At 36.8% G+C, this 60,948-nt stretch overlaps 1 protein-coding gene across 1 annotated transcript; it reads right to left on the bottom strand.

Annotated features, from left to right (window-relative positions):
* Positions 1–2,938: 2,938 nt before the first annotated feature.
* Positions 2,939–56,651, bottom strand: LOC138388361 (aldehyde dehydrogenase 1A1). Its single transcript, XM_069476399.1, has 13 exons — positions 56,557–56,651; positions 42,837–42,941; positions 32,520–32,660; positions 29,903–30,032; positions 28,227–28,288; positions 26,584–26,712; positions 25,207–25,320; positions 20,638–20,740; positions 18,886–19,070; positions 13,899–14,063; positions 11,544–11,701; positions 8,118–8,192; positions 2,939–3,531 (listed from the first exon to the last, which is right to left on the bottom strand). The coding sequence occupies exons 1-13, from the start codon at positions 56,620–56,622 to the stop codon at positions 3,459–3,461; spliced, it is 1,506 nt and encodes a 501-aa protein (XP_069332500.1). The 5' UTR covers positions 56,623–56,651; the 3' UTR covers positions 2,939–3,458.
* Between the last annotated feature and the right edge of the window lie 4,297 nt (positions 56,652–60,948).

Raw genomic sequence — 60,948 nt, 5'->3', positions numbered from 1 at the left:
CAGGGTTGCACCATGGCAGCTTGCAAACATTTTTATAAATCTCAGAGATGTCCATTTTCTAAAAACTAAATTCTTGTGGAAGTAGTCGGCACATGGCATTAATGTTCAAAAAGCATCGCTATACCTTCGGCACAGATATTTCATGAGGTGACAAAGTTGACTTTCTAGTGAATTAGGATTTATCCTACATGTTTATGGATGTGACTATTTTTCTCTGGGATAAACCCACCACCCAGAGTCCAAGGGCCAGTTAAGAGACATGATCTAGATTTGTCTTGAGTCCCCACAGAGAATTTTGTGGCCTTGTGTTCAGAGAGATGCCATCTCTACTCTTCCACAGAATGTCAGAGTGATAATTGGGCTGTTCTCCCTCATTTGTGTCTTGACTCAGGATATTATCTTCCAGGACGCCACAGTCCTCGTGAGCTACAACAGAAAGTTTTCACTCTCTCCTGGCAGTCAGTCACTGAATTTTGGTATCCAGAAAATTTAGCTATCACCTCTAATTCTCTTTCCTATATATCCTTTCACCATCAGAATAGGAGGGCTCAAACACATCTTCAGGGAACATAAAAAAAAAAAACAATCCCAGAGTAAACCAGCAAATGAAACTCTAATGGGGAATTTGTGTATATATAAAAATATAACCTGGTTATTTAGCATACTCTGGGAAAGCCACCTGAACATAGGTGTTTAGTTGATGTTACATATGTGCAATGGCACTTCTGAACGTCCAGGTGAAATTAGATCCTCAAAAAGTTACATACATCCCTAAGGGAAAAGGGCTTTTGAGTTCATTAATCCCTCCCAAATTATGGGAAGAAATGGCTAAAATTCCCTACCTTGAGTTGTCTCTATTTTGAGTTGGTTACAAGAATTTATGAAAAACAGTCTCCCTGCCCCCATTTCTTCTTGTCTGTTTCAAAATAAAGCCAGAAATATGTATTCTAACATAAGAACCAAAAAAGGAAAAAAGAACAAAAAGCCCCATTGACTAGACATTTGAAAATTCATATCTGAAATCTGACATTGTCTCTGCCTGAACAGTGAATTCCAACTTCTGTCACATGCTTGGTTGTTCTGGAGCTCAAAACATTTTTTGCCATGTGGACATGAGGACAGTCAGATATTTATAACTGCAAAAGTGAATGCTTCATGATAAAATTCCTGATCTATATTTCCTATAGCAGATGGGCCAATTAATAAGATACCCTTTAACTTTTCAAGGTTTTAAGAATTATTGCCAGTGTGGACTTAATACAAATAATGGAATACAAATAATGTCTAGAGGCTTAGGACGAGCCAATATAAAACAGATATTTTCTGTTTAATCCTGTAATGTCTTATTTATACAATGAAGATTTAATTTTCAAATATTTAAACTTGCTTCTGGCTTTTGTCTTGTTCTGTGCTCAGCCCTCTTTGTTATACATTTAAAAAATGTTCTGGTGGGATGCTATTACAGTATTAACTTGTCTATTAATTTGCACATGGTTTTAAACACATCTTTTAAAAATGTAGGCACTGTCTTGTTTTAGGAAAACACAACCCTCCTTCGTATTTGGATATTTTCCCATTTCAATGTCAAAAAAACCTTTCAGTTCTCCCCCAAGACTTTGGTTCCTACAGTTTTCAGATGATTATTATGTCCCAAATTTTACAAAGGAGTTCAAAATCTCATAGGCCCACACAGTTTGAGACACTCTTAAAATTGGAGTTGAAATTGTTATAAGTCTAAGAACCTAATGAGTTTCATTTATTCTTACATCATTAAACTTGACCGTGGTAGCCAGTAGCATGTCTAAACAACAGCGTCACTGAGGTATTTGTTAATGTAATGATAAACATTTATATAAAATTTGAATTTGAAAAGAAATATTTTCCTAAGTTGCTGAACTAGGAACATTTTGAGAATGTGTACAGTAACATGCAGATAGTCACTTGATTTTTACTTCGGCTTACGGCAGTTCCTACACGGGAGCACAACAGAAGGATGACAACACAAACAGCCACTCTTTGCACCGAGAGCAGCAGTGTGTCATCATGGTGTAGTTAGTTTTACACAGAGGGCATTTTTCCAGCTGCTCCCTTTTGATCCCAGATCTCTCCTTAGAACCCTAAGTGCTCCCTCATTACAGGAAACAGCATCTTCCAACATGGATTTCTCAATGAAAATTGGTGTTAAAGGAGGGTAGGAGGAAGGCAAGGTCTCTGCTAAAATAAATTTGGAGGAAAAAAAAACCCGTATTATTTATTATAAAAGAAAACAGGTTGCAGGATTTCTCAGAACTTGGTCTTAGAGTATGCTGCCAATGTGCAATTTGAAACTTTGAGAAGAAAACATATTATATAGAATTCCTCCAAGTTATTTTTCAATGAAACATGCACTGAGAGATTATATCGTAGAATCTCTTTCCCTCTTAGTCACTGCAAATCTGCTGCTCATCATTAAGGTTCACATCCAGTCAAATTTTCTTCATAAGGCCATTCCCAATTCTCTCAGTTAGATTTCACCACTACATATTTGTCATGTTACTGTACTCATGGCTTTTAGAATCCACATTTCTATTTTATTCCTCCTTCTTTATTCTTTATTTGTCTTTGTTCTTTTTTAAATTAAAGCACCTTGAGATGAGGGACCATTCACTATGTACTTGTTTTCTACAACACCTAACTAGTGCCCAGCCCAGAACTTTGTAGAAACTCAATAAATGCTTACTGAAGGCCTGATGCCATCTATCTCAAATGTGTGCCATTGGTATCAAGAATTCCTCTGGAAAATAAAATGTTTCTTTACCTATTTGAGAATGGGTAGATTAGACTTTTATTTTAAATGTATCTTCATGCTCAATTTAATACTGTTTTTGAGTGACAAGCAGAATAAATCACCATAACCAAAACTTCCATTTAAAAAATTCAAACTTAACAAGAGTCATGCAAGATTGTTTTTATTAAGCTTCATATTCAGCTTAAAGCTAAGTAGTTCAAGCATTACTTCATTTGACAAGCAGACATAGATCTAGGAAACATTTCAAGACACTCCAAGGACTTTATAACTACTGGGAACAGAGCAACTCACTCTGTAGTTAACATGTATGTTAAGCACTTCAAGGAGTCATTAAGGAAAGAAGCTAAATGACAACTGGTCCTCTTCTATGAAATGATTATCCTGGACAAGTAGCTACAAAGAAAAGCACATGACTATGACAGAGCTTCAGAGATTTGGCATCCAAATCCACCCTTTTTATTTAGGATAGGACTTGGGGTCACATATCAGAAGGCAAATGACTCAGAATAAGCTACATGTCAAGTTTCTATGGATAGTATTAACACTCAAATGAATAGCTTACATTTTAAGCAAATCACAAAAAGAATAATTTGTATTGAAAACCCACTCTATTAGTGACTATAGGAGATTCTTAGTCATTGAAGAATTTCTCTCCACTCTTGTAGTTTCTTTATGAGTTCTTCTGAGAGATTTTCACTGTGACTGTCTTGACTTCTGTATATTCATGGAGACCATATTCTCCCCTAGAGAGAGGGGAAAAAACACCCAAAAATACCATTTAGCATAGAGTGCAAATGTACTATACTCCATGATTGGTACAAGTTTGTTTTTGCTTATCTGGCTAGGAACAATGGAAAATATTTTCTGTGTCCAGAGAATTTTATATAGTAGCTAGCCAACCAAAACTGTCTGGTCTCACATAAATCCCCTTGTGGGGAAAATGTTTTTAAAATTTCTTTCATTTTAAATAATCATGTACTGTAAGTTGATTTTTACAGAAATTGTCCATTTTTGACATTATTCTACTTGATGTTAAAAGCTCTAACTACTCAAAACACAATACAATCCAACAAAACTTTTGTCATTTCTAGTTTAGCTTCATCTAAGATAGATATAGTAAAAGAGGAGAGGTAGTAATATATAATCACTGAAAAGTAGTACAACAAAACTATAAACTAAAGTAGAGCTGCATACACCAAGTGCAGAGAATTGGCACAGAAGTGATGAGGGAGTAAAATTATCATTCTGAAGGGTCCTAATATGGCTTGAAACAAAATATTTTGCAGCTGTGGTTTTAGCAATATCTTTTGATTTTTGTTAAAACAAAACCTGACCTTTATTATTAAAGTTTTCTGGTTTCTTTTCTTTTCTTTTTTATGATTGTTTTCTTTTTAGGAGGAGGACAAGGTTAGATTGGCCTAAATTCAGGCTGTTGGGCTTTTTGCAGTTGTAGGTTTTCCCTCTTTGTATGACCTCCTCTATCCCCTACCATTTGCTTATATAACCCTTAAGTCCAACCCAAGAGATCAGGAATTAACACAAGTCAATTCATTTGGACCCTACTATCTTTCTATAAGGTTTATGGGAACCTCCTGCCAGTTTTAGAAGCTGTGATTTACCCTTTGTTGAACAGATAACTAAAGGGACTGGGGCTCAGTTATACTCTGTATTGTTCTGACAAGAGGATCAAATTACATGTACATAAAAATATTCTTAAAATGACAACACTCATGCACAGGTAGGCTTGCAGACAAATAAGATCTTGATCCTTTTCTACCCCTCCCTTCTTGTTATATAGACAGGTATGTAGAAGACATCATTTTCTCCTGGGTAACCTAATAGTCTTATACTGATTATTTTCTTGGGCAATTAAGCTTCTGAAAATACCTTTTAAATGCTTCAATGAGCATGTTCTTCAAAGCAATTAAAGGGTTTAGCCTCAGTTGTCTGAAATCCATTAAAAGATAGTATTTTATCTCCCAGAGTTAGATAAATCAACCCATGATTTTATCCAATAGGCTTTCCATTGTATTTCATGTCACATGGCACCTGAAGCTCTCCAGAGACTAATAAGTGTGATTATTGTCCTGATCAGGCTGGGGCAGGCCCTGCTCCTTAGGATTCTTACACCTCTGTTATATCTATGATGTAACACAAAGACATCTGTTCACATTTCTCTTTTTCTTACTAAGTCTGTGAGTCACTAGCTTTGTACTTTTATAATAAAACCTTCAATGTACAAATCATCTAGGATGTTATTCAAAGACTGACTCTGATTCAGTATGTCTGGAGTGAGGCCTGACACTGAATTTCTAGTAAACTTCCAGTGACACCTACGCTTCTCATCCAGGGTCCACACTGTAAGAAAAAGGTACTAGTAACAAGTCACACTTGTTTCTTTCCTCTGTACCCAGGACTGAGATTGGCACTAATGAAGCAAGCCCAGAGGAAATATTTGCTGAACTAACTAGGCAAATATCTAACAAAAAATATTCATTTGAGTTCCTGCTCTAAGCCGGGTAGTTTACAACATGTCCTTGTTCCTTTTGTATGGGAGGGGAGGAAAGAAATATCTTGTGAGGCGCTGAGACCAAGTAAGTTTAAACTGGCACGCTAGCAATGTCTCAAGGGACCTATGCTAACCTAAGTGAGAATGAGTGCCATTACATAAAGGGGGAATTTACCCTGTAACCCATTCAGTGCCAACCCACTATCAGAGAAGCAAAATCAAGGCTTGCACATTCTGTGTCACCATCAAACTCACTGGGGTCTGTGGACCACCATGTTTGGCTCTTTGAGGACTCTGTTCCCACTTGATCAATTCTACCTTTCTACCTTGGAAGACAAATTGTAATTTAACTCTTGGAGGTCATTTGAGATTATCACTTGAGTAATTCTCTTGAAATATCTTACAGCAAATGACTCATTTATTAAGTTCATCAAATTTGGACTTGAACAGTAGCATTCTCAGCTGGAATTTTTGAAGTAAAAAAAATGCAGCAAAACTTTTTCCTTTGTATTTTTTTTTTTTTTTTTGAGACAGAGTCTCACTCTGTTGCCCAGGCTAGAGTGAGTGCCGTGGCGTCAGCCTAGCTCACAGCAACCTCAAACTCCTGAGCTCAAAGGATCCTACTGTCTCAGCCTCCTGAGTAGCTGGGACTACAGGCATGTGCCACCATGCCCAGCTAATTTTTTCTATATATATTTTTAGCTGTCTATATAATTTCTTTCTATTTTTAGTAGAGATGGGGTCTCGCTCTTGCTCAGGCTGGTCTCGAACTCCTGAGCTCAAACGATCTGCCCACCTCGGCCTCCCAGAGTGCTAGGATTACAGGCGTGAGCCACCGCGCCCGGCCTCCTTTGTATTTTAAAGAAGAAAATTACATATACCTATGTTCCAGATACTTAGGAAATTATTGATGGTGGATTCCTGTTTTCAATCCTTCTCTTATATGATTCCCCTACATCTCAACCTTAAAGTCTATATTCAACAGAATTTATGAGTTTGGTCTACTTAAGTTGTTTCATCCTTTTTGATTATTTTGTCTTCACTGTTCCCAGGAAAATGTGTTAGGTAGCTGGGCCAGCCATGAACTAACTGATCTTCAAAGTAATGTAACCTTTGTTCCAGCTTTTTGTACAAAATAATTAGTTCTGCCAAAGAATTCTCCAGTAATAGATATTATAAAGAGAGGAAACTAGGGGAGGAAGAAACCATTTGTTGAGTTTCCACTTTGTGACAGTTACAAGGCTAGGGATTGGACATTCATTATCTCATAACCATCTCAGAGGAAAATTAACATCTCCATTTGAAATATGAGCAATGGAGGCTCAGAAGTTAGACAACTTGAAGCAGGCAGCTAAGTGGTGGAGTCAGGACTTAAGTGCAAGTTGGTCAGATGCAAATGATGTCTTCTCAGATGTGCCTTGTACTTTCTATGGGTTGATCTTTTGCTGCTGTCTCCTCAAAACATTCTAAACATATCCATGGCTCTTCACTACTCTACAAGTAAAATCTCAGACAATTTTCTTGGCTTCAGGACTTCTTAATCTACACCCACAATCCTTGACCTTGTGTAACAGAGGAAAATAGTGACAGAGAGATGCCATCCTAAATGCTAAAGTCTGGTGGTGTCCAGATTTCTTGGCCTTCAATACTTTGCTCTGCACTTTAACTGGTTCTCTGCCCCCAAGAGGTATGGAGTCTTGATCTAGTGTGTGTAGGTTATTTTGCATATATTTTTACACATTCCTCCTACCACCACAGTTATGTAGAGGATAGAACATAGCGTCATGTCCCTAGGACCTTATCTTTAGCATGTTGAGAAAGTTGATGGATCATTCTATCATTCCTCCATTTCGCTGGCTCCCCCAGAATATTTGTTTCATTGTAATTTTGCTGATTCATTAAGATAAATGACAAAGTTCATGGCTACTTCATGCATTCATGACCCTTAGAAATGGAGAAAGACTTATTTTTACTTGCTATTTACCAAATGGGTGGTTTTACTATGTTTGATTCCACAAAGATTGCATATATATTTTTTCTTCATGAATTTTTAAATTTATTGGTAAATGCAAGAATATTAAAGAAATAAAATGGTTGAAATTTCTTGAATAAACTTACCAAACATCTTGCCATTACTTTCTGTGTTTACATATGTATGTGAACATTATTATAAAAAGTCTCCCAGTTTCAAAAGTAACTGAAGGCTCATAAATACATTTATGTATAAATATTTTCAATCTATTCACTACTATAAAACATGTTTTCCTTAGTCAAATTTCCCTTCAGGTTTATATTTTAGTTCCAAAAATAACTTATTCAGGTAATTTAAAATTTTAGAGTCTACATCAATAATATTTCAACAAATGAGAATCATTCCTCTCACACCGATGTTTTCTGAGATAAGGCACCTAATTGACTTATTTAGGGGCATATTCAAATAACTGGAGTGTCCTTATATTTGCACACTTATCACAATCACCACTTTATGCTTTTCACCTCCTTTCTGGAGATGTTTCCCACATGGATTTCATTCATATATGCAGCAAACAATTCTAAAAGTAAGCAATATTTCTATCACACGATAAAGTGCTTAATACAGACCCTTATGAACAGTAGGGGATAAATAAATTATATTTCCCTTCTGCTAGCACCTTTCTGCACTTATAGGGGTACAGCCAACATTTAATAAGCTATTGAGTGGTATAAATTCTCGGGAAACAACACAAGCAGGTTTTATTTACGGTGACAACTGAGAGTTAATTCCTTAGAAGTAAAAACCATTTTTATGAAATAAGTATATCAACAGAAAGTTATTCTTACAGTTCTCGTCCATTTCCAGACATCTTGAAGCCGCCAAAGGGGCACTGGGCAGACACAACACTATAGCAATTCACCCTGAAAAGAAGTTATTAGAGATGATACTTAACATATGAGATAACTTTTATTTGGCAATTTTAGAAATTTAGAAAGCTTCTTGAGAACTCAATTTCAATAAAACATACTCATTGCGACAAAAAAGTAGCACTATAAATTAGAATGTGGATGTATATGTATATATACCACCTAGAAACAAAGGAAATGGTAGAAATATGCATGTATGCATATGTGGATAGCCATTTTGGCAGTACATCATGTCCCTGAGAAGCCATAGTTACAATTATAAAAGTTAGAATTACAGGATAGCTAATATGCCATAGGAGGAAGGATATGGTTCGCTGAAGACTGGAATTTGTTGGATGGGTGTTCCTTACTGCCTGTATTCAATAAGCTTTGCAGTTCTCTTGGGGTTTGTGTACTTAATAGGCTAAATTCAATTTTCTTTTGCAATTGCAATATGTATCATATTACTCAGTTCATTTTTTCTCCATTAATTGGTTCAATAAATTACTTAAACAGAGGCCTTGGCAGGAGTTGGACTTAATTATCAATCTGTTTATTCCCTGTCATATTTCATAAAGTATTTAAATATGCTTATATAAATATAATTACAAAAATGTGAATAATTAGAACTCAAGAAATAATTATGATAAAATATCAAGATGGGGGGGAAATTAGAATGCAGTTATGTAGGCCATGAACAATTTATTTAGCTTTAAATTTCCTGGTGTCCAAAGTTAAGAGCAAAATCTAATTACCTCCATGATTCTCATTACACACAAAAGAAAAAAAAATTAAAGGAGAAAACAATGTTCTTTTTAAATATTTTTCTCTGCCTTATGCTATTATCATAGGTGGACAACAGTGTGGCTTTCAGACTAATTGTATTATATTTGGAACAATTTAGTCATTACTTTGATCCTAAGATTAAATGTTTTCTCAGTTAAAACACTTGCTACCTCAATTCTCAGCATTTTACATTCTCCCCGAACCACAGAATTATCCATGTGTCCCATGTTGGAGTAATAGTTATTTTAATAAATTTACACTTTTAAAAGCTAGCTTGTCTGAGATTTGCTTAATACCCATTTAAATTGCAAAACTACACACCTGCTTTGAAACTGTGAATAAAATCCCAGCAACTCTGGAATTCAATCATTGTTCTGAAAGCACCAAGCAGCTGTTAGGATGGGACAGTGCCACGATATTATTATGCTCTAGGATATTTAGCAGTAAAAATATGGTCCCCTCTGTTTTAATTGTACAAAAATTTCTGACTGGGAATTCCTAAGACACCCAGTGAAATGATGTTATAACAAGCTTCTTTATGAATTAGGCATGTAACTTTCTATTTTTCAAAATCAAAAACCTGAAACTTTGGTTTGTTAAAAAAATGCAGAAGATAAGTTTTCTGTTTTGACTTTACATTGGTAATGAGACTATTTTAGTATAAATTAACAGAGGACTGAGACATATTCACTTAGTGAAAACTGTGGATTCAAAACGCTATCGATTCTCTCTAAGCATGTGTTTCCTCAAGTGTAAAGGGAAGATGCTACTATTTAACAGCGCTGTTTCGGGGCACACAGAAAATGAGGTGTAGAATGTGCTTGTTGTAGTACTTGGTACATAGTATGTCTGTAGTAAATGGAGATAATATACATATGTACAATAGTAATGCTGAATTTTATTAATTATTTTTACCAGTCATAGGCAAATTCTACAGGATCACTAGCCATACTGACTATCACAGAAGAATTTCCTCAATTTTATTTAGAGGTGTTGGAAAGAAAACATCTCATTCAGAAGGAATCAGGCTTTTAAGTAGCAGTTCTTAGTTCTGGTTGCAAATTAGAATTACTTTTAAGAATGTCCTTTAAGTAAAAGATCTATGCTCAAACTCAATTAGCAAGATTGTTTTAGCCTGTTTTCTGTTGCTGTAACTGCATACTACAGACTAGGTAATTTACAAACAACAGAAATATATTTGTCTCATGGTTCTAGAGGTTGGGAAGTCCTAGAGGATGGCACTGGTGTCCTGCAAGGGCCTTCATGCTGTGACATCCCATGATGGAAAAGCAAAAAAGTGTATGCAAGAGAGCAAAGCACAAGTGGCTGCACTGGGCTTTATAACAACCCTCTCTCACTATAACTAACCTGCTTCTGTGATAACGGCATTCATTTGCCTTCATCACCTAGACCTCCCATTAGGCCCCACTTCTTAATACAGTTACAATGGTGAGTATATTTCAATAAGAATTTTGGAGGAGACTTTCAAACCATAGCATTGCCATAATTGGTGTGTTGATATACATCCTCCTCTACTTCACATCAATTTATATATTTTGGAAGCACCCAGATGATTCTAACGAAGGGTTGAGAACCACAGCTTTAAAGTCTGAAATAAGTCTGACTCTCCACTCTGTTATTTATTGTATGATCTTGATAAATTATCTACCTTACTGAGCTTTCATTTTTCATTCATAAATTTGAGATACAATGAATGTAAGAATACAGTGCAGTGCCTAACATAGAGTAAACATTTAGTAAATGCTGACTCTCCCTTTGGCTAAGAGAAAAGATTCTACAGTGCTCAAAAAGAGCAAGGATTTTTCTCTTAAGGATAAATACTTTTTAATGCATTTTTTTTTTAAGCTGGTGTATGTGTGACTTAGTATTGGGAAGGAAAATAATCTTGGGCTGTTGCCAGACTGAGGGGACAAAGTGAGGTTTGATAGAAAAAAAAAATGACTAAGAACTGGCCAGGGCCAGGGACTGGGGATTGGGCAGGGGATGCAACAGTTTGAGAGAAGTAGCATTAGCATTTATAACCTTCAAATTAATGTATAAACATCAGAGACAGAAACTAGATCAAAAATGAGAGTGATATGCTCCTCAAAGCTCAATGAATTCTTCTAAATTAAGAACTTCAAGACATCTCTAATAATCCCAGAGTAAGAAGGTGATATAAAATTTAAATATTTGCATGTATTAGGGTGCTGAATGAATATTTTTATCTAATTAAACTCGATTAAAACAGAACTTTTCTTTTATGTCCTTTGTATTAGCATAGTGCCAAGTGTCTAGAAATTACTTAGCAATATTATATTGTATTAATCAAACATCAGTAAAATATTTTGGGTAAGCAATTTCAGGCTGGAAAGAGTTAAAGAAAACATCCTTCCATGTGAGTTCTTAAAATATGGCAGGTTTTTCTTGTTTGTTTGTTTTGTTTTGTTTTTTAAGGCAGCAACTGCTTTTCTAGCAGGCCATGTATTTCCAAATGAAAAATCCAAGTCTAAAAAGGTTTAAGGTAACCTGTTGATGTCGTTAACATTGAAAACGCTGCATTGCTTAGGGTTGACTTACCACACTGTCCCAGCCTGCAGAGCAGAGGACACTGTTATGGCTTTATTGAGGTCTGTAGTAAAGATTCCTGCTGATAACCCATAGAGAGTGTTGTTTGCTCTCTTGATCACTTCATCTAAAGATTTAAACTTCATGATTTGCTGCACTGGTCCAAATATCTATACCATAAGAAATGGATTAAATAAATCAAAATGATAGGTTAAAACTAAATATTTCACATATACTGCATTATTTTAAAATAAACTATCCTAAATTAATTAAGATTTTGCTTCTATTCTCAAACCCATGTGTAAGAATCCAAACAAGTTGCTGCAGAAATGGTAGGTGAGAATAGGTAATGGTCATGTGTTAAGTTCTCTTTGGAACAAGATAGGGCACAAATAATTAAGGCAATGTTCATTTTCTAGATGTCGGAATAAAGCTTCCAAGAACTTATAATTGTGCATCAAATCATTAACTTCAGAATTTCTTTTTCATTTAGGGCCATTTAAAATTCTCTCCCTAGTTTTCCTCATCTTCCAAGTTACTACATATAACAGTGAGCTCCAGAAGGCAATGCTTGCTCTTCTGGAGAAATGAATAGGCAATGATTGATAATAGTAATTGTCTTTTAAATGCCAGTATCCCATTGGTTGAAATATTAACTATTTTACTGTACTTAGATATTTTCATAATTAGTCAAGGTAGGTAAAACAACATGAATTTTTGTTCAGATTCTACTCTGTAGCCAAATCTTATGCACCTTACACATACTAAACAGAATGGTTCATTACTGCAAGAGCTTAAATCCTGAAACACCCTGTACCAATCAAAACTTGTGTTCATTAGCAATGGCTACAGTTGCCGAAAATAACTAAAAATCACAATTTGTTTATCTTAGCCTAAAATACTCTCACTTTTACTAGATTCTCCAGGTAGTGCAGCCCAAATTCAAGTTATTCTGTATCTCAGCCCCAGGTGGGAGAAAGACAATCGGATTTTCTCTTAAAAATCAAGCTCCTACATTATATTTCAATAAGAAATTTATTAAAATTAAATAAAAGGGGGAATTCCACTGAGTGTTACCAGAATTTTCTGGGAAACATGAGTAAGGGGAGGCAAAAATCAGAAGTGACAAATGGTGTTCTGGTGTTCACCACTACTTTAAGGGTTAGGGGCTACCAGTCAGTAGAGACTGAGTGTATCTCTCCTAAGGTTGTAAATCTAATCACGAGATTGTAACCCAGGAACCACACATACAGCAGCTGCCACACTAAATGTGTTCATATTTTACATAATTTTAATTGAACTTAGCACATGGCTCCAGGCTCCCACTTTGAAGTAGTAAGCTAGCTGTTCCACTATGAATATTGTAGGAACACAATAAATATTTCCTTGACTGAAGATCTTTTTCCTAGTCCTTTTTATCTGGCATTAATCAAGATATGCAAGAACACTAGCTCTAATTTTTCTTCCTGATTTTGTATATTGTAGTTAAATATTTGGTGAGCATGTACATAAATATTAATATAAATGTATATACACACATATATGTATATTCATTTATTTATACAATATACACATACATATACAGTCACCAAATATTTAACTATAATGTATAAAATTAGGAAGTCTAACAGCAAAAAAATATAGGACTAACAGCACACAGATGATGGCGAGTGATATCGGGATGAATGCTATTTTCAAATATATAGATGGCTGTTATGTAGCAAAAGTCTATAGGACAAATATGGAACCAGCAGATAGAACATAAGTACTTTTTTTTTTTTTCTGGTAAGAACACTTAAAATCTACTCTCTTCATAATTTTGAAGTATACAATATGTTATTAATTATAGTCACCATATTTACAATAGATCTCTTGAACTTATTTCTTCTACCTAACTGAACTTTTGTACAGTTGACCAACAACTCCCACCCTCACACCCCACTCCCCAAGCCCCTGGTGACCACCATTCCACTCTCTGCTTCTGTGAATTTCATGTTTTTAGATTCCACATATAAGTGAGATCATGCTGGATTTGTCTTTCTGTGCCTGGCACATGTCTCTTAGCACAGTGTCCTCCAGGTTCATTTATGTTGCCACAAATGACAGGATTTTTTTCCTTTACTTTAAAGCTGTGAAGGAAGCACCTAGAAATTGCTCAGCATCCTGATCTGTTTGGCTGAAAAGTTTTGGCTGGCCCAATGGATTCCTTACTACTTTTAGTCTTGATCACAAATAAACCTTTATGAGAAATAAAGAGTAACATTTATTTTGAAAGATGTTCAAGGAGGTAAGAATCTTACAGGGACACTCTGTATACTCACATGCAGACAAAGCAAGGCAACAACAGGACAGAATGAAACCATTTACCTCCTCTTTGGCGATGCGCATGTCATCTCTAACATTAGAGAAAACTGTGGGCTGGACAAAGTAGCCTTTGTTCCCCCAGGGGCCTCCACCACATTCCAGTTTGGCCCCTTCTTTCTTCCCACTCTCAATGAGATCAAGTATTTTATCATGTTGTTCCTTGTCAATCTGTTTGAAAAATATCACATGAAAAGGTACAAAAAAAAAAAAAAAAGACATTGTAAAGACAACACATTGCTGGGCCTGTTAATAAGGGTTTCAAAATGATAAGATATTGTTATTAAATCAAACATTGAATCAAAACAGCTAACAGAGGCTCAGATTTCATTCTTTGGGTAGTTGTTGTTCTCATGGTGTTTTAGAGAAGAACCCTTGAAGATAAATAGTTCTATTACAGTTATGTAAGAAAAGCATGTCAGCACTGCGAACATTTCACACAATTGTCATTTATTCACTCTGGAAGAAATGCCTGTTGATAATATAACACATTTACCTGGAAACTGTAGTCCTACCTGAAGTAAAATAAGTGAATGGAGACAAAGAGAGCTTTGATACTGGCTTTAAGTAGATATGGCAGTTGGAAAGCAGATGTTTTTAGATTTTTCTCAGAAGACTCCTGTGCCTATGTTTGGATCTTCCCATTCCTGAACCATCCCCTCTGGGCTGGTCCATGCCCTTGGATATCAAATTATGACTGCAGTTCAGGCATCCCCCCAGTTCAGGTTTGATTCCAATTCCTGATTGTGACCATCCTGCTTCATTAAATGGGCCACATCTAAATATATGACAAACATTACAAAACTTAAATGGTCTTTTAAATAATATTTTTATAAGAAAAAATATAAGTTCAGAGTTCTGGTTGTGAACACCAGAAACACATTCCTCTTCCCCATGCACTGGCATTGGGAGGTTACATATTGTTTCAATTCCTGCTTTGGGAGGTTGAGTGATTGGGTAACTCTCGGTCTCCAAATCACTGGTAAAACTGTCTGTCTCAGGCATGGAGGCGGTTAAGGATTAAAGGCAAAACAGGAGATCTAGGAGTTAAGGTGGGGGCCAGAGTTTCTTTCCAGTTTAACTTGTCTCTTCTCATTACTTAAAAAGTCTTCTTTATCCTCTTTTGACTCTGCAAATCTTCCAGGCCCCAGCTCTCATATTTAACTATTCATAGATTAAGTGCTATTTGAAACCAGAAACTGTCTTCTAAAATTTGGCACAGTATTTGATACAATGCTGTTCAATGCCCCTTAGTGAACCATATTTAATAGAATATTTCAAAAAGAAAACCTTTCTTCATTTCTCACAGATGAAGGAAGTTGTAGTGTGGGTTTAAGTAGAGATATTTAAACTGAACACAATTAGACTAAGTGGGTAGTGTTAGAGAGAGTCTGCTTGGTTAAGATATTCTAGTGTTTCAGTAAACACTCAAGGATCCATGTCCTATTCCAAGATACTAATCTGACTATGCCCTCCACGTGATTTTTTGGTTTTTATTCCAAGATATGTTTCCCAAGTCATAATGTTTCCGTGTGTGTGAGCAGAGTGGATACCCGGTGACAATCCAATCCCTGCATATGTACTAGAAAAAGAGGCTGAAGGGATTTGTTTGTTGGAAAACTTAGCTGGTCACTAAGTTCTAAAACTACAGGACCTCATATCTCAGTGCCTTGCTACTGATGGGGTCCTACAGCCAGCAGCTCTGCATCACTTGGTAGCAAAATGTGCTTCTCGGACCCCACCCCAGACCTGCTGAATCCTTGGGTGATTCAGATACACAAGGAAGATTGAGGAACACTGTGCTGGACCTTGGGGCAAGTGACAGAAAATTTCAGCTATACTTAGGGACACACACTGGTTTGGGTAATTTTCATTCAGCGTAAATATAAACCTTCTTCAGGAGGTGTCAGATTGACCTTATGTGAATTTAGCCTTCTTTCTGGACCTCAGGCACTGCTCCATGCTAGGAGTAGCCGGGACTCTCTACTGTGTGAAGAAATGATTGGTATCCATGATATTGTTGTAACAGTCTCAGAGTACACATTTTCATGTGTTTGAATGTGCAAATTCTTTGATTCCTTAGGCTTGATGGGTTGAAGAAAAAGATAAATTGAAAAAAGACACTGACACATAACTGAAATTATTTAGAAACCACAGATCAACAAGAGCAATGAGAGTGAAGAAGTCATTGATCTGTTTGATAATTATCACCACACTATGAAAATAGAAACATGTAATTTTCACTTAACAGAGACTTGAGCATATAAACTCAACCCTCTGATGGAAGAATTATATGGATTATCTCATTTCCCTGCAGAATGATCCCACAAGCTTGGTCCTGCTATCCCTATTTTACAGATGAGGAAATAGACTCTCATGAAAGTTAGATTTTAAATTTAGCCTGTAACTCAAATGTCCACCTTTCCACACTCTAACAGGATGCCACTCTACTGATATGTTTTTTTTTTTTTTTTGATGACATGGTGCTAAGGAAAGAGAAGAATTTCTAAAACCTTCAATCATTCAATGAAGAAAAGCTTCCTTATTAGGCAGCATTAGCTAATTTTTCTTGCTGCCAATTTCTATTTTATTTTTTTATTTTTTATTTTTCTTATATTTTATTTATTTTTTTAACACAGTTTATGTGGATATCATTTTCAAATTAAAAGGACTGATTTTTCCAAGTTTCTAAGGAAATGCACATTTTTGTCTGTGAAGTCAAATAGAAAAATCACTTTACAAATGAAGAAAAATATACATATGAACACACACATAATACAATTACACAAAATATACATACATTATGTATATTGCAACTGTTCCATCCCCAAATATTTTGTTGGTAATATTAGAAATTTAAAAAATCTTGTAAAATTTTTTCCCCCAAACAAACCTCTTTGGTGATTGTTTTCTTTGTAATTGTTTTGTTTTTACATTTAATGGGAAAGATTGTATAATTATATTTAAAAAGCCTTGGTTCACGCAGCCACCAGTGGATGAGGCAACTAAAGTTAAGTGAATGAATGTACCTTCTCCATAAGCTGTTGATCATAACAACAGATGAATATTTTTAAAAAGAAAGAAGCTTAGGGGCTTTTCAGTCTTATTTCTTAAAGTTGCAGCAAATCTACTTAGGCTACTTAGTCAGTGCAACCTATGATAAAAATCTATTCATTTATAGCAATTATAGTCTTATATTGATCAGATCACTAGATTATTTACTTTAAAATCCTATGAACAGGAATTTTTAAAAGTCTATTTTAACTTCCTTCTCTTAAAAATAATGAGGTATTCCAGCCCAATTTTTGAGACTCTGGTTGAATTGTGCAGAACCCTAATGGAGAAAAGTCTTGCCTGACCAATGTTCAAGATTAAGCATCTTAGATATTCTTTCTCTTTTCTCTTGAAATCTATCCATTCATCATCTATCATCTATCTGTCAATCAAATGGTAAAAATGCTTTATTTTTAGATAGATAGATACATAGATATTTAGAGAGAGAAATGATCACAGGAGAAAACTTAGAATCCCATCCTTTTATGGAATGGGTGACCAAGTCATATTGAATTAAATATATTTCTTGGCATCCATTTGAAAAGTTACCAAATGTGATAAAAATTGGAAACTACTTTTATGTACTCATTAAACTCAAAAACAAATATAAAATATGATGGGATCAACATCAAGCAACTTATTACTTCATTTGTAAATTAAGTTATTTTACGGATTTTAGGTATCAATATTTGGCATTGCCTAAGTTCTAAGATTCTTCTACTTGGATATCTTGAGATAAGCAGGAAAAGTTCAAGATACTCTTCTAACTTACTTAGAATGTACACTCCATGAGGTCAGGGATGATGTCCTCCCTATTCCTTTTGGCATTGCTAGGTACCTATCTCAGGGTTTAGCTGATAGCAGTGCTCACTAAATTTTAGTTCATTGAATTTATTTTTGGCTTAGTGAAGGAATCAAGAATAGTGTTTGGTTTCAAATCAACAGCATGGAACAGTGTATGAGCTTTAGTGTGAAAGAATAAAGCCTCTAAACTTATTGTATATACTCTAGAGCAGGATTTCTCAGCAGCAGACCTATTGGCATTTGGGCCAGATAATTTTGTTTGGGGGCTCTCTTGTACATTGTTAAGATGTTTAGCGGCATTTCTGGCCACTACTCACTAGATGCCAGTAGAACTACTCTTCCTCACTGAAGACGTGACAACTTAAAATGTCTCCAGACATTGACAATTGTCCCCTGGGGGAGGCAAACAGAATTCTTCCTAGTTGAGAATCACTGCTTTAGAGCAAAACCCTAAAGGGCAGGAGGAAATTCAGAACCAAAGTGTAGGAGCTTGAATAACAGATAATGAACAGAGAACTGTTCAAGGAAGAGGGAAAGGTGACCTTTGTATGAGAGAGACACTTTTACTGATAATGGTTCAAAGAAAATTAGGAGACATAGGGAAGGGAATAATTGAACTTTAATAACTAGAATGAGAAGTTTTTCACAAACCCAGAAACTGAGGACCTTTTAGGACACTCATGCTACCACTAGAGGGTCAGAGTAACTGAAGGCTTTGCAGAGGATTTAGGGGCATGATTTCCATGTCTATGGGATGGCAGCTAAGATGCAGGATTGATTCAGAGGAAGAAATGATAGGAAAGTAGAAGAACTTTGAAGTGGACAGAGAACAGTTACAGAAATCAAGAGGTGTGCAGATAGAGGAGAGCAAGAACTTTATAGCATTTGTTAATTTCCCTCATGTCTTTAATTTCCAGCATGGTTCTTATACTGTTTCGAGGCAGGAAAACTGGGCAACACAAAACAGAATGATTTATCATGGGGAATTGATTTTTTTTAATCACCAAAATGGAACAGTATTTTTACCTAGGAAGACACATAGATGGGAAGTAATCTTATTCAATGAAATCTAGGCCTAAAGAAGATACTTTGTTCTTGTCCTCTGAAAATGCTATCCCTTCTATTGTATACTCACCTGAGGGCCTTGATTTACCCCTGGAGTCAGAGGATTTCCAAGAACGTACTTCTTAGCCCGCTCTACACTCCTCCGAACAAACTCATCGTAAATTGATTCTTCCACAAAAAGCCGGGATGCGGCTACACAACACTGGCCCTGGTGGTAGAATAACCCATGGTGTGCGGATTCCACAGCATTGTCCACTGCAAGGAACACGTTCACATTAAAGAAGAGATATTTTCTAAAGATTATATATTTATAATGCATTTTTTAGAGGCAATATGGTGATAAAGAAAAGTTATGAGTTGTATAGTCAGACATGGGCTCAAATACAGTCCACCTCTTAACAGCCTAGTGACAAATTAATATTTCTGATCTTTTATTTACCATAGAAATAATAGGAACAAATAGCAGAATCTGAAAAAAATAGTGGTTTATCACTGTAACTTTCATATGGACATTATCAAGAATTGCAGATGTTTTTATGAATATCTCCGTTTGTAATTAGATGACTGTGAATCTTTCAGGCCTCATGTTTTTACTAAGAAAACCTGAAATGTCTATTGTATTAAATAATCTCAAAATATTCTTAAATACTCTTATAAAGAGGAAAAGTGATATTTAGGGGTGGGGGAACCAAAAAAAAAAAACCCCAGCAAAAAACTACTAATACTAACCTACCCTATGATCTTATTCTATCAAAGACATTTTCAAAATCTATCTAAAGTATATCATATTATTTCATATATGCCTATAAATTTTTCTTACCCATTTATTTTAGGTAGTAGAATGTATCTTAAAAGGAAGAAATAGATTGCTTCCTTAGTAGATCCTAAACAAGAATAAAGATTTCTTTGCATTTTAATTTTCTAAATGCTGAAGATGCAACTGAACACTATAGCAATTGGGTGCTTTTATTTATTTTGTAAACTAATCACACCTGCTTAAGTTGTAGTAGGAGCAGTTTACAGAAAGGTTGAGAAAAATTAGGAATCTTGTCATGTTGATAGGATGTTTAATAAGGTACTATGTTCTAAAAAACTTCAGTTAAGACCACAGTAGCAACATAGGCCAATTCCATGAAGCATTTGTGTTTACAGCCTCAAATACATAATGTAGCTGCAAAAGAAGGAGTTAGAAGAATGTTTGACCATCTATTTCTGCTGATTAATTTCTATTTAGGAATTCTACTTGGTAATATAATCAGAATAAGCCCAGAATATGATATAGTGGAATCTCATCATAATTGTAGATTTATATGTAAACTCAACTATACTTGCTAGCAAAAAGAAGATAAATTACTTAAATAGTAGGTATGATTTTCTTCTGGCCATTTCATTTGATGAGCATCTGACCGAGAGAGAACGGGGGATGGCAAGTATGAAACTGCTGTCTCCCCATTTTAGTCTCAGTGCGACATGTCTCTGGGGTATCTCATTATGCTTAATATGACACTAACAATTAAGGATATGGAATTTTAAAAAATACATCATGGCACCTAAATACCAAACATTTATGTTATCTAGAGTTAAGGTGAGGAAATAACAATCTATTCCAAACCAGGAAGAAATTGTGTTTGTGTTAAACGTATTAATGTTTTAATAAGTTTAGGACAATTTAAGAGATTTTCAAGAGTAATTCTGGACTCTGATTAATTCCCTACACTTTGAAGTTAGAAACAAACCCTTTTGTAAAATTTAAGTTCATTGAATGGCATGATCAGACACCACAAAGGACGCAGGGTGAAGAGTTAAAGCGGCTCATACTCACAGTCCGCATCAGCAAACACAATGCAAGGGCTCTTCCCGCCAAGCTCCAGGGTCACCCTCTTCAGATTGCTTTTCCCCGCAGCTTCTTTGATCAGTTTGCCAACCTGAAATGGAGCATTACAAAGGGAGAAGGCTTAGTCTGCTCTCACGAAGACAGGTTTATTTAGTGTTCTAAATTTATACGATGTTTGTGCCATAGTCAAACTTCACAGTTAAATTCAGGAGAAACCTCTACATGACAGTTTTCAAGATTTGACACCTTTAGATATAAAAGGTTCCCTTCTCCAAGCATGCAGACACAGAAGAATCAGAAAAATGCTCATCAGTAAGAGAGGAGAGATATAGAACATGAGAGCTGATTCTGATTGTCTGGCTACACAAGAGGTTATTTTTCATTTTAATCAGAATTTCATCTCTCTATAGATTGATCAGACATATCAAGACCCAATCATAACGATGACTTTTCATCCCCCTACTGACATCCAGAGAACTCTACCAGCCCAACTGGCATATTCACCACCTCCTGAATCTCATCTCTCTTCTCATCATATGCCCACCCACCCTGGGCTGCCTCTACGTTCTACCCTTCTTTCCGGTCCAGCTCACATCTTACCTTTTCTCCCTGAATCCTGATGACTCTAGGTAGAAACAACACTCTTCTCCTGGCCTCCCAAAGAACCTCAGACTCTTTCAGAGTCTGCCTCAGATTATATTATTTGTATACACATAAATTCCCCAAACAGTTGCTACCTCCTTGGTAGCAGTGACGATACCCCAACACTGCAGACCTCTCCTCAGTAGCATCTCTACACAGTGGGCTCACTGAACTGTTGATTGACTGACAGACTTCTCCCTCTTTCCTCCCGCGTAACCCACACACTCTGAACAGTGAAGTAGAAGAAAGAAATTGGATCTGTGCTCTGCTGCTACTTCAGTTAGCTGGAATCCTACTATTCTGGTTTCTTCTCTAATGCTAGTTGCCTCTATTGTCTTCAGTTTTTTTTTTTCTTGGTGGATCACTTCCCTTCAAGATTATTTTCTATTGTTGTTCTTGTTTTTCTATCTCTAAAATTTGGCTTGTTTTATAATTATTTTTTATCATTTTTATTGGAGCCACTAAAATGAACTTTTCTTTTCTTTTTTTAAAAATATAATTCACTTTATTTTGCTTCTTTTATTCTCTAGGTTTATTTTAAAATCTGCCTGATACACATGCCAGATTTTAATAAAAAATTTCTGTTCTAACTGAACAAAAGTAGATGCTTGCTAAGTGTATGTATAAATTTTGTGTGGTTACTGAACTAACTGCTACAGTGCATTATAGAATAAAGTATTAACTAATCTAATGTTTTCATCTTAAAGATTTCATGATTCTAAATTAAATACCTAGAGTAGATTAATAAAAATATACTAAAAGTAGACTTTCACTGGGGAACCCAGTCTGAAATGTATCTTGTGTTTCATTTTCCTTCTACAAAATACTCCTAAAGACTATTTTCAAAAGTTGAATTTTCATTTAAGGTGATTTAAGAATTTTCTTTATTCTAGATAACATTCTTTGCCTTTCCCTCTTTGAGTTCCCTGATTTTATTCTGCATATTTTGTTTTTTCTTTTCCTTTTTTTAGACTTAGGTTTACTGGAGAAACTCTATTAAAGTAGATAACTTTTATTTTGGGAAAGGGAGTAAAATCAGAATTATTTTTCTGAAAGCTACAGATATCAAAAGACTAGTGTGAAGAATGGTTAGAAGTGTGGATGAGGAAGAAAGGTTATACTTTTGCTTAGTCCAAGTTTAACTGGCCAATAAAAGGCTTGCTTGAATTTTCCCAAAACTCTAAGCCCAAGCAAGGAAACATGCATTTTTTGTCTCATGATTTCTTTCCCTTACTTGGAAATAAGTAAAGATTCATCATTTTTCTCAAAGAGGTGTGCAATGAAGAAAAGATAAGAACTATAAGCACTACAGGTAAATAGTCTATGCTATGATATTGTGGCATTGCCACCTGGGGCAGAAGTAGCCAATGCTCATAAAAAGTATATAACTATGTTTTGCACAATGTGAGTAGGGTACTGTTTTACACAAATCTCATGGGACATTAAAATTCTTACCTTGCTAAAAGTATTGTTAGAATGGGAGTCATTGCTACAATGACCACAAAGGAGGGAATCCACTGCCTTGTTCATGGTATTTGCCAAGTTCCCTAATATCTGCCCAGCAACAAACCTGAAGCTAAAAGAGAACCCAGAAAAAGGTTCCAGGGAACATGGACCTAAGTTCCATGCATTGGAACTAAGATGGGTTTTCCTGTGTGGGTTCTAAAATCATATTATTCACACTTAATTGTTTATACTTATTTAGAAGTAGTCACTGAACTGGTTACGGGAGATAATAATGAATGAGAGTCTTGGTGGATATTCTGCAAGATAGAGAAAGACACATAAAAAGACCACGGGCATGTGCTCTTACAGTTGTGTATCATGGCCAATGGGAACACAGACGGATGTTGTTAAATTCAGAGTGCTCCTGCGACTGCAGTGGTGAGGAGAAGGCCAGCCAGGGGATATGTGGGGGGAGCCAGGTTGGAACAGGTTATGACCACGTGTGAACAGAAAGCACATGGGAATGAAAAGGTGCATGGAATCATCAGGAAGTGATGGGGCAGGTGGCAGAGATGGAGAACATTTATAGGGAGAGGAAGCTCTTTCCTCGCATCTTCTAAATTATTGTGAGAAATTAAAGAGTGGGAGAGGAAAGAGAAAAAGGAAATGAGTCCAGACACATATAATAACCATGGCATTTACTGAGGGCTGGGTAGGGTGCCACGTGTTTCACCGCTCATTAGCTCTCTCAGTTTTATTCTGTGCAACTCAGTAAGGTTGATATTGTTGTCTCCATTTTACAAATGAAGAAACTGAATTAACCAGGATATTTAACTTTTGAAGACACACTGCTAGGAGGGATAGAGGCAAAATATGAACATAGATGTTTCCTAGTCCTTTAATTCCAAGGTTTGGGGGGGTTTGGTAGGTAAAACACCCCCCAAATACAATAGAGGCTCAGGGATGAGCCAAGACAAACAGGCAGTGATGCTGGAGTTGGGATCAGGGAACCGCATCCTCTCGTCCAGACGACCTGGAGAAGTGAGAGATCTAGGTGTGGGATCTAGGCCTTGAAAGCCACATGGATTCCCTATTGGGGAAGGTCTAGAAGTCTAGCCCGAGGAATTTGTTCCATTCTTCCCTTGCCTTCTCTGCTATGATTTCAATCTGAGATTTTACCATTTTAAAATTTATTGCCACGTCTTGAACATTCCCATTTGTTTTATTCACAGTGAATCCTAAATGTGGGGCTGGCTTTCCCCTGCCTCAGTTAGGGATTTATAGAATGCAAACTTTTTCTACTCTAGATCTATGAAAAACAAAGAAAAAATATATATGTATTTACCTGATTTTTAAAAGATCAAGAGAAATAAAATTTGATTTTCTGCCATTTCTGCCCTTTATGTAAATATTTCTTTATATTGGAGTGGCTAATTAGGATTATAAAACAATCAGATTAGCCTCATCTCCCTATCTGGAACATTGTTTTTGCTTCTCAATCTAAAGGGAGTTAAATAAAGGAACAAATCCTCAAAACTCACAGCAAGTTCTAGCACCCATTTGGACATCATTGTTCCTTCCTGTGAACCCCCTTACAGCACTTCATCCATATTTTAGTACTTGTCACATCCTGCCTTGTTTCGTACCTGCCTCGGCAGCTTTCTAAGACGGGGCGATGCTCACTCTTCACCCTCTATACTGTATACCAATGAAAGGCATACAGTAGTCACTTCATTGAGCATCTAACAATGTCACATTATCTAAAAGAATGACTCAATGATTTATTTTTCTTGGTACAGTATGATCTCAGCACTTTCTTTTGTTAGGACACAAAATTATCTCAATAAATGGGAATCTATTTTCCCGAAGTCTACCTTCCAGGATGCTGTCTTTCTCTCTCTCCCTCCTGTTTCTCCTTGCAGTGCTCATGGTTGGGGTCCTGTTCTTAACCTTTGGATGGCCAAGTTTGAGCCAGACAGTCAGAAAAGTTAGGCTAGGCCAAGAGTGTCATTGAAGGAAGCTGAGTTTCTGGCTCCCTGTTCGAATGTCTAAGGAGGAGAGAGCCCCAAATAAGGAGCTATGGGTGATGCTCTACTATTTAATTTTCATAATCTACAGGGTAACATTACATTCATTCATACAAATCACTGTGGCCTAATTTACATTTTCGACTGCAAACCTTACTAATCGTATGACCAGGTCTCAGCAGCCATATTTCTCATCAAAAATAAGAACATGTTAAAAATAGTTCACTCTAGTCCTTCTGGGTTTGTAATAAGTATTTCATTTCATCCAAAGTACATCTGCTTATGTTCTATACATATATTTGAGGGCTAAAATAAGGAACAAATCATTAAAAATAACTTTTGTTTTAAGGAAGTGTTACCCTAAAAATAGTTACATCAAACATGCTTCTGGAAGCTGGAGATACAGACATTCTTAACTTCTGGGCTGAGTTAGTGATATTACCTGCGTTGATCCTGTGAAGGCCACTTTGTCTACATCCATGTGAGAAGAAATGGCTGCTCCTGCAGTAGGCCCGTAGCCAGGGACGATATTCACTACTCCAGGAGGAAACCCTGCCTGAGACGTAAAAAAGGAAAATTCATCTAAGTGGTTTTATTCTTTATTATTATTATTACAGTTATTATATATTATTAACAATATATTACAGTTGTTATCAGACCACCTAAAGTAACCTCAAGCCTTGCATTACCGAAGGCCCATTTTTCCTCAGGGTAAGACTACGGATTATTGCTCCACTGATGACTGTCTCAAATTTCATCATAGTAACTCACAAAGAAAGTATAAGTGTTTGGTAAATTACTTACATAGAAGGAAAGCAATGTGTTTATTATCCCCACCAGCAAAACTAAGAATCTAAAGAAAGGGATCTCACATTTTTAGTTTCTAGCTGTTGTCAATTGCTCAGGGCATAACAGCTGAGGTGTGAGTCCCCATTGACATTATTTAATCAGCAAAATGTTAAATAAGCATGGTCAACCCCTTTATGATTGCACTTCAGGATTGATTTCAAGCCCAGTTAAAGAATTCAGGTAGAAAGTGTGGGAACTGAGTAGGGCACATTAAAATTTCATATTAATTGAATAAAAATATTTCATTTTGACATCTTTTTTGCCTGTTTTTAATTTGAAATAAAGAATATTTTTAAGATATCAATTCAGATTTCCTAAATTGAATTTTATAGTGAATGAAATTTGTTTAAGATTTGGTAAGATATGAAGGAAAAGTACAATGAATTGTTTGCAACAGAAATATATTAACACAATATAGGTAGTTGATGAAAATAAGTTTCATGTGCTCTTTTGCCACTTTTGAACAGGAAGACAAATGCAGAAGATACCATAATAGAGAAGTGAAAATAAACATATCCACTTATGGGTAGATGTGTTTAGAAACAATGTGGCCTAAGAGTACAAACAAGCATATTTGCACAGAGGCCTCCAATCTTCACATATCTTATAATAGTGTGAACAAATTTGCAGACACCACCAGGCCATTAATGGCAGTGACAAACCAACTTAACATTTCAAAATTTGAAAGAATACAATATGAATTTATGTTCATCAGAGTTGGACAAAAGAAACAAAACATGATCACAAGGTGACTGACACCAAGCCCTTGCATTGGACCTCTTGTCTGCATTTGGGCAGAGACTCCTTTGGGTTAACTGTGAGGAATCCCATCCAGCAGCCATGCTAAATGCATCCCCACATTGGACAGGAGACTTTTGTAAATAATGTAGTTGGCAGTAGCACCAAATGAAGTCCTCCTCTTATAAATTAGGACTGAGTTCTTGTGCACAGTTTGATTTAGGAGTCTTACCTCTTTTATTAATGATGCCACATGAAGTGCAGTGAGAGGAGTTTGTTCCGCTGGTTTGACGACTACTGTGTTTCCACAGCTCAGGGCAGGCCCTATCTTCCAAATAAGCATGACCAATGGGAAATTCCACTAGAAAGCAATATATAAACAAGAGATTCTTTGTATTGCTGAAAAGCACATTTGCTAATCTAAGTTTACATGATAAACTCCCTGCAGAAATTAAAAAATAATTATAGTACTTTTGTGTAATCATCTGGTGTACTCTAACTTCACTGCTAAAGTAACTAGTAAATACTAAAATGCTCTGAATAAGCTAGATATGGGAAGGGAGTAGGAGAGAGCTCCAAAATTCAATCAAGTGCTGTCAATTTGAGTGCTTCTTCTATCAGGAATATAAAAATCACTGCGTGGTTTGGCTTACCATTAAGCATATTATAAGTTATCTGTGTTTAAAAAGTAAGAGTATTCCTCCCAACCCATAGGTGATTTATTATAATTATTTACCTAATTGTATCATTAGTAGCATTTATTTCTAGGACAAATATCTTATTAAAAACAAAGATATCCTGGGTCCAGAAACCAAGTGCTTGGGTTCAAATCTCAGCTCAGTCACTACCACCCATGTGAAGTCACACAAGTCACTTGCTCTGTGTGTACAACTGCATCATCTTTAAGTGATGATAACGGTCCTCTCCACCTCAGAAGGTCTCCTGAGGATTAATCAAGAAAGTGGGCCAAGAGCTTGACACAGTGGCTGGTTCATCATAGGGACACAGTATATATTAGCTGTTATTAGCATTTGCAGTTACATAGCTTTTATAGATATTATTGTAATTTTTGAATTAATGAGGAATTTCATTAAAAATGTTGATACGGATACATTTCAATCTACTTGGAGCGAAAGACAATAGCCATTTATTCATCTAAGAGCTTCAAGATACTTCATTTTTTTTATTTGGCCTTTGGAAGTATATCAGCTAAAGTGACATCATTTTGACAGTTTTCCTATTTGTTGAGCTTTAAAGGAAATCTTCACAATTCTGCTTAAAAATACTACCTTGTCTAAGAAGAATTTGGAATATCAGAGCCTCTTATCTTAAGGCACAACATATTCCATGCAGTGCTCTAAATGCCTCTGGCGTTGTTTCTTACATTTTAGTTTAAAAGCATCTTTCAGGATTAGAACACTCTGGTTGATACTATTCCCTGTAATGAGAAGCCGCAATGAGGTGATAAAGAGTGTCAGAGGCCAGTAGACCCTACTAAAACATCTCACTAAAATGGTGACCCACAGTTGTGCCAGCGGTGAGCACTTTGCCATATATGTGTAATACATGGCTTTTAAAAAGAGGACATGATACTTTTTAAAAATAACGTACAGAGTAAAAGGTTAAGATTTGTTGATACTGTAGTATTGAAATGCTCTCAAGAGACATAGTAGGATATAGATAGGTTTTTGGACTACCTCATTCATATCTAAGACATTTAGTCTCAGGGAGACCAAGTTCAACAAATCTTATATTTGCTCCACATTTAACAAATATATAAGAATCCATTTGTGTTGGAGAAAGCTTAATCACTAAAGCTAATAGTATTAGAACTCTTTTTTCTTAAATTGAGAATTATATAGGAGAATAACTTACGGGAATGATTTGGCCACAAACGCCAATAGGTTCATGCCTTGTATAAGTAAAAAAGTCTCCATCTGGAAAATGAAACACACACACAATCATATATAGACAAATGTTTTTGACATTTACAGAATGGTGGTTTGGGGCTTATGTGAGAGAACAGTGTAGACAATAATTAAAAAATAAAACATAACTCCAACTGTTCACAAAATGAAAATGAAGCCCTCAAATCATAATTTGGAATGACAGGAACCATAAAATTGAGTTAGGTAAAAGCAAAGATGCAAAATTGGAAAAGATCTGAAAGATAATTCTATCTTTCCTTATCTAATAGGGTTGATTTCTAAATCATCCTTCTCAAAGTTTTATAAAAAAGGAATGAGAAAGGAAGTAGGAGGTCTCCAGCTAAGCGAATCACATTCAGGTTGGTTCTGGCAGCTCAAAATTCTATTAGTAATAGTAACATTTTATTTTTAAAAGTAATACAATTTAAAAAAATAGGAAAATTAAAAAGAGGAGAATTTTAAAAATCTCCCTATGATTAATAATCCTTTCCTATTTGTTCTAAAATGTTTTTTTTCTATTTGCCTACCAAACACTAAAAGCAAATTCTCTTAATCCATGAAAAAAAAAATCAGAAGTAAAAGACATTTCTTTTCAATCTAGATTTGACTGATTCATGTGCTTCCAAGTTTTATGTGGTCATTCCAAGAGTTACATTGTGCTTTGTGTTCAGTTCTGCTTTGGTTTCTTCAGAAGCCTCCTGGCTTCAGCAAGAACTCTCTTTATTGAGATCTATTTGTGCTTTAAATGGTTTCTACCATATTGTCCCAAAATAAAGTGAGACAGTCATTGAAATAGTCACACTTCTTGGCACCACCATGGTTTCACTCTCCTCTTTTCACTTCCTGGCTATCGTTTCTGACCTATCGGATATTCCAAGTAGATTGGAAATGCACATCAGGGCCAGCACTGGAGGGTGTTGTATTCCTCAAGTCAATACATTTACATGAATTAAATTCTACCAATAGTGTTTCCTAAAGTGATGCTTTTTAATATTTCATATAAAATGTTTTTCAATATTTCTATCCCATTATGTACATATTCCACTACACACATACACGTTCACACACAGGAATCCTTAACTCGGGCTATAAACACAGTTCCTTCTTGCTTTGAAGCTGTTTGAAACAAATCAATGTGAATTAGTTTGTTTAATTAGTCTGGTCTACTTTAGTGAGTTTGACCAGGCACAGATGATCATAACTGACTCATCCTGGACATGCAAAGAGGTGTAAATAATTACATTATAGAAAGGGTGAAAATGTCACTATTGGAATAAAACCCAAATAAATAATTTCAGAGGCCAGCTTTAAAAAGTCTGGGCCCTCAGAGAGACAACTGCCTCCAATCAGTAATTCCAGCCATAAGAATGTTCTCAGTTTAATATTTTCTAAAATATCCATAGTGTTATCTTCTGTGCGATTATGCTGAAACAGTGTTAAAACCCATTTGATGAATCTTAACAGAACTTTCAGGTTCAGAGCTATGTTGTCTCAAAGTCTAGGGGAAAACAATTTTCCCTTACTTGGTTGATGTCTTTAAAAGGGAGAGTTTAAAATTACTCAGCTCTATAGTAATCTCCTCACTGCTACTGCCACCCCTAGGGGTTTCCCAAAGCTACTCACCAGCTGGTATTGTACGGCCCTGGATCTTGTCAGCCCAGCCTGCACAGTAGCGTAATGTTTTTATGCAGCCTCCTAAATCCATCAGATACGCATTGGAAAAGAGTTTTCCACCATTCATTGCTTCCATCGTCTGAAAAACAGATCAAACCCCAAATCTAAAATTCCATAAAAATTTTGGATTGAAAAAAATGTGTAGCCAATATTTTGAATAATCATGTGCTAGAGAATTTTGGAAATAGAAGAAATCTTAAGGCCAGGCACAGTGGCTCACGCCTGTAATCCTAGCAATCTGGGAGGCCGAGGCAGGAGGATTGCTTGAGGTCAGGAGTTCGAGACCAGCCTCAGCAAGAACGAGACCCCCATCTCTACTAAAAATAGAAAGAAATGATCTGGACAGCTAAAAATATATATAGAAAAAAAATTAGCTGGGCATGGTGGCACATGTCTGTAGTCCCAGCTACTCGGGAGTCTGAGGCAGGAGAATTGCTTAAGCCCAGGAGTTTGAGGTTGCTGTGAGCTAGGCTGATGCCATGGCACTCTAGCCCGGGCAAAAAAGAAATCTTAAGTCATCTTGTATAACTTCCTCTTTTTAAAAAGGAGACCAAACAGAGTTAAATGACTTTCTTGAGATTACATAGTAAGATCTTGGTAAAAAGGGTTGTGAGATTTTGATTTGTAACGCCCAGTGCTTTTTTTTAAATCTCATTTTGAATGACTTCCAGCTAAAAAACTTTCTAGGAATCAGTCACAATTTGATATATACACAGCAGGTGAGAATGGTATCCAGTTTTAGTCAGATCAGAGTTTCAACATGATTTCACTTATTGTGTAATCCAACTTTGTGTGACAATTTAGTGTCAGTGACTATTAATGATGCTTCAATAATTTTTAATTTTTGCATTCCATCTGGATATAAGCAATCTATTCGTACAAACTTAAATAACACCTGGATTTTTTATTATAATTTACTTCAGAATTTTTAATGATGAAACTCCCAGTTTTGCCATTATTATCATAATTATCATTTGAATGGTCAGGCTATAAAGTTCAACATTTTCTAGTCTAGTTCCCTAACCATTATAGGATGATCTATTTCCTCTTTTCCTTCTCTTCTTAAGCAGAACTTTAAAGAGCTCTTTGGGATATAATGTTCTGCTGGGGTGATTATCTGGCAGGAATATCCACATGATAAACTGTTAAAGGTGTCTTGTCTCTGTGTTACACTGTCTACCATCTCAAAATTTAATCTAACACGATTTTTTTATGACTGTACTTTTTCCCCATAGGACCTTATGTTGACAGGCAGTCAACAGATTGGATAAATGAGAGAAGCCAAGTTTAAGCAAATTCTGCTTTCTTCCTACAGGACATTTTGGTTAATACAGTTTTATTGCACATAGTTTCTGGTTCCATATTTTTGCATATTTTGAATTATGCTGAATCATCATTTGAGTAATTTTTTTGAGTAACTATAATTGCTAATGTTGATTTTTTTTAAAAGCAGCCTTCTTTGTAACTGCCACTTTAAGATTCTAAAGGTAATAAAATTTTTTTATGGAACTTGATCTTGGTGTTGGTTTGTGTTAAACTGGTTTCATTATAATGCCCAACTGAGTAGACAAAAAACAAGGAAATACCCTCCCCAAGGATATTATGTGCTGACTCTTCTAATTGCTAAAATATAAAGAAAAAACATAATTTTTATACACACATCCATGATTAGATTTTTTCTTTAATCTTTGCCCTTTTCACCTGTCAAAAAAATATCATTTAATTATGACCCTTCTGAACAGACATTTCAGGAAGGGAAAATGTAGCCATTTATCAAATACCTTGGTGGGCTAAAGAAAAATAAGATTTATTTTAGAGAAATATTTTGGGCACCTTTAACAAATGATGAGTTTTTCACCTGAAAGGGTTCAGTGCTCAAGAACTTTAAGAAACTCAGTATATCCTTCCAGGAGATTCATTCTATGTGTGATTTTGTTAAAGGCTTTGAGAAGTTTTAAGGTAAAGGAAATAAATTTCTTTAATTTGGTTTAACTTGGGGTTTGCCAACATCGAGACTATAGAATCTATTATGGGAGCAGAAATTAACATCATCCAGAGCTGGAATACAGATTAATATTTGAGAATAAACACAATGGTAAACTGGATTTGGTGGCTCACGCCTATAATCCTAGCACTCTGGGAGGCCGAGGTGGGAAGGTCACTTGAGCTCAGAAGCTGCAGACTAGCCTGAGAAAGAGCAGAGACCTGTCTCTACAAAAAATAGAAAAAAATTAGCTGGGTATGGTGGTGCTCGCCTGCAGTCCCAGCTACTTGGGAGGCTGAGGCAGGAGGTTTGCTTGAATCCAGGAGTTTGAGGTTGCAGTGAACTATGATGACACCACTGCATGCTACCCAGGACAATAGAAAGAGATTGTCTAAAACAAAACAAAATAAACAAAACAAAACAAAAACTCAATGGTAAATGTCCTATGGAAGAGCTGTGAGATAAAGTCTTTTCATTTTATTAGTAGAGAGCACATTGTGATCACTAAAACCAAAACAACTTGCCAATTCATACAATAAATACTTTTGAGAGCTCTATCTATTCAGTTTGGTTAATACTCACTGCCAGCAAGAGACGATCTCTTTCGATTAAATCAGCCAGCTTGTATAATAGTCGTCCCCTCTCTGAAGCATCCATAGTACGCCATGGAGAACCGAGCTGAAAAGCCTGTCTTGCGGCCTTCACTGCTTTGTCAACATCCTCCTGTGAGTCAAAGAAAATTTAATTTAGTAGGCTGAACATACTCGATCAGCAATCCAATGGCAATAACTCAAATAGACTGAAGCTCCTTATAAACAGGCTCTGTGTATCCAATAGCCTAACGTCTAGCACACTGTGCACACTTCACTATACCATATTGGAGTTACACTTGCTGAATAATCTTTAGAATGACAAGCTCCATGCATCTCACATATGCTTGATTTTCTAGAATATAAACATTATAGAAATAGTTGCTATCATTTGCATGCTTGCCATATCTCAAACAATGTTCTAATAATTTTACACATATTAACTCATTTAATTTTCAGTCATTATATAGGACAAACATGTTCCTCATTTTATGGATGAAGAAACTAAAGCAAAAAGAGAGGAGCTTTGCCCAAGATCAATAACTAAAAGTGGCTGAATTGAGTTTATTTATTTATTTTAGACATGAAAGCTTTATTTTATCATCAAAATATACTTTAAAGTAGTTAAAAAACATGACTCTTAAAGAAATAAACTCATGCCACAGATCTTATTTAATTCATAAATTTTTTTCTAAATGCTTTATATATGTGTGTGTGTGTGTGTGTGTGTGTGTGTATGTATTTATATATTTATTTATTTATTACAGGGGTATAAATGCTTTGGTTACATAAATTGCCTTTGCACTGCCTGAGTTAGGTATGAGTTTACCCATCCCATCCTATCCCCTCCCATCTGCTCAACACCCAATGAAAGTTACTTCCATATATGCACATTAGTTTTGATCAATTAGTACCAATTTAATGGTGAATACATGTGGTGTTTGTTTTCCCATTCTTGTGATACTTCACTTAGAATAATGGGCTCCAGCTTCATCCAGGATAACATAAGAGGTAGTTCACCATTTTTTATGGCCAAATAGTACTCCATGGTATACATATACCACATTTTATTAATCCACTCATGTATTGATGGGCATGTGTGTTGTTTTCCCACCTTTGCATTTGTGAATTAGGCTGCTATAAACATTTGAGTGCAGATGTCTTTTTTATAGAATGAAGTGATACCTATCCTGCAGACATTATTCCACAACATTGAGAAGGCAGGACTCCTCCCTGACACATTTTATGAAGCCAATATCACCTTGATACCAAGGCCATGAAAGGACTCAACCAAAAAAGAAAACTACAGACCAATATCCCTTATGAATCTAGATGTAAAAATCCCAAACAAAATCCTAGCAAACCAAATTCTTCTGCTCATCAAAAAAATAATCCATCACGATCATGTGGGCTACATCCAGAGACGCAGGGATGGTTTGACATATGCAAATCTACAAGTGTAATTCACCACATAAATAGAAGTTGAAAACAAAGATCATATGATCCTCTCAAGAGTCGCAGAGAAAGCATTTGACAAAATTCAGCACCCTTTTATAAGAATGCTTAACAAAATAGGCATAGATGGACGGGACTTACCTCAAAATGACAAAAGCCATATATGACAAACCCACAGCCAACATCATACTGAACAGGGAAAAACTGAAAGCATTCTTGCTTAGAACTGGAACCAGACAAGGTTGCCCTCTATCACCGCTTCTATTCAACATAGTGATAAAGTCTAGCCAGAGCAATGAGACAAGACGAAGAAATCAAGGGTATCCAAATGGGGGAAGAAGAGGTCAAACTATTGCTCTTTGCTGCTGATATGATCTCATATCTAGAAAACCCCAAAGATTCTGCCAAGAGACTATTGGAATTGATAAATAAATTCAGCAAAGTCTCAGGTTACAAAATCAACATACACAAATCAGTAGCATTCTTATACACCAACAACAGTCAAGCTAAGAACCAAATCAAAGACTCAATACCTTTCACAATAGCAACAAAGAAAATAAAATACTTAGGATCACTACTAGGTATTCTCTCCTCTCTCTACAGGGAGAACAGCAAAATACTTAGAAAGGAAATAGCAGAGGGCATAAACAGATGGAAAACCATACCATGCTCATGGGTCAGCAGAATCAACATTGTTAAAATGTCTATACTACACAAAGTGGTCTACAGATTCAATGTAATCTCTATTAAAATATCAACATAATTTTTTGCAGATCTAGAAAAAATAATTTTATGCTTTACATGGAACAAGAGAAGACCCTGTATAGACAAAACAACCTTAAGCAAGAAGAACAAATTAGGAGGCATCAATTTACCAGACTTCAAGCTATACTAGAAAGCTATAGTAACCAAAAGAGCAAGGTTCTGGCACAAGAACAGAGACATAGTCCAATGGAAGAGGATGAGAACCCAGGTATAAAACCATCCTCATATTGCCATCTGATCTTTGACAAAGCAGGCAAAAACATACACTGGGGAAAAGAATCCCTATTTAATAAATTGTGCTGGGAGAATTGGATAGCCACATATAGAAGACTGAAACAGGATCCACATCTATCACCACTCATAAAAATCAACTCATGATGGATAATAGACTTAAACCTAAGGCATGATACTACTAGAATTCTAGAAGAAAATGTTGGAATAACCCTTATAAACACCAGCCTAGGGAAAGAATTTATGAAGACCCCAAAAGCAATCACAGCAACAATAAAAATAAATACATGAGACTTGATCAAATTAAAAAGCTTTTGCACAGCCAAGGGAACTATCATTAGAGCGAATAGATAACCTACAGAATGGGAGAAAATATTTGCATGCTATTCATCTGATAAAAGGTTGAATCTATATAGAACTCAGGAAAATCACCAAGAAAAAAAAATCAAACAACCCCAATAAAAAGTGGCCAAAGGACAGGAACAGAAACATTTCAAAAGAAGACAGACTAATGGCCAAGAAACATATGAAAAAATGCTCAATGTCTCTAATTATCAGGGAAATGCAAATCAAAACCACAATGAGATATCACTTAACTCCAGTGAGAATGACTTTTATAAAAAAAGTTGCAAAACAACAAATGCTGGCATGGATGTGGAGAGATAGGAAAACTCATACACTGCTTGTGGGACTGCAAATTAGTACAACCTCTACAGAAAGTAGTATGAAGATATCTCAAAGAACTAGAAGTAGAATTACCAGTTAATCCAACAATCCCACTACTGGGTATTTATTCAAAGGAACAAAAATGAACCAAGTTTTAAACAGAGGTCATCTCACTGTAGAGCCTTTGCTTGCTCTCACCACACATTACACTCCATGGGTGACTGGGTTATAGGAGTTCTGGGCTAAGCTCAAGATCCAAAGTAGTGAATATCTTCTTTGATCTCTGTTGATTCTACAGCCTGTCCATTCTCATGAAGGGCCTATTAAAGGGTGAATAAGAAGTTTTCTTTGCTGTTGAAGAGTAAATGTTATAAACATGTGCCCATTCCTTTTGTGCAGAGAGAAAAGGCATGGAGGGTGTGGACTTGGTATATCAAAGGGTCTGCAGGGGGCAGCCCCTCATTTCTGATTTGGAAACAAAGAGATCCTTTTAATCACTAAATAGATAAAGAAGTCATTTTCTTATTAGTAGTAATGTATTACTTCAAACTACATTCATTTCAGCAAAAGTCAAATAGTAAAGTGATTCCACACTCAGTTTACCCTCCTTGATTCCCTCTTGAGTTGCCTCCCTGCAAGCTCTTTCTTCTTTCCTGTGTTTTTCTACCCCAGGTATCTCCCTCTGGTTCTTTCCTAATCCACCTCAGTAACGTTGCCCTGGCCACCGCATTCCCCTGAAGATCTTTGTTCAGACCTCTTTGCTCCACAGAATATACCTACTACAAGAATCACCACCCTGCCTCTTTCATTACTACTTCATAAGCCCTTTTTTCCTCCATCAAATCAGTTTCAAGCACTTTAAAGGCATAGATTATGTCAATGTTACTTTGTACATAGGACTGGCCACTGTATGAAACTATGTGTGCTCCATAAATCATGACATCATAGGCCAGGAGCTTGCAAATTTTTGCAGGAGACATAATTCCCTTTGAGAATTAGTGGGGGGAGGGGCTAATTACTGTTTTAAGTTGTCCAAAATTAAGCTAAATCTCAACCAAGAATGACACCTTTCCCTTGGAGAGACATGGACCTCAAAATAATTTTCCCCTCCTTAGGCTGTATTCAAGGTGCCCCAAACTTATAAGTCTACAAATTAAATAAAATATTTATGGTATTTATCACTAAACTAAGAAGACCTGGGGTAAGAAGGGTGTTTTAGAAGTGTAATCTGTTCTGATTAAGTGATGGTATCTACTGACTACAAAACAAAGATTCTTTTCCTGTAATACCTCACACACTGGTATATCTCACTGTAAAACTTTTGAGAGAATGATGAGTATATACAATAAAATACATGCATTTATTGCTTTCCTTTCCTGAGAAATATATATACACTGCATATTTGGGGCATTCAGTTAATCACATTGATTGCTTATATTTGGACATTGTCTCATGCCACAGGTTGTAACTTTTTCTAAGTTAAATTCAGAGAGCAATGTTTAAAAAAAAATTTAAAAAAACAAACTGTAAGAATCTGAGATTGCCAGTATGATCTGTGGATACCATGGCCTATAAAATGTACGCTGCTTTGTGTTTAAACAGATCTGTGTGACACAGCTTTCGTTTGGGTCTTCTGCTCAGTGTCCTGCCATCAGCCTTAGCCAAATATGGGGCATTATAGGCATCCTGGCCTCCTAAAGGGATATGGAGAAACTGGCTTCAAGACAAGCAACTCTGACATATGGAAAACACATCCCTAGAGAATGCTGCTATAAATAAAGATGTTCTTGTGCTTATGTCTTTTGGATCATGCCCTTCCTTTTCTTATATCTTATATTTACCTTACAGGAACGGAAATAGAATAATGATAGTTAATATATAGTTTTGGAAAAAAACAATCCAGATTTGAATTCTGATTTCTCCTTATTAGCTATGTAAGCTTTGAGCTATTTGACTACACAACCATCCATCTAAAGATTTGATTGATAAACATGCCACTCTGCAATATTCTTAGCATCAGGCTGCTAATGACAGAAAAATGAAGTAAGGAGATGGCCCTTTTGGAATATTCAATCAAATGAGAGAGACATACAACCAAACCATCACCCCAATACATTATTATAAACTGTGAAAAATATTCTGGGGAAATATGTTGTGGCAGGACTTCTCTAAGGCTCAGTTTTCTTATCTTTAAAATAGGGACATGGTTACCTCACAGGGCTGTGTTGAAGATTAAAGTAACACTTGAAACACATTTTCTGTGTGACAGACATGCTAAGTGTTGATTAAGTTGTGGCAATTGTTACTGTAGTCCTAGCAGTCAAAACAACCTTAACAATAACCCTTGGTAGTTCTAGTATATTCTAATCTTCCTTTCCGTTTTCACTGTCCTGCACTATTTAGGCCCTTCTCACTTCATATTGTCAATAGCCTTCCCAAGTTCATTCTCTTTTCTCCCTCAACTGTCTTGCCTGTTGCTACCAGGCTAACCTTCAAGTACTTTTATCTTATCACTTTCTCTTTCAAACATTTACAACTGTTTCCTTTTATCTACAGTTTGAAAGCCAAACTCCTCTGCCTGGTTCTCAAGGTCCAACACTGTTGGGCTTCACCTCACCCACTCAAACTTAGTGTTCACATTTTTTCTACTCTATCTGACCCAGCTCCTTCTTACCTTTGCTCTTGTAACTCTCCTTGCCTAGAATGTTCTACCAGTGCACCACTTTACTTTCAAAATCTTACATATTCTTTAACACCCAGTTCAAATATCAATCTACCTAAACCCTCACCAGACTAATTCAGCTTGTTGATAGCTACTAGTCAAGAGCCTACTAAGCTCCAGGCACAAGGTAAGTCCTTTACAGTCCCACTGGTACTGCTATAGTTAAGCATCAATCACTTTGGTTTTCAGGTGAGTAGACTATGGCTCACACATGAAATCCAGCAGGTACTAGAACCAAAATGTAATCCCATATCTGACTCTAAAATCTAGTTCTTATAGCTCTGCAAGGCTGCCCTAATAATGAAATCCTTTCAATATTTACTACTATCTGTATTATAAGCTATGATATGTCTTACTATTCAGGACCTACAATAGGCAGTCAATAAATATTTAATAATTTGTTTACCTATCTTACAAACTTTTCATGTTACACTGATTTTATATAAGGATGCATCTTCTATGACATTTATATAATAAATCATATTTTAATAGGTTTCATTATATAACAAAAATTTTTACATTATTCAAAGCTATTAGGCATCAGGGTTGTTTTCTGTCTTAATTCCCAGACTAGGATTTCTTGGATTTTTATTCCAGGACTGACATTTTCAGAGATATGATTTTTGAATTAACCAGAAAACAATTTGGCACATAAACTCAGATTTGCCAACATTAATAACACTTTTGCTGATGGCATTTAGAATGTTCCTTTTTAGAGGAAAGGGCCACAGGCTGAGTATGAAGACAGTTCAAATGTTGCTGAGATATCAAATGGCTGCTGAGCACAGTTAAGGGAGAACTGAACTCTTCAATCACTCCCACGTGGTCCATCTCCACACCAGATTCACTCAGAGATGCAGAAAATAGTCATCAGGCCAGTTCTACTTTTACACCTGTCACAGGCACTTACTTTAATGGACATTTACTTTTATCCCCACCAATTATTTGTTGGGTCATGCTTTAGTATTAAAAGCAGTTTTCAGGATTAGTCCATAGAGCCTAAAAGAGCCACTGAAGTGAAAAGAAAACAGTTCCCACCCACATCTGTGCTTTGCTTTGTAACCTCCATTTGTTCTGGCCCCTCCTCCTGTCTTTATAATGCCACTGAAAGGAGGTACATACCCATTGTGAGCGCCATTCTACTTCTAAACTAAATCCCTAAAACCTCTTGGCTCATTATCTAAAGAGTCAGTTCCAGAATATCGGGTTTACTGTGACTGTAATTTACTTGATTTGTACCTTTCATGAAGCAATGTTATCAGAGTTTACTATACATTTGCCAGCAAAATTGCAAGAACATCAATAATTATTTAAAAGCAAAAGTTTTGAATAATTCCAAAAAGAATAGGCGAGTGCTGGTTGGTAAGCAAACAGCAGCTCACCATGAACAGTTTGTACCATGAACAACTGAGTTTCAGTGATCAAATGTCCAGATACCTCAGTCAGCACCGTGACCTGGTGTGAAGCTTTGTTGGATGTTACTGAGCGTCCTTGATTGCTTGTCTGAGCAGTGCTAACTCTCAATGAGCATCGAGCACGTCAGTGGCAAAGATTTCTAAGGCTGCTAGTATAAGCATCAGCTTTCCCTTACTGCAAGTTAGGAAGAAGGTAAATCCTGCAAACTGTGCCAAGAAGAGTCCTCAGACTACCTGACAAGGTTTCAACTAGAACTTCAGGAGCAGAGATTTGTTTTACTGATAAAACTAATCCCTGTGGCAAAGCTAAATGTTCAAGGCTCCAGAGCTAAAACATCAAAAATATTTTCCCATTTGCTAATTGCAAACTGCAAACAGATCTGCTGCTCTCTCCCTCCTGAGTGGCATTTATATGTATGGAGAGAGAGGGTAGGCAGCTGTCACGGGCTCACTCTGTCCTCACCTTGCCCTTCATTGCTTTTTCTCCCCTCTCCTGGCTTGCTAGAGCCACTCAAGCAAGTAAAGGGACATTTGAGGTAAAGGAGTGTTTGAGTCTCTGATAAAAGGTATTCAGTCCTTCTTGTTGAAATATGAAGAATAAAATTTTTCCTTATTTCTGAGAATGAGTCATAAGACACAGGCTTCCAAATTTCCTATAGACTATGCCAGGGATGGTCAGTATTTCTCACCCAAATTTAGTCTTGCAACATTTCAGAGAGGTACAGTGACTGCCACAGCACAGCTTCCAAATCATTAACTTTCTCACCTGCCAAAATCCATGCCCCCTATTAAATGTTAATGCTTGAGAGGAGATACAATTACGGTTCAACACTTTAGTTCAGTGGTTTTCAAAATGTATTCTCCCACCTCCATCCCAACCAACAATATCAGAATCACCTGAAATGCAAATTCGCAGGCCCCACTCTAGAATTATTGAGACAAACTCTGGGGGTGAGTGGGACTCAGCGATCTGCATTTTGCAAGCCTTTCAGGACTTTCTGATGTAGGCTTAATTTTGAGAATCACTGCCTTGGTCAATAATCAGGTTAGATTCCTCAGGGAAGGTGTGTGAGGTATATGGCAATTCAAAGATTGACAGAAGAGAGTATTTCATTGCTGCATCACCTATAGTGTACCAGAAACCAAGGACATAAATGTGAGATATACTGTTGATCTCTACAAGAAGCATATTGTCTCAGACAAATTAACCAAAAGCTGTTTAATACACAAGGGTTATAAAACAGGCAAATGGTCCATAATGGCACAGAAGAGGGCAATTCTACCTGGGAAGGTCAGAGAAGGTTTTAAAGAAGTATAAAATCCTGTAGAGATTGAGAATTTATTAGGTACTTGGCATCGTTGAAGAGCTTTGTATATTTTATTTAACTCTCTAAGCATTTCCAATCTCCTCATCTTACACAAAAAGGAGCAGAAAGCCAAACAGGGTTAGTACAAATGTGGAATCTCAGTGTTCTTACTACAGATGGCCGCTTAAACTAGGTCCTGAGGGCTGCGCTGTGGACATGCACACAGGCAGTGAGCAGCAAGCCATGTTTGGAGAGAGACACTGTGCATGGTGAAGGTGAAGCTCTTAGGTTGATGGGGTGGCCTGGGACGGGGGCCATGAACAAGGATTGAGTAATATTATAAAGGACCTTTGTGTGTTGACTTTTGCCCAGAGATAGTGAGAAGCAGAAGGAAAAATGTGTGTACTGGGGAACTCTCTGGTCTACACAGAAAGGGAAATCGGAAAGCAGGTGATATGTACCTGCGTGCTGTTCTGTTTCTGCTGCTCAAATTGTTGACCCCTGTGGCTAAACTCTGCACTCCTGCCTCTATCAGATGGGTCTCCCTTGTTCTGATAATACTGCAACCTGAATTCAGGGGTACCCCAAATCCAAAAGTGCCCACTGGTATCTATTGTTTTCTTAGAACAGGTCTGTCTGTGTGGCTCAGGAGCTTGAGGTTTGTGATCTCCCTGACTGGAGCTAAGGCAACAAAAGGACAGACACTGGACCCATGCATGCGCTGCAACAGTTAATCGAAATGCAGTGTCCTGAATGGTGTTATCCTTGGGTTTTGCTGACTTCATCTCCCAGAGGTCTTTTCCCGCTGCAAAACAACATACCTCTCTATCTCATGTTACAGAGATTTAAAGCTTGGTAATGTCTGGACAACTAAAGAACAGAAAAATTATTTCAGATTAGACTTTTTTACGTATGTGTCCAGATAAAAATTCTGAAGGCTTTTACTCTCCTCACACCCTACCTAGGTTGTTTAATATTAACCAACCTTATATTCACAATAATTACAAGGTAAAGCGGTAGCCTTGGTGGTCGTAGGCTAGGGGGTCAGAAGGACAACATTTCAATGCTCATTTCTTATTAGCAATGTGACCTCGAATAAATAACTTAGCCTTTTGATTCTGTCATTTCATCATTATTTGTAAAAATGACACCTTCTCTATAGGGTTGCTGCAAGTATTAAAACAGCATTTAGAATTTGAAAACATTTATCACTAAATAAAATTTGGTTTTTGTTGTTACTATTATCAGCTGGAGAATAACAATACTTCTGTTATTCAATTTAAGTCATTTTAAAATTCCATTTGAAAGGTATTGATTAATATTAATTCAATTATGTTTAATAAAATAACTTGGTAATATATTGTTCTATAAGTTCTACGTTAACATTTTAGTTTCACTAGCAACTTAAAACGAAAAATGTTATGTGAATAAAGGATCCCTCTTCTTTTCAAACTATGATTAATCCCTTCTTAGGAAGCCTGTATAATAAATCTAGACACTATTTCAATTGAAAATCAAGCAAGAAAAAATTGTATGCAAACCTCCCCAAGACACTCAGAAGCACAGGCTCATCGTCATTGTGACATGACTACTGAGCGTCTTTATGTACCAAGAACAACTTACCCCAGACTGCCCCAGAAGCCATATTTTCATGACACATCTTGAATTTGCAATGGAGTTTGTGAGTTCAGAATGGCAAGAAACCAGGAAATCTGGCATAAAAATGGAACTAGTGTTTAAAAGCTCACCTTATCTCCTTCTTCTACATGGCAGATTGTCTCCTCAGTTGCAGGATTAAAGACAGGAAATTTCTTGCCACTCACGGAATTATACCATTCATTGTTTATGAAGATCTGTAGGGATGGAGACAAAGTAGACAAAAAGGTATTTTAAAATGCAGCCAAATTTGGCCATTTTTATAAACTTAAACTAAAGCATTACACAATGTCTAAATGATGCATATTCCTTCACCCCTCAAAAGTTTTTGGCTGTTTAAAACATCTGATGTATGCGCATGCTAAAATAAAGTACATAATGCTTTTAAGTTTCACGAAGATATGCACTCATTTCAACCCTAGAAAATGTAGACTGGAGAAAACAATCTAGAGAAGAATGCTTTTACCTGAAATAGCTGTGCATTAGAGGCAAGAGTGGAGGCGTTAGTGGGCTGGATCTTTGTAAAACATTGCTTCTGTTTTCCACTTCAATTTCTCAACATCCTCATTTTGGGCTACTGGTGATTTGGTATCATAAGTGACTACTTTCTAATCCTTTTTATTTTACTGTTTTAAAGCTAGTAAAATAATTTTGCCTAAGTAAATGATTTTAAAAGACATTTTCTCAGAAAAAAATAAATGACATGATTTCACTGGCTTTTTAAAAGCATAGGAGTTTCATTCTCTTTTTCAAAAGATTTCCTGATAATTTATTTGTCCTCAAATGACATCGGGTACTAGATTTCTTAGTGATATCTAAGATATACATCTAAAAAAAGAGAGAACTCTAGTAATATGCAATTTTGTCCCATGTGTACTGTAATAGAAATATTAAAAAGCATCAGTATGTCATTTAAAAAGTCTGTTTCAACTTTTACATCACTGAATTTGCATTTCATTAAGCAGTCAGCTTTGATATCTCCTTCACTTTTTAGTAGAGAAAAATATTTGACAACGTCAAATTAATAAATATCCCTTTTGTGATAAATAAATCTATGTTCTGTTTCTGACAAAAGCTAGTATTTCTCTCTTTCATCCCTGTATTTCTTGTGTATTTCACTTTTTCTTATTCATTATTTAAAGTATAAAAATAAAATACAAAATACATACATAATATGTAATCATAACTATAGTATTGGATGTTATGTTACAATTTTCTGTTGCATTTAGGACATGATGAATTAGTTTATTTAATTTGGAATCATGGGTAGCTGAAACATGTAGTTTTATAAGAAGGGTGACATATGCACTGGGTTTATAACATATATCTTAATTCTGACACTCCTCCTTACTTGATACTTAAAGATAAATCATTGATAGCTCAACCCTGAGGGTGAATGTATTGAAGTACCCCCTCCAAATTTTAATAAGTTGCTATGATAAATGCAAATTAGTTATTAAAAATTTTTCATTGATCATTATCAAGATTATACATTGCTAGATCCATTACTTATATTGTATATATTTGACATAAACACTATGAGTGTTTATGAATGTTGAAATCAACATATGAGTGTTCACCCACTTAGATATTCTATCATGTAGTGTCAATGACATGGCTTAGTGTTCTGTCAAATAAATAAAATATATTACTATGTATCCCTAAATGCTTAAGTATTATTAATTAATTCTATTTTCTGTGATTTACAAGATTATTTATACCAAAATATTTCCCTGGTCTCCTATGCATTCATTGTGAAATTTGTCACTTTTTAAATAGTCATTTTTACATGTCTGCCTTCCCTCCTAGGCTGTAGGTTCCATAAGGTCAAGGATTGTGTCTGTTTAGTTTTCTGGTTTATCCTCAGTGTCCAACACAATTCCAGCCATCAAGTGACTTTAGCCTCAGTAAACAGCTCTTAAGTACAATTGAATCAAATAACCTACAATCCATCGGCTACCCATGGCTATGACCCATAGCATTCTACACATGAGTACACTGTGATACTTGTGATTTGCTATATAAAATGGGGAGGAGATTCTGTGTTTGAAATTGAGCCCAATCTGCGCCCCCCCCCTCTGCAAGACCCCATTGCAGTGGTCCCTATACCTATCATGATGGTCCTGAATAATGTCTTCCTTACCATGCTTTAACAAATATCATTGAATAGTGTTTTTCTTTAGTGCTACTCACTGTGCTTTCTCAGCCTAATGACAGACCCTGTTCTGGTATATCCTCTATAAATAATCAAATGCAATGTCACAAAGGCAGAAATTTAGTAAAAAGGCTGATAACATAATTTATATTAAAAAATCATTTTTGTTGTCTAGCTATTTAAATATTAACTATTCTTGAAGAAAATACAGAAAAGTGAAAAGAAGAACCAAAAAACATCAAATTATCCCACCACCCAGTGGGCCCATGGTACAACAGGCAACATGTGCACTAAGAAGCTGGCCCAATACCTGGCAGAGCAGGTGCAGGGCAGCCTGGGGTACTGCATGGTCTGAGGGGGTGGCTGGGCCCAGACCTGGGCCCAGACTGGTGGCAGCAGAAGCAACAGTGGTGGCAATGGCTGCAGCCCCAGGAGAAAAGAAGAACTCTTCATGGAGGTAAACCGGCTTCCCCTTCCACCCCTAGAGCCCAATTCTGTGGCATCTGCACAGAAATAAAATAAAAGAGTATCAAAAATTAAAAAAAATAAACTAAAATGGGGAGGAGGAGAAGCGTCCTTGTTTGCCTGTTCAGACAAAAACAATTATCCATATAAAAAAGCAGCAGCATCCTATATATTTGGAGGAGTTCAAAAGAATTGTAGTCTAGCCTGGAATGGACATGAAACAGACGTGGGCATGCATAAAGGAAGGGGGAAGGAGTCTGAAGCAGTTCGGATGGAGAGACCAGAGGTTCAAAGATACATATATGGGGGTCTGAGATAGATGGAAGTATCAAGAAAATCCTTTTCTCTGACAGGATAATTGAATACAGATGAAGGTCATAAAATTAATCATATTACCCCTTGAGAAAAACATTGGCTTCTTAGTTCAAAATTGCAAGAAACATAAATTCAGATTTAAGTGCTGATTTAAATGTCTCTTAGAGTGAACCAGCACTTTAGCAATCAGAAACACATTTTACAGACTCCCATAGTTACTCTTAAAGAGTATTTTCTTTTATCCATCCTTAGCCCTTGCTGCTTATTATTTTTCTTCCCAGGGGATGACTGGGAAAGACCTTAATCAATCTGTCCCAAATTCAGATCCCTGTCATCTCTAGCTTTATGCTGCTCCCATCCCAAACTGAAATTCTAAAGTTTGCTCATGCAAGTCTCCACACACACAGTCCCTTTTGTCTCAATTTGTTCTATACTATTATAAAAAACCTTTCCCTGTTCTCCCTGCCACCTACCTCTGCCTAATTAAGATTTAATTTTCACCTTGTTATCATAATCTTCCTCAGCCAACCCAGTTTAGATTTTGTCTGCACCCCTCCCCCCTCCTTAGAACACTGGTGATTCTCCACTGTCAAACTCCTCAGCATGGCACTCAAGGAGGTTAGTGAATTGGCCCCAATATGCTATTCCAACTTTTTGTCCTACAGTCCCTCAGTTTACCCTTTATTTCAGATTCATTCTACTGCCTCAAACACCATGCCGTTCTTCGCTCCACACCTTTCCTCATGCTGTCCTTCACACTGGAGTTGCACTATTTTCTTCTACTTACCCTTCAAACTCCAGCTTAACGTGTCATCTCCTCATGAAGATTTCACCAGTTGCTCCAACTGGATTTAACCTCTTTTTTTTTGTTATCCAACACATGTTAGTGCTCTACTATTAAATCCCATATTATGTTCTGCTTTGTGTTAATGTTAGATAGCTATATCTCAGTGCATGAAATTCGAAATGAAAAACTAAAGACATTACAGTACTTGTCCCAGATTTTTTAGTGAGCCTTTCAAAACTTGTATTAGATTTACTCCCACTTGCTAGTCCTACCTTCTGTCTGCCGTGAAGGTTGTATTACCTCCTCAGACTTTGTATCTCTAAATTAAGAGAACACAATATCATTCTGTCAGTGATATACCCAGAATTCCACTCTTCTACAGTATGATTTCACGAAAAAATAAAATAAAAACAACATACAGAATTGATTACATCGTGTTAGGCCTGTGCTGAAACTTTCCAGCTCTTGCCTGAGTCTCTTATCTTTAGGTCTGTAATAATTTGTGGTTTCAAGTTCTCAATATACTCTCAATACATTAGAGTTTATTTCACTCTACATAATTTCTTTTGGTGAAAGACTCATTACAATATGTATGTACCATCTAGTTTCATCATCAAAATCTTATGTCTAAACTGTACATAAAACTCCCCCCTCAGATTAAAGTCAGTGAATGTTTTGTAAATGAGCATTAACTTAAAGTCAAAACACAAGTTTATCTGGCAGCCTGCAGGCAACAGAACAGATCAACTGTAGCAGATCCCAAATTACCAGAAACTGCTCTGTATTATTTTTTTTAACATTTAATATAAGAGCACATGGTAGACCCAACCTTTATTTGAACTTGTGCTTACATTTACATAACCCTGGCTAGTCACTTTTGTTCCATCAGAAAAGTGTTTGTGAAATAATGAGTAAATACTTGAGACACACTCTGCATGGTACTGTGGGAAAATGTGAGACGAGTTAGCCATGACCACTGCTCTCCAGGGTTCTATAATCTCGAAGGAGAGTGTGTTTATACCAAGATCAGCAGTAAAGAATTAAAGGTTGTGGAGTAAAGTGGCCAAAGCAGTGGTTTAGTCAATAAATGATATGGAGGGAGGCAGGCTGGAAGAGCGCATCCTTGAAGGACGGGATTGGATTGGTGGAAAGAAAAACAAGGAGCAAAGGAGGCACCAACCTTGGGAAGTCCTGTAACACAGTAAAGAGATCAGCTCCTAACAGAACAGAGAGTTTCAGCAAAAACAAGTTATAGATAAGGTCTGACGACGAAAATAAAGTGCATTGGTGGTGGAGCTTGATTCCCAGAGTGAGAAGTTTGTATTCTATTCTGGATATCAGGGAATGACTGCATCAAATGGATGTTTTATGAATACTGATTTTAAAGTACCCAAAATTGACTTGAAGTAGAGCAACCAGAGTCCAGGAGATTAGCCCAGAGACTAATAATCCAATCTTGGAGTCATCAGGTTTTAGAGTAGAGTGATGCAATAGTACAGTTTGCAAATTATGAATTGTGTACATTCTCCTACAGAGGCCTTTCAGCGTAAAAAAAGAACTGAGCATAGATCTTGTGATGATCTAGATTGGTAGGTCAGGTATTATGTTGTACTTTTCTTCCCTTTAGCTATGGAGAATTTACTGTTAAGAACTACCTTAATTATCTTGTTTTTTCTGTCTTAACTTTATTAGCTTTATGTTTGGCATTTGCCTTCTAGCTATGCTACCAAATGTTTTTGTATACTCACCCTTCCTGTAGGTGTATCTAAAGGTTATGTGGAGAAAGTCTAGGCTAATGAATGTTTGTTGCAATAATTATAAAATCTTTTAGGCCTGTTAAAATATTCTAACATGACAACAACCTCATTTTCCATTTGTTGTGTGCCTTTAGCAAGTGTAAGGAAAAGGAATGATATCATAAAAGTAAAATATTCTTGGGTCCTATTTAACCGTTATATTAACTATATTCTAATTATGAATTTTGGACTCAGGATACTTTTGAATAACATATATGTACAGTAGATATCAAATTTAGGTTCCCACTACTGATTGGAAATTATAGATGCCTATGCATACTCTTGGACTTCAAGTGTTTTTTATATGGGGAATCAATGGGAATGTTGAGGCAACTTAAAAATTGATCTTTACTCTTTCAATTTTAGATATGTCAGGTTTTAAGAGATGCATCATATTACCTTTGACAAATAAGTGACTGTTTCCTGGATGCAGTTTTGTTTCCAAGAATAAGCCATAATTTTGAAAAAAAAAAAAATTGCCTTTCCAGAGTAAAAGCTATTATGTCTTAAGGCACTTGGTATAATGCTACAATTCTAAATAAGTAAGCACTTTCCTCAAAATATATCTGGTTTGGATAAAGTTGGATTTGACTCACATGCAAAGTAAAGACCTAATAGCCTTATCTGTTGATATGAAATTGTGAAGCCTGTTGGCTAAAGGGGAGAGCCCCTGACTCCCTCCAAACCTGAGATTTCCAAATCTGAAAGCCTGAGTCACAGCATGGGGAGCGATGCGTAGTGTCAATGTGCAGAGAGTGATGTGTGTTGTGTGAACCTTTTCTCAGCCTTAGGAACCTAAAAAAAGTTCCAAAGGCAGTGGAGAATGAGGGGGAGAAAGAACAAGACGGGGGATGAATAACTATGGACGGAGACTGAACAAAAGTCAGGTGGGTGTTAAACATTTAAAAGAATAAAGGCTGGATCTCTAGCAATCATCTTCAACTCAAACCCTGAGGCAGCAAAGCAAAATGTTGAGACTCAAAGTTGAAAAATGTAGAAGGAAATGAAGGAGGAAATAACAGATGGGAGGAAAATTTTTTAACTGCAGTCAAAGGAATGAAAACAAAACGAGAGATTGACCAAAACAAAAAGAGGAGAAATAAAATTTTCCTTTCATTTCTGTTTTATATTAGGGTCTGAGATAGTAACATGAGTATATGCTCTTTTTTCTTGTTTGAAAAACCCCTTTGACCTTTTCCAATTCGGTAAGAGGGAAAAAAAAAAAAAAAAAAGATGCCACAGCATTTATCTTGAACCACACTGGTACTATGACCTACAGATGACAAAAATACTTGTCAACAACTTCTGTATATCATACATACCCTGTATCAAAGATACTAGATAGTGCTGCATGTATTTAACAGTTGCAAGACCCAATAATGCAATTACTTGCATGTAAGTCCTCTTCCTTCTAAAGAAAGTGCCAGACATAGAGCATAATTGAGTTTGTTATTTATAATCCTTTGACTTCTAAAAAAGTATTAGGAGAGCAGTGGAAATACATAATTGGACCAGGGGAGGGAGCAGTTTAGGCAAAATTTTGAGAGATGTGATATTTGTGCAAATTCACAGTGAACAAATTTCTATTAGCAATTCCAACATTGTAATAAACCAACTAGCAATATCATAATACTAGAAAACCAAGTATTAGCAACACTTTACATCCTTTGAAAGTAATGCTTCTAAGCTTGTGAATACATACATCCATACACACACATAAACACACTCAAAACATATCAGTGTCATGAAAACCAGGTTTATTCAAATATTTACTTTTCTGGTTTATTAGATTTTAATTGTTTAATTATGAAGCAATACTTTCCCAAATTCTTTTGAGCATGGCTCTACGTTGCCACTTACGTTTGGTAAATGTGTAACCTATCCCCTGGCCATAATTATAATAGCATCCTGATAACCTAACCCAACCCGCCACCACCATCCCAAACCAGATAACTGTTGTCTTGAGATAACTATATCTCCATTTGATCAACACCTGTATTTCCATGAGGTTTCTTTCATGCTCATGCGTATTGTACTATCCTGTGGAATCTCCATGCCATTTCAGAGGTGATACCTTAACTTTAGGTTGCTCTTCAGATAAGCTCTTTTTCATACTTAAGGGTGTTTCTTATCCAGCTCTTTTATTCTAGCAAGTACATAGTGACAAATTCAATAGGTAAAGTCCAAGTTTAAAAAAATCACTTGAAAACTTGTAGTAGTGGGAATCCTTATTAAATGGGGATAATACCTTCTCTTAGGACATGTATGCCTTACTTTAAATGTTTATTGATTAGATTTTTCTTAGACAGGTGCCAGAGACAAAACAATTTGCCAAGACAGCAGTCCTCAGAGATGAGCTAAGATGTTGCGTTCTGAATTAATGATTATCTCCCAGGAGTAAAACACAATGGTTGGTTCTGTTACTGTACTGGCTTATGGCCATGATCTGGTTCCTGCTGGGCTCTGGCACTTTCTGAAGGGGAAGGTAAATGGTTCTGGCCTGGCTGGGTGTGAGCAAGTGTCCAGGAGAAGCAGGAACGCAGATCCCGGGATATCTGGAAGGTCGTCGCTGCTTGTAAAGTTGTGAGGCTGACCCAAGACTTTAGATGTTGGTGCTGATCAACAGATCACACTTTGAGTAGCATCAGCAAACCCTGAAAGACTGACTGATAGCCGTGCAGAAGCTCAGACCTCAGCCCAGGTCTATTCTCTCAACAGGAGTAAGGAATGAATGATACCAATGCAGTAATGGGTGTGAAGACAGTTGTTAGAGACAACTAGGAAACGGGGACAGTACCGTCTTTTCTTAGCATATGTGTTATTTAAGTTTTTTATTGATTACATTTTCTTGAGTGAGATTTGAGTACCACTGTTTTTAGTCTTTAGAGGAAAAATATCAGATCTGAAATGAAAAAATGCAGAATCTAGTTGTTTTTGCACCTTAAGAGCTATGTGACGTTGAACAAGTCAATTACGGTCTCTGAACTCAGGATCCTCAGCTTTAAAATGGGACTCTGGCAACATCTTTTCTAGCTCCTTTCCAGTAGTTATGAGCCTCAAGTGAGAAAAATATATGAAATTAGTTTTTAACTATGATAAGTGATACAAATATAAATGCCATTTACATTGGGAACTGAATAATCTTAGAATCCTGAGTCATCTTGGGAAGGAAAGTTAAAGAGAAAAGGGACCGAGTAGTTAATAAGTGCCCAGCACTTACCACCATTACCTCACTTAATTCTCACAGCCACTTTCCAAGGTGATCATTATTGTTCCCAGTTCACGGGTGGAGGAACTGAAGCTCAAGGAGATTAGAAGCGTGGTCAAGGTAACATCGTTAAATATATACGAAAGCTGAAATTGAAGCCAGGTTTATCTAGTGAAACCATTGCACCTTCAAATCATTCAGCTATTTGTTTAACTGCTTCCAAGCCCAAAGCAAACAAAATACTGCCTCAGTCAGAAGGGAGTTAAAAGACTTCCCAAGTGAAAGCCGTGCTGCAGCACAGTCAGCTTTGCTTGAACCTAAGTCGGGTCCTGTTTTAAGCACTCCTCAGTGCTTTCCCTCAAATAAAATCCGGCAGCCGATCTGGCCCCAGCCTGTATTCTAGTCTCATCTCATGCTTTCTCTCCCAACTCACTTTACTCCAGCCAGATTAGTCTTTGGACATTTCTTTGAACATAATAAGCTCTTGTCCACAAGGTTTTGCACCTCTAGATCTTCGCACCTCTAGATCTTTGCACCTCTAGATCTTCGTTCTTCCCTGCTCTGCCCGGCCACCTCATTCTCTGCATCCCTCAGACTTACCTTTAATGTCCCTTCCTTAAAGGGCCCCATCCTAATAACCTCATCAAAAGTAAGCTCTTCCCTCGTATTCTCTCAGCTTTCAGTTTTCTTCCTGTAAGCATTTATCCTGCTATCTGATGAAAGTGCTCTCTCGCTTGCTTGTTTTCTGCCCCACGGTACCGCACACACCTTCCAGGGATATAAGCTCCATGAGACAAGAATCATATCGCCCTTCTTGTATCACAAGACCTAGCACAGAGCAGTCATTCAATGATTTAATAAAGGGAAGGGGAAAATGAGAGAAAGTGAAAGAAAAAGGGAGAAATGAGTGAACAGTGGGGTGGGGTGGGGTATTTGAAAATGCATGTGGCCTGAAATGGTTTGTTGTAAGAATTTAAAAAGGGATAATGGTGAAAAAAAAAGAAAACCACTTCAAATTGTACCCAGCATCTAGTATTCAATGATTCATAACTTTTTCTATGAAAAAATGTACCTTCAATACCCCAATTACCCTGATTTGATTAATTCACATTGTATGCCTATGTCAAAACTTCACATGTGCCCTATAAAGATATACAACTATTATGTACCCATAATAATTAAAAATTAAAAAAATATATGTTTAACCCTTGTGGGTTAAACAAACCAGAAATCCAGGAAAGCAATCTCCTACTCTGACCAAAAGTTACTCCACTGGAGTTGAAGAAAAGTAGTTCCCATAGAAATTTCATACCTGTGTCTAAGTCTTCTCTGCCTCACAGCCTCTCCCACCCCGAACCCCACATTTTCAATCAACACAGAAAACCTGTTTCCTTCCAATCTTCCCTATTGTTCTCTTTTTCTAAATTGGCTGCAAACTGTCTCCTGTTGGCCTAGGAACAGCTGAGCAGCTGGAGCAGCCCACGGGAAAGCCTCTCCGGTAGTCAGGAATGGCCACATGAAAGTCGGAAGAAAGGAGGACAAGCCAGGATTCCAGCAACTAGATGTCCCAAAGTAGTGGCATTGACCTTAGACAAGTCACTTGTTAGTGTGATGGCTCAGACTGCCAACAGTCAAGCTTTGTCACTTACTAGCTGTATAACTTTAGGTAAGTCATTAGCCACTTTGTTCCTGAGTTCCCTCGTCTGTAAAAAAGGAACAGTGACTCCTCACAGGGTTATTGTGAGGATTGAATAAAGTCATCGTAAAGAACTTACACTGGAAGAGCAAACACAATGAATTTTAGGTATGATTATTTCCTCTGTGTGTGTTTGTGTGTATAGAATGTCATCAGCTGATGAAGATCTTTTATAGAGTGAGCAAACAATTGTTTAATGAGTTTAATAATTAAGTTAAACATTTTGGGGTTTAAATCCTGTCTGAGAAAGTTTGTCTTCTTGAATTTCCTATGTCTTTTCTTTTTTTTTTTTTTTTTAAGACTAAGCCACAGCATTGTGAAGGGAACATGGAAAACAAAGTTACCAAATCCTGTAAGAGAAAACTCTTGATCCCTGAAATCCGGGATAAACCCTCAGAACTTGCTCCAGTGCAACCTTTGCCAGGTGGGACATGACTGTGCAAGACAGAGTGACAGCAAAACCAAGAGAAGAAAATGAGATGAGAGCAACACTTGTGGGAAACAGGTCTAGGAAAGGTTGGGTAAAAGAAAAAAATCTGGAAAAACTGGAAAGTATTCAGAAAAATAAATAGGACTAGGATCACTAACATTAATCAATCACTTCCCTTGTGCCAGGCACTATTTCAAGTGCTTTATATGCATTAAATTCATGTAATACTTTCATCTACCACAGGAAATAGGTGCCTTTGTAATCCCCATTGTATACACAAGGAAACCGAGGCACAGAGAGGTTGCAGTTGGCCCAAGAATCACATAACTTTAAAGCAGCTCTTCATTTAAAGGCTCCGTAAAATGGATGGGTTGGCAGACATGGGATTCACTTAGAATTGGAAAGGAGAATAGGAGGGTAGGGTTGGGAACCGAGTTCATGTGAATTTATAACAATGTTTGAGGTTTTAAATTCCAAAAGCTTTTGTATCATTTTAGAAAGTATCTCTTAAACTCTGATCTCTCTTTAATCTACTCCAACAAAGAAATAATCAGACTATACTAGAAAATAAGTCATAGGAAGATACGCGTCAATGAATTCTTTTGTTTGAGTGAAAGGCAGCCTCAGGCTCAAGAGTATGTAGTTTTTCTACTACAGTTGCAATAATTTTTTGTTACTCAACCCTGGTGGTATCTTCCCTTTGCTTTGCCCCAGTGACCGATAGACAGACTGCTAGCAATAATAGAGAACAATTTTAGGAAGAAAGAAAGAATACAGGAGTTTAGGGGCTGGTCACAGAAGGTAATTTCTCAGACACTATAAAATTCTTGCTTCCGTGGTTTGCAACCAGGAAATGTACTTAATAACCATCATTTTTCTAATTCACTCCTCTTACAAGTGAAAATCCAATACAATTCTCCAGTGGGACACACACACACACACACACACACACACACAGCAAAGGTATTTGAAAAAGCTCACCCATTTAGATTTAATTACATACATAACTGGTGTCCTACCAAGTGTGAAAATGTTGTAACCAATAAATCAAACAAAAAATGCTATCTGAGCAGAACCGGTGTATGTAGAAGATGCATGAGAAATCAAAATTTACTGACTTGCATTAGAAGTTCTTAAACAGAGCAAATGACTGCTCTTTGAATCTTGCCTTCTTCTGTACACTCAGGTCAGTCACTTTCCCTAGAGGGTGATCTTGTGCAAGGACTTCGAGGAGAAAAGGAGGATTCAATCTTAAAATCATCTCTGTGTTAAGGGACCACTGGATCTTTGCTTGTATGTTAGATTTTAAGGACCATCTCATTTGTCTAGTACTGTTACTTACATGCTTAATTAATAACTACTAAGTGAAGCTTAATTCAGAAAGATTATTTCACATTAGAGCTTCCTTAAAATACAAGGAAGACTTGCAAACTGGGGTTGGGGGAGAGGGACATCCAGATTCCCCAAATATCTTCCCAGGTAGTGTCATAAAAATACATTCCTTTTAATAATAGTAATGGGATATTCTAAGCATTGCCAGCAATTTTGAGCTTCAAGAAATGTATTTTCAAATGTACCCACTTTGAATTGAAATTTCTCGTGAATGACAAACTTGGAATACGGAAGTGAGAGAGACTGGAGTCTTGGGATCTTTTGGACATACATTTGCCAAATGCAAATTGTTTGAGGGTATGGGTTCACCACATTTTTTATGTTCCCATTTGTAATGAAATTAAATGGAAAACATTTTCCCCTTTAATAAAACCTTGTGGAAATAATACCTCAATACACTTCATAGCTGCTGGTCAACCGTATTAAAGGCACAATCTGATCTCTGCTGACACTTTTCTAAGGAAAAGAGCCAGTGAGCTGAACAACTTCCTCATAGGTTGTGCACATGAAAATGAAAATGCAACAGACTTAGGACTGCAAAACCATTCATAGTTAGATATAAGGAAATAAATGTAAAAGATCAGGAACTTTTTGTTTTGTCATTAAATTATAAGGCTCTTTGTTTTTCATTGATTAATTCAGAAAGCAAAATGGCTCTCCCCCTGAGTTGCAGTAGTTCATTTCTTATTTTACTTTCTAAATCACACCATAAAGATCATTTTAAGTGATCAGATTGGTTAGACTGTGTTTTGCTTGTTTATTTTGTCTGTTTCAGAGTTCTAGCCTCTGCCAGGGAAGCAGGCATTTAGAGGGGAACAGTAGGAAACAGGCAAGGTTCAGAGATAGTCTCAGAATGACTCAAGCAGAATCCACGTCCTCCTCCTCCCGAGCTGCAGATTGTGAAGTCTGGACCTGGCTCCTGCTCTCATTTCTCTAAATATTTATCAGTTAACAATTACACATCTGCCCCAGTGGCAACAAACTTGGCTGAAGAAATAAATAAGAATGCTTTCTTTCCCCAAATATGCAAAATAATGTACATCCATTTGAAGTTTTTTGAAATAGAAGCTTTCTCATCTAATTATCAGACTTGAGTCCTCCTGTGTAAACACTCATTTTATTAAGCATATGGAAAAGTGATGCTATTTCAGTATGCTCTGTTTCTCCTTTTTTGTTTTCTGTAATTGCCACTTGTCTGGCTCTTTCCAGTAAGTTTTTCTAATGAGTATCTGCTTCTCTTATCATTCATGCCGATTATACTAAAGTTAATAGAACTGCTTAGTAAAGTCCGCTGATTCTTGGAACAAGAACCATTCACACAAAAGAGAATTCCTTTCACTTGCAAATCATTTAAGAAATAAATTTATGAAAGACTGTCTGATGTGATTTAGAGTTCACTATTTGATCAGGACACTGAACCCAGACCTGCATTTTGCAAGCCTTTTATTTTTATTTTTATATTTGCAAAGGACTCTTTACACAAGTTTACTTAAATTGACCTTTCATGCTTTAAGTGAATGTAGTTTTTACAAACCCGAGTCAAAGCAGCAAATACAAATTGTACTAACCTTGGTATACTGAATCTTCAAATTGGTGAGTGGAACAGGTAAGTCTGGCTTGCCTGAGGATGACATTTCTGGTTCAGCTCCTGGAACACAGGTGACAAGCAGTTTGGTTCTGATAGAGCACTTGGCTTTATTTGTTCCTTTTTATCTGCAAGGGCTAAAGTTTATTTGCATACTGGGATGTGATTGGATGAACAAACTCAGAGCAAAAAAAGAAAACTACACTACTTATTTGTAGCACCTAGAGCAGGAAGCCTTTGACTTTAACCTTAAATCCTTAAGAAACCAGCTCTCCAGCATTGAAGTTGCATCTGGAGACAGTGTACTATTTGCAGATGAATTAATTTACAAAGCCGAAAGCTGTGATGAGAGTATGCAGCGCAGCTGCTCTGGCCACTAAGTCCAGTTATTATTTTTTTGACTTTTCATGCTTTGTATGCTACTATGTAACTTTCTGTTCTCTGATGGACTTAAGAGAATTTGAGTATTGAAAACATCTCAAAGGGCATTTGTTCTCAGTAGAAGCTGATGAGGAGAGAACCCTGGCCAGGTGTCTTCAGGACAAGGCTGTCAGGAAAACAGTCCATCTTCCAGAAAAATCAGAGTGCTGTTTGGGAAAGAAAGGCTCTCTATCTAGACTGTAACCTAGGTTAGCTTTAAAATATCATATCAAGTGTATTTTGATTGCTAGGTTAGTAGACCTACTGTGGTTTCAGAAGCTCTAAATTATTTTTATTTTCTATATGTGAACAGAAAAGTCAGCAGGACTTTTAGGGAACTCAGCATTTACTGTCACACACGGGCACCACAATTAGCAACAGGGAAATATCCTCTGTTAAAACTCATTTAAACTGAAAATAACCTTTGGTTTTGGAAGTTATCTGTACTTACCAATATAGGCAGTTATACAAAGAATAAATTGAAGCAGGACTCCCAAATAATTCAAATTCTTAAATTAACGTTTCAAGCTGGGAACATTCAAACTGGACAATTTTTAATTGTACTACTCTCATTTTAAGTACAATACTTCATTGTAATGTAGCCCTAGCAAAAGTTACAGTAGGAACAAGATAGAATACTTTGGATGCTCTGATTATTAAGAACTAACAGCAATTTTGGTCCAGTGAAAACTGCCAGCTCCCCTGAATATGAGATTTAGATACAGAAACTAAGAATGATTGGATAGTTTGTCCAAATCAGGTGCAGGAGCCCTACTTTCTCTATCTTTACTTTCATTATATATTTTATAGACATAGAGAGGGCGATTGGCTTGCTTATGGTCACAGATCTAATAAGTGCAAGGCTAGAATTTCATTTCAGACCAGTCTGACTCCAAAACCTGGGCTCTTATTCCTGTTGAGTCTCTCTGCCCTGTTCACCACAAGAGGATTCCTGGATAGGTTCAAGGATCAACTGCTTCTCTAAGTGTATCGTCATCCTGACAAGCACTTAAGCACAACTTTCTATTTACCTAAGACAGGGGTTGGCAAACTTTCTGCAAAGGAACAGACAATAAATGTTTTCAGCTTCCTGAGCCAGGTGGATTTTGTTTTTTTTTTTTTTTTGTTTTTTTTTTTGTTGAGACAGAGTCTCACTTTGTTGCCCAGGCTAGAGTGAGTGCCGTGGCGTCAGCTTAGCTCACAGCAACCTCAGACTCCTGGGCTTAAGCGATCCTACTGCCTCAGCCTCCCAAGTAGCTGGGACTACAGGCATGCGCCACTATGCCCGGCTAATTTTTTTCTATATAGATTTTTAGTTGTCCATATAATGTCTTTCTATTTTTAGTAGAGACGGGGTCTCGCTCAGGCTGGTCTCGAACTCCTGACCTTGAGCAATCCACCCGCCTCGGCCTCCCAGAGTGCTAGGATTACAGCCGTGAGCCACCGCGCCCGGCCCTGAGCCAGGTGGATTTTGTTGTAACTTACTTGACTCCACTTAGAAGAAACTATAGACAACAGCTAAATGAATGGGTGTAGGTGTTTTCCAATGAAATTTCATTTATAAAAACAGGAGTCAGGCCAGATTTGGAGCACAGGCCAACCCCCTAGATGCTAAGGCAATACCATCCCCAACGTCCTTGACTCCCCTCACCTCGAGCTTGAGGACCAGAGAGAAACCTCTGTGTTCCTTCAGCATTTCTCCTTCTCTTTTTCAATTTCTTTCTTTTTGGAAAATCATTCTTTGCTCTTTCAAAAATGTGTTTTGAGTTAAATGCACAATTACACAACAGCTGTTACATAACTTGCGGAGTGGGGCTCTGGCCATGCCCAGACAGCTGTGTTTTGCTGCTTTCTTGTGGTCCCAGTTTCACAGTTGTTTGTGGATTCAAACACTGGATTATTTGATGCCAGACAGTGAAATCTCAAGGCTTCGTGACACACTTGTCATGTCATCTCACTCCTTATATATTCAGCTTTTATTGTATTTTATTGCATAATTACATAAGAATAGTCCATTTATACCAGTCATTACTGAATGTAGGCAAAGGAGCAGCTTTAGATAGGTGACCACACCTGGCCACTTAATTTCAACAAATATTTACTAAGTATCGTTTATGCATCGGTAATTCTCCAATCTAATCTCCCTTGAAGAACAGATCTTTTCTACCCAGAAACCACAGGACCTAATATTTATATTTTTGAGATAAGCATCACCCTGCCCTGAAAACTTTTCTTATACAATAGGATACTACTGGGAACGGTTTCATGGGTACAAGCAAAGCTTTATCAGACCACTTCCCTCCTTTACAGAGGGAAACATGGCTTTGGTGAGAACATGGGGGCCAGGGAGGCACACGTCAGGACTGGACCCAGGGGCGTGTCGTTTTATTGTTTGCCAGGATTATGCAGCAGAAGAGAGGCAGGTACTTTAACGTGAGGGTAGTTAAAGGTAGAAGGTAGTTAAAGATGAAGGATGTTTAATCTTCTTCCCTTCTTAGGGACAAGCTAAATTACACACATACACACACAGAGAGAAAGAGAGAGTCAGGTAAGAAATATAAAAGAACAGTTTATTCACTTCCTGAATATGCCTTCTTCCAGGCCTTTGTGAAAGCTGGCATTATACCAAGAAACTTATAGACTATGAGTTCAACCATTACTGAAACTATGCTATCATTTTACAATGCGCTTCTCCAGAACTCCATTCAAGTCTCAGTTTTGAAAGACAAAAAGAGCCTAACCTTTCACCCACATGAGTAATTAAAATTTAAAAAAAATCAAATTTTTTAATGAAAGTCAATTGTATGGTGAAATAAAAGTAGCTTCTGCAATGGGCTGAATGTTTATGTCTCCTCAAGATGCATATGTTACAAGCCTATCCCCCCAGTGTGATGCTGTTAGTGGGTGGGGTTTTGGGAGGTAGTTTGGTCAAAAGGAGAGAGTCCCCATGAATGGAATTAGTGCCCTTGTGAAAGAGATCCCAGGGAGGTCTCTCGCTGTGTTCCTCCATGTGAGGAGACAAGAAGAAGTCAGCAAGCTGTGACCCCAAAGAGGGATCTCTCCAGAATCTGACCATGCTGGGACCCTGATCTCCAACTCCCAGCCTCTAGAACTGTAAGAAATAAATGCCTGTTTTTTATGTGCCCCCCCAGTCTATGGTATTTTTGTTATAGCAACCTTAATGAACTAAGGCCGCTTCTTTTTATATTTCCTGAATTCAAAATCTTAGATCCATTTATTGAAGCTAAACTTGGCCTGCTCCAGTCATGACAGCCCTCCCTGACCATCCACTCTTGCCTTCCGCATGGCTGGATGAGTCTGCCTGTTGGTCAACCCAGCCATGGATCTATCTCTATGTATTGGATCACTACAATGTTAGCAGATACCGCATCACTCTTATGCCTGCGTGGGTGTTAATAATTTGGAAAAAGTGGATCTTGCATATTCCTAGAGAATCTGTGCTTGGTTGGCACGTTGGTGTTCAAAATGGAAATGGAAGGCAGAATTTGAGTATGTGAACATGTGTGTTTGCGTGGTAATTTCTGTTCATCTGCCATTCTTCTCCCATTAGCAAAATCTCCTCACCTCTGATTTCTCCTGCTCCTCCTATGTCTTTTCATTGTTTTTCTCTGTCTTGTTTTACTGAGATATGGTAGATGGCCCTCTTATCTGATACAATCAGGAACATTGACTGGTAAGGTCACTGAAACATTAAAAGCCTCTGTAAGACTATTGTTTTAAGCAGATTTTTGCTAAATCTATGCGTCAAGGCCATTTCTTAGAACTGGGTCTGCTGTTTGGAATGTTAAATAATCTTGCATAAATAGCACTGACATTGTGTTGTCTAGAATTGTGGTCCGCAACTGGGGGGCTGTGGCACAGTCTGTTAGGAAACCGGCTGCGCATCACAACCTGAGTTCCTCACTGCCACCTCTCCACCCTGCTACACCTCCAA

This window comes from Eulemur rufifrons, chromosome 7, assembly GCF_041146395.1.
Source record: "Eulemur rufifrons isolate Redbay chromosome 7, OSU_ERuf_1, whole genome shotgun sequence".
NCBI classification, from domain to species: Eukaryota; Metazoa; Chordata; class Mammalia; order Primates; family Lemuridae; genus Eulemur; species Eulemur rufifrons.
This window is presented reverse-complemented; position numbering and strand designations above follow the sequence as displayed.

Bases quoted from the DNA above. Each gene is read 5' to 3' on its own strand.
- LOC138388361 (XM_069476399.1), bottom strand. From the start codon at position 56,622: ATGTCATCCTCAGGCAAGCCAGACTTACCTGTTCCACTCACCAATTTG. The intron at 32,661-42,836 runs GTGAGCTTTTAA...TTTGACTCACAG, and splicing joins ATGTAGAAGAAGGAGATAAG to GAGGATGTTGACAAAGCAGT. The intron at 11,702-13,898 runs GTAAATGGTTTC...CTTATGGTATAG, and splicing joins TGCGCATCGCCAAAGAGGAG to ATATTTGGACCAGTGCAGCA.